General features: G+C 42.2%; 1 long non-coding RNA gene across 4 annotated transcripts; it reads right to left on the minus strand.

Annotated features, from left to right (window-relative positions):
* Window positions 1–26,970: 26,970 nt before the first annotated feature.
* On the minus strand, window positions 26,971–59,252 carry LOC140479195 (uncharacterized). Of its 4 annotated transcripts, none has more exons than XR_011960966.1 (7): window positions 59,187–59,252; window positions 57,271–57,377; window positions 50,670–50,758; window positions 48,127–48,226; window positions 44,897–44,935; window positions 31,732–31,849; window positions 26,971–27,748 (listed from the first exon to the last, which is right to left on the minus strand). It is a non-coding gene; the product is annotated as an uncharacterized lncRNA (long non-coding RNA). The 4 variants fall into 4 exon arrangements; XR_011960964.1 differs by lacking the exon at window positions 44,897–44,935 and adding an exon at window positions 47,682–47,861; XR_011960965.1 differs by lacking the exon at window positions 44,897–44,935.
* Between the last annotated feature and the right edge of the window lie 12,837 nt (window positions 59,253–72,089).

Below are 72,089 nucleotides of genomic sequence, written 5' to 3' on the forward strand. Positions count from 1 at the left end.
AGCGAAGATAACTCTGACAAATGAGAATCTAATCATATTCGATTGACATTCAATGGCTTCAATGTAACTGAATTCCTCCGTGTAATCGTCCTGGAAGCTAGTATTTAGGAGAAATGGAACCTGACCGCCCATATAAAGAAGTTGAAGACAGAAACCTGTCCGTGGGTCGACTTTGTTTGATTATTAACTCAACTCTTGTCTCCGTGAAGCCTACATCGTCTGCAACACACAAATTAGATGTTGAACAGAACTCTCTCCATTTGCCGAGGGGCGTGTAGCTTCAATACAACTGAAGGGACTGGGCACCCTCCACGACAATGCAGTCACTTAAATGTATATTGTTCAACACCTGAATATTTTCTCCATTAACTGCTAAGGCACAATTGTAGCAGAGTGCACCACATAGAAGATTCACTGGAGTAAGTCATCTAGGCTTTATTGACAGAACCTTCAAAGCTCAAATGTACTGACGATAAGGACAAGGTTGAAGATGCACTGAACCTTCACCATTTGCAAATTACCCTCTAAGGTACATACCAGCATGACCTGGAGAGGAATCAGTAGTAAATTCATTGAGTGGTGCAGTAGTTTGATGGGCAAAGATTGATACTTCAGCCCTCTATCTGTCATTTTTCAATGTTTAAAAATGTAGATTATTGCATGGACCAGACTTGTGCTCGTTCCTTTAGTTGTTTCCTAAACTGGAGGTTGCTAAAGATCGAATATCATCCACAGTCTGTGGTCAACAGCAGAAAATATCCAAAAAACATCCCTAACAACTTATCTCCCTGTCTAACATTCTTCAGGGATCTGTGAATGTCCATTCCAAGATCTCGTTGTTCCTGTACACCACTCAGAATCCTCACTGTTATTGTTACAACTCCCCAAATTCACTACCACTCATTGGTCTGGATTCAATTCCATTCACTATTTTTCCTTTCCACCTGATGGATACATCCCTGCGGCCCCTGACATTACCCATCATAGTCAACTACACGACTATTTTTCATCAGTAAACGTCTAAATAATTACTCCCAAAAAACAGTTTGAATGATTGATCTACATCAGGAAACAGTGGTACTTCACTGGGAACAAGCATCCAAACATGGTTCCTTGCTGCATGGGATGAACAACTGCCATGTTCCAATCTCCAAGGGTTGCTAGCCCAGTATCTCACCACTACATTTGCAGATGACACAAAGATTGGTGGAGTAGCCAGAAAACATAGGGGGCTGTTAAAGAATGAAGGGGAATATAGATAAACAGAAGAGTTGAGCGGAGAAGTGGCAAATGGAGTTCCATCCAAGCAAATGTGAGGTGATGATTTTGGGAAGTCAAATTCCAGAGCCAGGTATACGATAAACGGAAGAGCCTTGGGTAAACTTGATGATAAGAAAGATCTGGGAGTTCAGTTCCTTTGTTCCCTGAAGGTGACTGCACAGGTGGATAGAGTGGTCAAGAAGGCATATGGCATGCTTGCCTTCACCGGATAGGGCATTGAGTATAAGAGGAGGCAAGTCCTGCTAAAATTGTACAAGAGTTTGGTTCGGCCGCGTTTAGAATACTCTGTACCGTTCTGGTCACCAAATTACCAAAATTATTTGGACATTTAGGAGAGAATGCGGAGAACGTTTACGCAGATGTCGCCAGGTATGGAAGATGCAAGCTCTGAAGAGAGGTTGAGTAGGTTATTTCTGCTTTCATTAGAAAAAACGAGATTGAGGGGACCTGATTGAGGTCTACAATATCATGAAGGGTGAGAGAGATAAGCACAGACAGGATGGATAGAGATAAGCTTTTTCCCAAGATGAGGGATTCAATAATGAGGGGTCAAGCATTCAATGAGAGAGTTGAAACGTTTAAGGGAGATAGACATGAAAATTATTTTACACAGAGGGTGGTAGGTGCTGGAATGCATTGCCAGCAGAGGTAGTAGAGGCAGACATGGTAGATTCATTTCAGGTGCGCCTGGACAGATGCACAAGTAAGTGAGGAGCAGAGGGATATGGATGCTTAGAAATTGGACGACATGTTTAGGTAGTTTATTTGGACTGGCTCAGGCTTGGCCATCCAAAGGGCCTATTGCTGGGCTGCACATTTTCTGTATTCTTTGTTATTCTTTGTTCACTACACAACCAACTGTGCGTTACAGGTGAAGTATTGTTACTTCTGCAATCATAATTACTTATGCAAGGTAAATGAATTCACAGCAGTGCACAATTGTTTCAATCAAGAGCTGAGTCCACAAGAATGAAACCTATGTGAAGGAAATATATAATTGTTTTCATATTAGCTAAAATGTGCATACAAGAATGAAAGGTGCCTGCAAACAATGGTAGATGGTACAGACAAATAGATAAGGTGCTGTGAGGATATAGGTTAAGCCAGATATGCTTGTACAAGCAGTAGTTACAAGCATTTGTTTTCCATTTCTGCAAAAACAGAAAACAAACCCCAATTAAAAAGTCGTAAGATTCAATATGTTTGGGGAAAGGGAGGAAATGTCACAAGTGGGTGAAGTAGATCGCAGTGAATGAGGATATACCTAACAGTTGACCACAGCCAGGATGTGGTGAAAAGTCCAAGTAAAACCTGTACTTTGTTATGCACAAGGCCGGATAAGGCAAGAGAGAAGCAATAGTAATGGGCACCGGGTTTGGAGTAGTGACTCCTATGTACTTGCTGAACTCTGCGTGTCTATTTCAGGCACCACGATTGCAAGCGTATAATAAACATACTGATTGCTTCAGATCTTGTCTCGCACTGAGATTATTGAAGTTTCTCACAACTGGAGGATTGTCTGGGATATTCTTCCATCCCGGGAGGAGTGGCTGGCCCTGGACACTGGGAAGATGCCCACCATTCACAATTGAGGAGCAGTTTCTTGTCCCGGTTTTGTCCGCTCCCTTGGGCGACTGGTACGAATCCCACAAGAGAGACATCTGAATCAGACAGTGAAAGGAGGTCGATAAAAAACTTGGGAAAAAAGGGGCCAGGCAACTCTGTGCACAGACAACGTCAGAAAACTGACTTTTAAGTATTGCCTTGGTGGCCGGGAAAGGGGGTATTTAATCACTGAGGGACTGGTTAGGGCCCCAAGAAATGGGGTGTAGGCAGAGTAAGTCGAACTGTCACTGAGTAAAGGAAGAAAAAGTCCCTGGTAACATTCCTCCTGAATGTCCGTTGGGGAGGATGTTGAGGGAATGGACAAGTAAGACTTGTGCAAGGGAAAAAGATAAAAAGAAAATGATTAAATATTTTTGTTTAGTATGGACCAAAGAACCAATTCTTCATCCGGCTGTCTTCTGGCCAAAGTATATTCGGATGAGGATTGTGTATGTCAGAATTTAGATTTGCATGCGAATAAAAAACAAACTTTTAGTCAAGAGGAGGCGGACTATGTGTCCTGTTGGAAGGGCAGTTTGGGAATGATGGTAGTAAAGACAAAGGATTCCCCCTCTGCCCCACCCAGTCCCTGGGATCCATTTGCCTGCTTGCACTCACCCCCTCCCCGCCCCCCCCCCCCCCCACGTACCATAAAATCAGATGAGGTGAAAATGGGGGAGGAGGAGAGACAGACCGACAGGGACAGGTAATGGATGACCCTCAAGAGGAGGACGAAGGGGCGGTGGACGGGGATGTTGTTTTTCCCGACCCTCAATCCTCAGCAAAAAAAGGGAAGATAAAGTAGACGTAGAGAAGGCCTCTGGAGTATCTGAACCAAAGCCTAAGGGGGAAAAACAAAAGCAAAAAAAAGGGGAAGAATGGGAGGTACCAATAGGGTACAAAGAGGTTGGGTTTGTAAGTGCCCCCTTCACCAGTGGGGAGGTCAGAACATTTAAATAGGAGATGAAGGTCCTGGTTGAGGATCCGGTCAGGTTGCCTGAAAAAATTGATCAATTCTTGGGGCCCTGTCTGTATACGTGGACTGAGTTATTGTCTATTTTGAATATACTATTTACTGGGGAAGAAAGGGGACTTTGCCAGGAGCAGCCATTAAAATATGGGACAGGGAACTTCCCATTGGGGATGGGGATACTGGACAGGGAGAGACGGAGTTTCCCCTCAGAGACACCCAGTGGGAAAATAAAAACCCAGAGCATAGGGAAGAAACGAGGGAATTGAAAGACCTGATGCTAAAAGGTATAAGAGTGTCAGTTCCGAAGTCACAGAATTTGAATAAAGCCTTTGAAGTTACAGAGGAGAAAGATGAGACTCCCTTAGCTTTCTTACAAAGATTAAGAGACTCAATGCGGAAATACTCTGGAATGAATCCTGAGGACCCAGTGGGTCTTTTCAAAGTACATTTTGTGACAAAGGTATGGCCAGACACAGAGAAAGACACTGAAGATCGAAGGGAGGAGCGAAACACCATTAGATGAATTGTTAAGAGAGGCACAGAAAGTGTTTGTAAAGAGAGAGGATGGGAGACAAAAACAGAAGGCAAAAATCATGGTAGCTACGATTGATGAGGTAGTAAAGAAAAGATTGGAACCAATCGTGAGCAACTGGAGCAGTGGGTGGCAGCAAGTAGGATAGAGAGGGAGAGGGAGAGGAAAAGGGGGTGCATTTGATAGAGAGTTCGGGCGACAGGGGCAGAGATGGAGGTCTCCACAGGCAGGATGCGATTATTGCAGAAAGATCGGGCATTTTAAGCGGGAGTGTCCTGATCTACAAAGGGAAGAAAGGGCAATTCTGCTTATGAATTTTGATGAAGAATAGGGGTGTCAGGGGTTCCTGCCCCTGGAGAGCCACCAGGAACTCTTGATAAACTTGAAGGTGGGACCCTGTGGGGAAGAGGTAGTCTTCCTCGTAGATATGGGGGCAGCACGGTCATCGCTGAATTTTAAACCAAAGAAAGTAGGAATGTCATCACAGTCAATTACTGTTTCCAGGGTAAAAGGGGAAGGATTTACTGTTCCAGTATTTGAACCTATGATGATAGAGGTCCGAAGGATACAGTCACAGGGGAACTGTTGTATACCCCTGATATAGGAAGTAACTTACTAGGGAGAGATTTAATTATCCTCTTAGGACTGGAGATTTGAATTCAGGAAAAAAAAAATTAGTTGTACAAATGGCAATGTTGACAGAAGATGTGGAGAGAGGGGTAGACCCTATTATATGGGCTAGAGAAGGGAATCGTAGAAAAATACAGATCAGTCCCATAGAAATAAGTTTAAAAAAGAAAGGGGACGTTGTTTATGACTGACCATATCCCATTTCCATAGAAGGTAAACGAAGACTGCAGCCAGTAATTGAGGGGCTAGAGATGGACTGTTGGACCCATGTATGTCTCCTTATAATATCCTAATTCTACCAGTGCGGAAATCCGATCGAACTTATCGAATGGTGCAGGATTTGAGAACATTGAATCGTACGTTATTAAGTAAGATCCCTCATGACCACAAATGGTTTAGTGTGACAGATTTAAAGGATGCCTTTTGGGAGGAAAGTAGGAATTTTTTGCCTTTGAATGGGAAGATCCCAAGAAAGGATGGAAACAGCAATACCGGTGGACCGTGCTCCCCCGGGGTTTATGCAATCCCCGAATTGATTTGGACAGATGTTAGAACAAATATTGGAGAAATTTAGCAGCCCCAAGGGAACTACCCTGTTGCAGTATGTAGACGACCTCTTAGTAACAGGAAAGAGAAGAGAAAGAGTAGTAGAGGCCACGAAAAAATATTGAATTTCCTGGGTCAGCAGGGACCGCGAGTATCTAAAAACAAATTACAATATGTGGAGCGAGAATTGAAATACTTGGGACATTTAGTTCGTGAAGGAAAGTGAAAGGCAAGCCCAGAACGGTTAAAGGGAATAGTGGGAATTCCGCAGCCCAGGAAAAACGGGAATATCATAATTTTTGGGGTTTAACGGGATATTGCAGATTGTGGATTGATTCTTATGCTCAAAGACGAATAAATTATATCTCAAACTATCAGAGGAGGAACCAAAGTGTCTGAGTTGGGAAGAAGAGCAAAAAGGAACTATTTAAGAATTCAAAAGAGATCTGATCGATGCCCCCATGTTAGCCTTACCTTGTCTAGATAAACCTTTCCAAATCTTTGCTACCGTAGATAAGGGAGCGGCTTTGGGAGTATTAACCCAGAGGTGGGAAGTAATCAAACAGCCAGTAGCATATCTTTCGAAGCTATTGGATCCAGTATTCAGGGGAAGGCCTGAATGTGTGCAGGTCGTGACTGCCACTGCATTGTTGGTGGGCGAAAGCAGGAAGCTTACATTTGGGGGACCCCTAATAGTAAACACCCCACACCAAGTGAGAACAATCCTAGAGCACATAATTCCCCGATATGGTCTAGTGAACCATATAGATTCCGACCAAGGAACTCATTTTACCTCTAAAGTGTTACAGGAGATAATGAAAGGTTTGGGAAGTTGCTGGGAGTTCCATGCTCCATGGCACCCACCATCATCAGGAAGGTTTGAGAGAATGAACCAAACACTCAAACGAAAGCTCTCTAAATTGATAATAGAAACCAGACTCCCTTGGACTAAATGTTTACCTATAGCTCTCTTGCGAGTACGAACAGCTCCAAGGAAAGATTTGGGACTATCCCCTATTAAATCATGTTTGGATTACCTTACCTGGGAATGAACGGAGAAATGACAAGTCCCGAAACTAAAGACTTGTTCTAAAGAAATATATACTGGGCTTGTCCGCCTCTTTGTCTCTCCTCAGGAAACTGAGTTTATTGGCACAGACTCCACCCCTTGAATTCACCTTTCATCCCATGCAGCCAGGAGATTGGGTCTTAGTAAAATCATGGATAGAGACTAAATTGCAGCCGAACTGGGAAGGGCCGTATCAGGATCCTTTGACTACCGAAACGGCAATAAGGACAGCGGAGAAAGGCGAGTCTTACTACGCTTGGATCAAAGGGCCAGTGAAATCTCCAGTTGAGGAAGAAGTCTAGACAGCCAAATCAACGCAAGACCCGCTGAAACTCAGGCTGAAGAGACTTAGAGTAACGGAATATACAGTGGCGACGCGAGTGCGGGATTATTTCTGTAGGATTGTGTATTAAGTTTTTTTTGTGCTTCAGCACAATTTTTAGAATGCTGGGGATGGTTAGAGTTATGATGCTAGCTCTCTTAGTATTGGGATTTTGTCAAATATAATTTACATATGTGTTATTAACGGTCCCTGAGTCTGATAATCCACAAGTAATACACCTGATGCATGTCGCTGAGTAAATTGTGGGGCTGTAGATAATCAGAGACAGTACCGCAGCTCAGAGAGAAATCTTAAGTCCTTTGGGGATGGTACTTGGTATAATGGTCTTGTCACAATACACTGGCCACTTTCCAATCACCTCTTGATTGTCCCGATAAAGAGCGTAACCCAATATACCTAATGATAAAGAAAACCATATGGCACAAAGCAATTCTAGGGGTGGGGGGCGGGGCACCTATGAGATACAATTAGATGAAACGTTTGGGATAGAAATGTAAACAAACGGGAAGTATTTCTCGGGCTGTTGTTTTCAAATTAGCGTAGGACAGGGAAAACGGGCAGAACTATTGGATAATAAGGTACAACCTTTCACCCCTCCCGATGATCCTAAAGTAGTAAAAATTATAGAGATAAAGGACTTGAAACAGACCATCGAAATAGAAAGTGGATATGGGGATGCAAATGCCTGGGTTCAATGGGTAAAGTATACTGTAAAAAGTCTGAACAAAAGCAATTGCTATGCATGTGCCTCCGGTAGGCCAGTGGCCCAAGTGGTTTCCTTTCCGCTCGGGTGGAAGCGAGACAGGAAGGGCATGAAATTTACGATAGCCTTGTATCAGGATAAGACTGCATGGAATGATAGGAATTGTACCTCCCTATCTCTGATGTTCGCTCCCTTGGAGAAGAAAGATTCAAAAGCACCCCCCCGCCACTTTTTCAGCCGCAGTCGGAAATCACACTACGTGTGTGCATAGACAAAGTACAAATCGGTCTAGAGATTTGGGGGAGCTGAAAGTAAGTACAGAGATTTAGAATGTCACTGAAACGGACAAGGGAGGGAATTATTCAGCACCAACGGCTCCCCGAGCGGATCTGTGGTGGTACTGTGGAGGCAAAATATTGAGACCCACCCTACCACCGGATTGGAGAGGGATATGTGCAATTGTACAATTGGCAATTCCATTTTCCCTGACATTTGACAAGGAAAAGATAGTGGGAAAAAAGGGAAGGAGTAAGGGATCACTGTTAGACACTTCTTTCGATGACAGGATTTGTCTCGATTCTGTAGGAGTCCCTAGGATGGTACCTGATGAGTTCAAGGCTCGTAATCAGATTGCAGCAGGTTTTGAGTCAGCTCTCTTTTGGTGGGTAACAATTAATTAAAATGTAGATTGGATAAATTACATTTTCTATAATCAACAGAAATTTATAAATTATACAAGTGATGCAGTTGAAGGAATATCAGAACAGCTTGATGTGACAGGTAGGATGGCATGGGAAAACAGAATGGCCCTTGATATGATTTTAGCAGAAAAAGTCTGTGTGTGTGTGATGTCAGGAGGAAGCTGTTGCAACTTTATTCCTAATAACACTACACCTGCTGGTTAAATTACTCGGGCATTAAGGGGATTGACTGCCTTAGCAGAGTAACTGGCTGAGAGTTCAGGAGTAGACACATCTCTCACGGGATGGATTGAATCATGGTTTGGAAAATGGAAGGGGGTGGTGGTTTCCATCCTTACTTCCCTGATAGCAATAGTCGGGGTATTGGTAGCCCTTGGCTGTTGTATCATGCCCTGTATACGAGGACTCACCCAAAGACTGATTGAGACAGCTTTAATAAAACAAATGCCCCGAAAAGGCAATCAGGCAGAGGAACTTTGTCGATTAAATAATGAGGGATGAGTGAGACCAAGATGGATGAAATCTCCAGAATGATGCTTGTGAATTTTGGGGGCAATGCTTAAAAGAAAAGTGCAGAAGATAACAAATGGTAATTAAAGAAAAAGGGGGAAATTGTGGGATCTAGGTAAAGCAGTGTTACTTCTGCAATCATAATTATTTATGCAAGGTAAATGCACTCACACCAGTGTATAATTGTTTCAACCAAGAGCTGAATCAACAAGAATGAAAATTATGTGGAGGAAATATATAATTGTTTTTGTATTCGCTAAAATGTGCATACAAGAATGAAACGTGCCTGCAAACAATGGTAGATATTACAGACAACGAGATAAGGTGCTGGTGGGATGTAGGTTAAGCCAAATATGCTTGTACAAGCAGTAGTTATAAGCATCTGTTGCCCACTTTTGCAAAAACACAAAAGCAAACCCCAATTAAATGGTCATAAGGATCAATATGGTTGGGAAAAGGGAGGAAATGTCACAAGTGGGGGATTTAGATAGAGGTGATGGAGGATATACCTAACAGTGGGCCGCAGCAGGATCCGGTGAAATGGCGAAATAAAACTTGTACATTGTTATGCACAAGGCCGGATAAGGCAAGCGAGAAACAATAGTAATGGGCACCCGATTTGGAGTAGTGAATCCTATACAAGATATGTATTTGCTAAACACTGTGTGCCTTATTCCAGGCACCACGCTTGCAAGCGTCCAATAAACATACTGATTGCTTCAGATGTGGTCTTGGACTGAAATTATTGAAGTGAGTGAGCTGTGTTTCTCACACTCTGTAATTTAACTTTACTGTGCTTTCTATTCACTCAAGTTCTCATATTAAATGCTCCTCGTTTTCTTCTTAACTTTGAGACAAATCTGAAAATTCCAGGCACAATAAAAGCGATATGAATTATAAATTATTATCTGGGCAAGAGAACCAATAAACAGCTATATTGACCTCTTGAACATCCGAGATATTTGAATGAAAAAGCAATGCCTTTCAAAAAAATCTTTGGATGTCTGTATCCTTTTTCAATTCAATAATCCTGCAAATAGCTTATAATTGTCAGTTGATCTCTCTTAATGAGTATCTAATCAATGTCATTGCAAACCACTGAAAAAAATGAAACTTTTATTTGTTAAAATGAAAAGATTCATTCTCAATTCGTTATTAAAACAATAAGTGAACCATATTTTACCTGTCCACTAAGGTCAAGTGACCTGTCGCCCATAATTGAACATTCTAAATATTCCTACAGCTGGAGAAATCGGAGCTAAAAAGGCCAAACTAAATCAAACATTAGACAAAATAATCAGGTCTAGAAAACTGTGGAAAGCCCAGTCAAAGAGGTCACAAAGGTTCGAGAGATCCAATCACAACCAGCCCGAGAGTTGTGCTTTGGAGAGTTTGAAGCAGACTTCCTGGCACCTTGACTTGCATCCAATGTCTGAGCGTTATACACCTCGCTTGAAAATTATGACAAGTGAAGGGTGTTTTGTACGAAACCCATTGAATGCTTAGAATCCAGAATTTTGGTAAAATGTTGTGAAACATTTCCCTGATCATGGAAATCAGCTCAACATTATTGAAGTCAAAGTACTCCTAATGGTCTTCAAGACCACCTAATTACTGTTCGGTGAAAAACACTTTGTACGTGTCTAATTGTTCTCAGGTTTAATTATCACAGCAAACATCACAGTCTCACCAGATCCAAAGATATGTAAGAGAAACCTTATTATAATTTAAACACTAGATCTTTTCCAGACCCATGATGACACCTTATTTCTTCTGACTGAGGATACTACGAGTAACATTTATCGAGATGAAGCTAGTCCTGAATATAGGATTTTTTTTCTGATAGATTTCCAATCCAAAACTTATGATAACAATGTAATTGTGGCTCATTCATTGTCAACAGATTCCCATTAAACGTATTTATCTGTTTATTCAGAGACACTATTGAAACAAATACGTTGATAAATGCTGTTGACTGTATGTTTCTGTGAAAATAAACCTTCCTTATTGACTTATTTTCTTTATAATTCTGACTCAAATGTCTAAATATTGATGATATGAAAAATTGCATGAATTAAATACAATGCAGAATTTGTTCTTGTTATATATTATATTTCTCCAGAAGAAAAGTAGAGAAACCAAGTATAGAAATCTTGAAGATCTGAGAATTTTGAATGACAAACCATTTCTGATCAACATCCACTGAATGTCTAATGTCTTTCCATATCATCATGCCAGAATTTGCAGTCTCAGCTGACAGATTAAGAAATATCTAGTCAACATCAAAGCAAATCCATTTAGCAATATTGAATCATTTACTTTGCCAAAGTTCTAAAATTAATTATCAATTCATTGTCATTCCAAAAATCACACAGCAATTCAGTTTAGGTTTTGTAACAAACATCGTCAAATTCACATTTTAATTTATTCCAGTATTTCTTAGTGTCAATATTAAAAAAAAGGATAGTAGTTCCCTTATTCCAGGATAACACAAACACAACCTAATTAATGATTCCCTATCCAACACTCAAAGATAATATCTGGTCCCTTCTCATTTGAATGTTCACAGAAATTATTGGATTAATATTCGTCCTTACATATTAAGAGACGTCTGATTATTTTACACTCCAACAAATGCTGTTCATTTTTACACATGACGGGCAGCTATATGAGATTTCTAATCATTTTTAAGTTTGCTATGAAATGTTTCTAAGATTAATTGTTGTTTATATCTAATATTTAAGAATTGATCAATTCCAGTATATCCAGCTTTAAGTGTGAAATTAAGGCTCAGTAGCGTAAACGTATTGCATTGTACAGAAACTAATGATAGCGAATGGTGATTTTTATTTCAATACTTGAATCTTAGTTGATTTGCTGTCCTGGGCATGGCTTGCCCCAACCTGGAATAGAATGGTCCATATTGGCTCATACAAAATGCCTGACAATCAAAAACAGGCAGCCTACCTTAGAACTAAAATACAAGGTGTCAGGGGATGATAAACTAGACTAACATTCTGTTCCAGCCTTAAATTAAAAGAAAGCACACTACCAATTGACCTACTCCAACGCCAGGACTACAGCATTCCAGACATTTCTTAATAAGAGCATGCCGACATGCAGACAAATGACCAATCCTGATCTTCATAAATGAAAGGATTATTGTCCCAGGAAATGAATAAACAGCAGCTGCAGGGTGCAGCCCAGTTACCTCACTAAGCAGCTATCATGACAACAGAAGAGTTCATTTGTCAGATATAGTTATTATTTTACAGTTACTCAGAATATTAAACAAAGGTTCTAATTTCAGATTCTTGAGTATAATAGGGGAAATTTGCAACATAAGTTTGATACATGTAACCAATGCCTACTAAAAACATTATAGAAAAGCATTTAGACTGAGATTTGAAGTTAGCTAGTTTTAGGAATTAACTTCACGGTATGATGTTGACTGCCCATTAATTATAAAGTCCTGACAGAAAGAGTAGCTGTATAATTTTGCACAATATAACGAACTTTATAGCATAAGTCATATTACTAATCTTATGGCAAGTAAGCTAAAATTAACTGTCTTTTCTATTTGTTTGTACATATATAATTAAGACAGTGAACAATATGAGGAGTAATTGGCTTTCATAAAATAAAATATGATGAATAGCAGAATTCAAAATGTCCCAACTGATAAGGTATCCTGAGAGGCGCGAGGGAGTTCAGGAATAACTTTGGAATCTAAGTTAATAAGATGCATGGAAAGATCCCATAGGAATCTGGGGATGTCCATTAGAATGCCCATCTGCGATTATGTATTTCAATTGGGTGGCTGGATGAGGAGAGAAGGGTTGTAACCACATTGCATGTGGCCTTTGTGATGCAGAAAGTGCATAAAAATGCTGCTTTTTTACTGTGCATGTTACAGTGTGTTATGGATCTCCCTTCCGAGATTGGCCTCGGGGGACGATCCCTTCATTAACTAGTTGCTGCATGAGTAAACATCTTCCACATGCCTGAGCTCAGCCTGCCTCCTGAGTCCTCATTCTCTGTCAGGGAAAGCATTTCTACACTATGATGACATTTCAATTCAATACAAACTTTTATTGTGTGTGAAATGATTACATTCAGAGTGATTTAATTTTCATGATAAAATTGCTTTACATTTACTTTGTTTGGTGTACAAAAAAACGTTTTGATTATATCCATTTGTTCTTTTGTTCAACCAACATTAAGTTTTAAATTATTGTAAAGACTACAATGGGGGAAACGGGAACGAGTCTTCAGCTCAAATGTCATATGAAATGACTGTTTCCTTTTTTTCAAACAATGTGCCCTCCAAAATGATTTTTATTTTCATTATAAGAAAAAATTGCTTGGAAATGTTGACAATTTTCCTTTTCCTCCCATATTAGGTGTCAGTGAACAATAATCACAAAATTATGAGAATTCCTTTCTGTATCAAATGTCAGTGACTCTATATTTTGTTCACAATAATAGTCACTTTTATGGCCTAATTCTTTTCCTCCTAATTCTGAAATAAATATCGAAGCATTTATTGTGGTAAAAATTACATCAACAAAATTGGCATGACTCTTCAAGAAAACCATTGGAAGCATATAAATCTTGCATTGCCTGCATTTTTAAATAAAATCATTTTTTTTCAATTGTTGCTGAATGATTTTTTACATCATACAGCTAAGTGTTATGCTTTAATTTTCAGTTTCTTAATCTTAATGAATATCCAATCAACATCAAATCAAAGTGTTTTCAAAATATTAAGTCAATTTATCTGTCAGGATTCTAAAAGCAATTTATCAATTACAATAATTGCACAGAAATTTAACATAGACTTTGTAAAAATGCAGTTTTTTGTTAAATTTCATTCATTATTTTTTATTAATACCAATATGTTCAGGCCCATGTACATACCAAACTACCAATAATATCCCTTGCAAAATTCTTTGTAAATGTCTGATTTTTGCTCAGGTGAAATATAACAATTATCTCAGCTTTTGAAATTCAGAGAGCTCCAATTGCTTTTCCCTGCAATATTACTCTTCATTTCTACATATTACTCAGTCTAATATCAAGATGGGATATCTCATTATTCTCAAATTCACGAATATGATTTTTAAAATCCGTTTGTTGCTAATATATCTTATATCTAATAATTGTGCAATCCAGTAAGGGCTACAAATGTGGAATTATGCTTCAGTACAATAAATACTGCAAGGTCATTGCAAAGTACAATCTCTCAATCATTGTGAAAATTGTATTTATTTTAAACTTGCAAACATTTTTTAAATGATTTGATTATAATTTAATTCGATGCTGACACTTACTGTATATACAATCACAATATCAGTAGATTATTTGGAGGTATCATCGTCCATTCCAATAATCACAGAAACTGCTATATACTTTCTTCTGGTCACTCATAGCAAAATGTATCTAATTCCACTCAATCAATATGCCTCAGAAAATATTTGAGAATGTTGTGGTCATAAAGCTGAAATATACAAAGTCACGATAGTCATTAATTTTCTCTTGTTCTGTAGATCTTAGTTAAAACAACACAGAATTTTATGTTCCAGTGCTATAAATATGAGAAAAGATCACTTACATATCAGTAAAGTAAACAAATGTCACTTGCTATTATTTATCAATTAATAATTATTGGTCAGTTTATGAATTGTGTGAGATTTAATTTTAGCTTTCCAGTCATCTATTTACATTGAATGTGATATTGAAATGGTGAGAAAATATCAGGGTTTGGTCATTTGAAAGTTCAATTTGCATATCTCTCACTTATCCCGTTGATTGCATGATGGTTTAAGAACGTTTCACTCAGCAATCCTCGAAAAAATCAAAAACTGTCTGATTTTAAATCAGATCATTTGCACCCAATTATCACTTTGTTCTTAATTCATACAAATACCTCAATTTTATCGAACCCAATGTTAACACTATACAATACACACAAAGCAACACAAAGACTTCCATCACCATCTGATTATTGTTCAGTAGAATAACCTGAGTAAGTACCTTATTGCTCCTGAAACCAATGACAACAGTAAACATTTGTTTACTATTCCATGCAACAAGTGCAATTGATATCTTCTATTTCAGTTCAGTAGTTAAAGATGATTTATGTTGCTTAAAACAATGCTTCTACTTTATTACGGATATTGACTGTAATACAATCATGCAAACAACAAACGTTTGTCATTCTAAAAATCTTTAAGTTTACTTATTTTAAATTTGTTTGCAAGAGATATTTCAAATTACAACCATTGTTGTTGCATAATTCAGCAATCCTAAATTTGAATTTGGGAAAGTCTTCATTTTTGCAAAACGGAAGTAGTTTTCAGTTTATATAACACATTAAATAACAGTTTTTTTTTCCAAATCACGCGCTCTGCAACATGATTATTGGTTTCATTTAATTGTAAGAAAATAACTGTTTTGAACATGTCGATTCTTTTTGTCTTTTCTATACCAACACTATTCATCACTGTACAATAATGAACAATTATGATAATTCCTTTATATACCAAATGCCATTGACTGCATCATTTGTTCACTTTCATGCTCACTTTCATTATCTATTAACTTGCTTCCAAATTCTAACACAAATGTCTGAACTCTGATCATAACATTAATCATCTCAATTAAAATAATATGTCTGTATGATGAAACCATTTGATAGAAATTCATATTTCTTGTGTTACCTTTATTTTTTAGCAATGAAAGAAAAAAAGTTTCCATAATCACTGAATGGCTCATTTTTTCTTCAATTCATAAAGGGAGTTACTATATTTAATTCCACAATTTACCAATTTTAATAAATATCCAATCAACATAACAGCAAAGTGTTTTTGATATAATGAATCATTTTAATCGCTCATATAACAACATTATCAAGTCATTGTCATAATAATAATTGCACAATTGTTTGAGAAAATCTTTTGAACAAGTAAAGTGAGATTCACATTTTAATTTGACCAATTGTTTCTAAGTACCAACACTGCAATATGAAACTTTATTTTCAGGTCAAGTTTCCCACAATGGATCCAATGACTTCTCATCCAACATTAATTGTGAATGCCTAATGTTTGCTTATTTGAATGATCTCCGTAACCACAGACTTTAAATTCACAAACCTGCAATTACTTTTCATTGCAATAATTCCTGTTTGTTTGCACATATTCCTCAGTCACATAGCAAAACGAGATTTCTCATTGTTTCTAAATTCATTTGTCGAATTTTATAATTCAGTTGTTGCTCAAACCTAAAAATTATTCAATCTAGTACATGCTATGAATCTGGAATTATGGTTCTTTACATGAATAACTATTGTAAGGTGCAATCTCTCAATCATTGTTAATATTAATTCTTATTTTACCTGCGGAAACATAGCTGAATTCATTTAAATATATTTCACTTTGATGCGAACATTTACTATATTTCTAACCATAATAAGATTTAAGTACTTTTCATGACACAATATCATGTAAAATTCCTGCGTTTTATTAAGTCAAATGAAAAAGAATTAACATTTCTATTTTGTTTCATTAGCAATGACAATGCATTTTGCATTTTTCGAAGTTGAGCATTTTTGCAAAGAAGGGATATTGCCTTCAGCTGAATAATAACATTGAATGACTAATTCACCGAATCTGCTGTTTATTCTCTTCGAGTTCCCAAGCAACCAAATTAATTAATTCTGCTGGTTCTAAATTCCTGGAAAGTATTTGATATTGTTGCAGTCTTAAAGCTGAAGAAGTCAATCTAATTTTATTGATTTTTTTTAATTGGAAAGAGCTAATTCAAACATTTCAGGCACATCAATTGCTATTCTGCAGTGTTACAAAGATGAAAAGCAAGTAAATTTCTTCATCAGTGAAATAAACAAATGTCAATTTCCATTATTCTAAGTTAGCTAATTCCCAAATTTTTAATTAAACAATGCAATTCACGTAAATATTGTTGTGCCCGTTGATCACATTAATTTTCTCATTATTGTACATTAATGCTTTGTCAGGGGTTTTTATTTTTTGTTTTCCATTCACCTATTCATATTGAATGCAAGATTGATATGCTTTGGCAACATCAGAGAGTGTTCATTTGAAATTTGACTTTGCACGTCTCTCACTTAACTCACTTCTTGCATGGGGTTGGGCATTGAGAACAGAGGATCAGTGGTTAGTGCGCCTGTCTTACAGTGTTATGCACTTGGGTTTGATTCCATCCTCGGCCACATGTATGCGTGGAGTTTGCACGTTCTGGTTTTCTCCCACAATCCAAAGATATGCAGGTTAGGTACATTGGCCATGCTAAGCTGCACGTTCTGTTCAGGGATGTGTAGGTTAGGTACATTAGTCAGGGGTAAATGTCCAGTAATCTGAGAGCAGAATTAGATTAGATGATTAGATTAGATTATTTACAGTGTGGAAACAGGCCCTTCGGCCCAACAAGTCCACACCGCCCCGCCGAAGCGCAACCCACCCACCCCTACATTTACCACTTACCTAACACTACGGGCAATTTACCTAACACTACGGCCAATTCACCTGACCTGCACATCTTTGGACTGTGGGAGGAAACCGGAGCACCCGGAGGAAACCCACGCAGACACAGGGAGAACGTGCAAACTCCACACAGTTAGTCACCTGAGGCGGGAATTGAACCCGGATCTCTGGTGCTGTGAGGCAGTAGTGCTAACCACTGTGCCACTGTGCCACCGTGCCGCCCCACCACTGTGCCACCGTGCTGAGTGGTGCTGAGTGGATTATTCTTTGGAACGTCAGTGTAGACTTGTTGGGCCAAATGGCCTGTTTCCACACAGTAGGGATTCCATATAATTAGAATTGTGTTTTGCTAAACAAACCTGACAATTTTTTGAAATGTTGCATTTAAAACTTATCTTTAACTGTCACTTGTCAATCTTGTAAAATATCTCAATGTTACTGAAATCAATGTTCAAACAAAACACTGCACATAAAGCCACACAAAGATCTTCACGACCATCTAATTACTGTTCAGTGGAATAATCACAGTAAAATTTTATTGTTACTGAGATCAATCCCCACTATCACAGTAAGGATCTGGTTATCATTCCCTTCAATAAATGTAATAGTTGTCCTCTGGTATTTCAGTTCAGTCGTTATACACCATACTGGTTGTTCAAAGCATGGTTATTCTTTATTATGAATGGCCAAGGGTTCTAACGGCAAGAGATGTTGTTCGATCTGATTTGTTGCATGTTCTCAACCAAGTTTTCACGATAAATATTGTAAAAAAAAATTGCATTTATTTGGTCTTGTTCAACTGCTGATGCTAACATTTTCAGTTCATGTTCATTAAGCATATTTGGAGAAAGTGAGGAAAGCTGTGGTGTTGGAAAAGTGCAGGCACATTCAAAGAGCAGGAGTATCGAAAAGATTCCTGATGAAGGACTTATGCCCAAAACGTCGATTCTGCTTCTCCTTGAATGCTGCCTGACCTGCTGTGCTTTACCGGCACAATGCTCGTGCCATTAGAAATATTTGACTGAATATTCAGAGACAATACTAAAAGTTACCTCTGTCAATTTAATTTACTGTGCTTTCTATTCACTGAAGTTTTCATGTTAATTGCTCCTCTTTTTCTTCTTAAATCTGATACAAATTTCAAAATACAGAACACATTAAAATTCACATGAATTATAAATTTACATTCTCGACAACAAAACCAATGGAAGGCGTTATAGAATTCTTGAATAGCCTACATATTTGAATGAAAAAGCAATTCCTTCTAAAAAATGTTTCCACGTCTGTATCTTTTTCTCAATTCAATAATCCTGCAAGTAGTTTATAATTGTCAGTTGATCTCTCTGAATGAGTACCTAATCAATGTCAATGTAACAGTTGAAACATTAACAACAGATAGATAACAGGATGTTAAAGGATGTTAAAGACCGTATTTGAAGCCAACAAATGTTTGGTCTTTACTAGAATTCCACCAGAAAACATTCTTGAATCATAATAAAAGAAGTGAGATATGTGAGAGATGTGCAAACCTTATTTTTAAATGAACAAACTCCAATATTTTCAAAGCATTTCAATCTTACAGTCAAAATGAACAGGTGAATGGAAAAATAAAAACAAGTTTCTGACAATTCATAAACTGAACAACAGTTACAAATTCACTTTCATCAAAGGACAGAGTAATATTTAGATGAATCACAACATTTAGTTACAAAGTAGATAATCAGCTGACTGACAAGTGATAGGTGGTAGCATTCGTTAGTTTACTGAAGAAGATATCAACTTTATTTCAAATTTATAGCACAAGAGAATAATGTTTAAAGTGTTTCAATTGTTTGGACTTGCCCCTTTGCAACAAAAAAAGATCAATCTCATTACTTAGACATTGTAATCTTTAATTCTGCAGCATTTTCAAATACTCTCCAGGAACTTATAAGCAACAGAATTAGATACAGGTATCCCCACTATCCGAAAGTCGAGCGTTATTATGAAACCTTACATAAACTGAAAAGGGGTAAATCGAAGAAGCATTAATTTATATGGGAAACACCTCCCTTTTTTCGTAAAAGTGAAAATCCTCTTCAGATTTATTTCAGTTAGAGAAAACAGGGACAGATGTATGTCTTTTGTAAAAGCAAAGTGGCTAAAACGAATTTTCCAACACATATTTCTTGGTAACCTGACTCAAATAAGTATCAGATTTTGTGATTATTGATATAATAGATAAAAGCAGGTCTAATGTTGGATTGAAAAGCAGTTCAATCTGTGCTTAGTTACTCTCTAACCAACATTCAGATAGCTCTTGATATATTTGTGGTGAAGGTTTGATTTGAAACCTTCCCTCGGGTCTAGTAATAGAGACACTACCACAGCTCCACAGGCTCCTTTCATAATGTTCCCACTCAGGACGGTCAGAACTGCAATATTATGTTTAATGTGGTTACACAAATGAAAACTAATCAGCTGTTTATTGTAGTAATTCGAATAGGAATTAATTAGTTGGTTTCTGTATGTAATGGACTGGAAATTAAACAATATTTTACAATAACAATAGAATAAATGAATGATAGTCTTAAATAAAGAGGAATCTCATGACAATTCTTTGAAAGACAAATTGACAAAACTGCATGATCATTGTACTTTAATTTTAAATATACATCAGTCATTCAATGTGAATATTCAGCTGACGACAAGTTCCCTTCCTTTCAACAATGTACAACTTCCACAATTTCAAAATGAACAGTCATTGATAAAGGAAGGAACAAGGAGATGTTAATTCTATTTTCTTCACATAAACGTGTGATTAATTTAAGTAAGTTTCATATATGTAAAAAGGAAACTCTTATTGTTGTCCTAAATGCAATAAATGTTAGCATGAAGTGAAATATAATCAAATGAATTCAACTGTGTTTTCTCAGTTAAAATACCGTTCAATATTCAAAGTAGTCGAGTGATTGTACACTGCAATATCTTTACAGTAATTCAGTGCTGAGACATAATTCCACATTTATACGCATCATAGTGAAGCAAACTTGTGCCAGGAGTCTGAGCAGGTAGGGGAGGTCTTTAATGAGTACTTTGCTTCTGTATTCACGAGTGAGTGGGGCCTTGTTCCTTGTGAGGACAACATGAAACAGGCTGATATGGTCGAACAGGTTGATGTAAAGACAGAGAATGTGCTGAAAACATTTAAAAATAATGGGGATAGATAAGTCCCCTGGGCCATAGTTTGTTATGAGAAGGGAGGCAAGTGATTGCTGTGTTTTGGCAATGATCTTTGCATCCTCACTGTCCACTGGAGTCATAACAGATGATTGGAGGGTGGGAAACGTTATTCCCTTATTCAAGAAAGGCAATTGAGATAATCCTGGGAATGATCGATGAGTCAGTCTTACATCAGTTGTGGGCAAATGTTTGGAGAGAATTCAGAGAGACAGGATTATGATTCTTTGGAAAAGCTTAGATTGATTAGAGATAGTCAGCATGGCTTTGTGAGTGGCAGGTTATGCCTCACAAGGCTCATTTAATTATTTGATGTTGTGGCAAACACATTGGTGAGGACAGAGTAGTGGGTGTGGTGTATAAGGATTTTAGCAAGGTGTTTGATAAGGTTCCCCATGGTAGGCTCATTTAGAAAGTAATGAGGCATGGGATATAGGGAAACCTGCCTGGTTAGATAATAAATTGGCTGACCCATAGAAGACAGGGTGAGATTGCATAGATAGTTTTCAGCTTGGAGCACGGTGACCAATGGTGTTCTGAAGGAATTAGTTCTGGGATCTCTGCTCTTCGTGATTTTTACAAATGACTTGGATGAGGAATTGGAAGGGTGTGTTCGGAAGTTTGCCAATGACACGAGGGTTGGTGGAGTTGTGGATAGTGTGGAAGGCTTTTGTAGGTTGCTGGAGGACATTGACTATGCAGAACTGGGCTGAGAAGTGGCAGATGGAGTTCAACCTGGGAAAATGTGAAGTTATTCATTTTCGAATTTCAAATTTGAATGCAAATTCTCAGATTATTTGCAGGATTTTTGACAATGTGGAGGAACAGAGGGATCGTGGGGTGCACGTCCATACATCCCTCATAGCTGACATCCAAGGTGATAGGGTTATTATGACGGTGCATAGGGTGTTGGCTTTCATTAGTGGCGAGATTGAGTTTAATAGCCACGAGGTTATGCTGCAGCTCTGTGGATCCCTGATGAGACTACACGTGGAATATTGTGTTCTGTTCTGATCACCTCATAAGACATTGGATGCGGAAGCTTTAGAGAAGGTGCAGATGATATTTATCAAGATGTTGCCTGGACTGGAAGGCATGTCTCATGAATAAAGATTGACAGAGCTGGGGCTTTGGTCATTGCAGTGAAAGAGGATGATAGTTTACTTGATAGCTTTGTGTAAGATGATGAGAGGCATAGATAGAGCGGATAATGAAAGACTTTTCCCCACAAAGTGGCATAATTTTAAGATGAATGGGGGAAGTTGTGGGGAGATGTCAGAGATAGTTACTTTATAGATAGTGGTGAGTGTGTGGAATGCACGGCCAGTGGTGGTAGTACGTTCAGATTCATCAGGGACATCTAAGCGACTCTTGGATAGGCACATGTATGATAGTAAATGAAGGGCATGTTGGTTAGTTTGATCTTAGAGTATGATAAAAGGTCTGAACTACATCGTGGCCAAAGGGCTGTGCTGTACTGTTCTATATTCTATGGATTGAAATGAACAATTATTATATATTAGCAACATAGAGATTTTCAAAATTCTACTGGCATACTTAAGAATAATGATAAATTTCATCTTGCTATTTGACTGTGCTATCTGCAAAAAATGAACAGGAATTGTTGCAGGGAAAAGTAAATAGGATTTTCTAAATTTATAAGGCTGGGATTACACAGATCATTCAAATGAGCAAAAGTCATATTTTTAACAGTGCGCATTGCATCAGAAATAATGGATTCTTTTGTAGGTGTGTTGATTGGAAATAAAATGGAGTTTTATATTACTATATAGGTACTATGGAAGATTGGATTAAATTCAAATATAAACATCACTGTAGTTGTTAGCAAAACTAAACTAAAGCATACTATAATTATTGTCGTACAAATGCCTTAACAATTACTGTTAGAATCCTGAAAAAAGGATATATTGTACCAATTTTCAAACAATCAATAAATTAAATTGTAAACCTCAGTATACTTGTTACCCAGACCAATTATTCTGCAATTGTTGTAATGGTAATGACGTTATAACTAATGCTAAAACCTAAACAGATAAATTGTTTCAATACTTTGTCAGCATGTTGCTCTGAAATTGATTGGATATTTATTAAGATCGGTAAACTGAGGGACAAAATATAATAGCTCACTTGATAGAATTGAAGGAAAAAATGAGACAGTGTTTATTGCACACAATGGATTTTGTTTAAAAATGCAGTTGATGGAAGAATAATATATTTTCCTCCATTGGTTTTCTTGTAGAGACATGTTTTTTTTTAAAATTGTCATGATTGTCAGAGTCTGCAAAGGGGAGAGTGAGAGAGAATGAAATTCTAAAAAAGCAAAAAGGAAAGGAATTGGCGAGCAGAGGATCTCCAACTGTACTGTCTCACCCTGCCAACATCTTCTTGGGTGAGCTGGAACGCAGACAAGTCAAGCAACAAGCCGACACAGTCATATGCACAGAATCATAGCTTACAATGTCCTAGACACCATCGTCACCATCCCTGTATGTCCTGTCCCACCGGCAGGACATGGATGTCACTGAAATACTGGAACATGCAGGGTAATGGACTAAGATGTGCAGAATGTGATCAATGTGATTTATTTGACATTTCTCCAGAAATTTAAACTCCAGTCCAAATGGAAAAGTTACTAGCGTCATCAGACTTGAACTACAAATGCCAGAAAACAAAATCAGAAAATGACAGCACACTTGGCCAATCCTGGGTAAGTGTTGGCTGAAATACAACTCCCCAGGCGTTACAGGTTTTTTTACTCACCATTGAGAGCAAAGATTTCAGACTGAACTCTATGCTTTTATAATCTGTTTTTTAACATATTTCTTTGACAGCTGCACACCTTGTTTCCTGGTTTCTTTCCCAGCTCTAACTCCATTCCCCGTGGCCTTGAGGGACGACCATTTCTGCTGTTGAACCTCTCCTGCCTTCCCCCGTGTGACAGACTGTCTTTGTGTCCTTGTCTCACCCCCACCTTGCTCACAACCTCTTACATTTCTGATGGTTCCGAGACCTCTGTAACTTTCACTGCGCCCCCTGGGTCAGTGACGTGAGTTTTGAATTCTCTTCCTCCTGAGAAAATCAGAACTTTTTCCGGTTGCAGTGTCCCCCAGATTTTATTTTGAAAAGTAGAGCATTTGTGTCAGAGTCTAGTATTTGTGAGCCATCTTCCACAATTCTCAGCATTTGTATGTAATTTGTGACCTTCCCACAGATGTGTAACGTCACTGGATTGGCCATGCTAACATGGTCGCAGTGTGCAATTTAGGTGGGTTGGGCTAGCCATGGTTAATGTGGGGTTATGCGGGTAGGGTGGGTGAGCAGGTCATTGCAGACTCGATGGGCAGAATAAACTCTTTCTGCACCCACGGGATTCTGTGATTCTAACTAGTTGTGATTGTTGTTCGTTCAACTCAGATACATATGATTCCTTTATGATTCTGTGGGTGCTCACTCATTCATTTCCTTCAGTTTTACATCAATTTCACACTGTATGTGAGGGTGGGAATGGATTTGTAATATAAATACTCCAATCAAAACCGCTCACAGGTCAGGAACTGTTTCTGCTACATTCATCACTCACAAGGAACAGGAAAATAAAGGTTCAGTCACAAATCTCACAGGAACATAGCGGTTATAATCACCAGGAAAGGCTGAACAGCTCGAAACGCTTTTCACAAGAAAAGAGGAGGCTCAGAGACAGCCTGGTACAAACAGAAAGCATTGTGTCTGTGTTTTCAGAGTTTTGAGGTTGAAATCTTTGAGTTGGAAGCATGTTTCATTGCCCCAGATCATCAAAGGTGATATCTAAATGTGCATCTTTCTTTCTATCTGTCTGAGTTAACAATCAGTTGGACAGGTCAATGTCTGAGTGTCTTACCAAATCCCTGATTGAAACTGTCTCCGCCCACAAACTCAGCTGCCTCACCACTCACTAGGTCATGGAGAAACTCTGCTGTTACAATGAGAACTGTCTTTGCTGTCACCGCTCCTCATGCTTCCACCTAATCCCCACTTCCCTTCATTAAATACCAGCTACCTCTAGTCCACCCATGTGGACATGTTGAAGAGCATGACAGGAGATTGGATTGAAACCAAGAGTTCAATAGCCAGAATGAAATAGGAAGAAGTCAATAAACGGTGATTGTGGATCCTAGGGGATACAGACTCCAGGATTAGTCTTTGTGGGCATTCCTGCAGTAATACACGACAGTATTCCATGATGAGAGTTAAACCCGGGTGGCAGGAGAGGGAGCCACTGAACATTAGCAAGTTTATTTCAAACACAGGAGGTTTGTTCAGTCAGTAACAATGTGTTTGATATGGAGGTGAATTGAGCAGTGATGGGAAATGTTACCACAAGCTGACGATGGAAAACTTTCCTTGGAATAGGAGGAGGCCATTCAGCCCCTCGACTTTGCTCTGCCATTCATGATGATCATAGCTGATGTGTGACCTAACGTACAATTTTCAAAACCCTCTAATTTCATCAATAAACTCCTCTGCAACAGACAAGATGAGAATTGGAAAACTAAACATCTGCAAATGCTGGGAAAAACTGAAAAAAATAAAAGAAATTGCTGGAAAAATTCAGCAGATCTGGCAGCATTTGTGGAGAGTGAACCTTTCAGGACCAGTGACAAGTCAGGTGACTAGCCGCAGCTGACCATTCTGCCTGTTCTGGAACACTCTCTGGAACAAGTTCTGGTGTGAGATTGTCAATGATAACTGAGAGAAACAGGAGGACGGGCTCAATCAGAATAAGGAATTCACTTCACCCTAACAGTGGGACACTCACCGACACAGTCACACTGCAGAGAGGCAGTTCACCTGCCCCACGTATGAGAAGGGATTTACTCGACCTCACAATCTGCTGAGGCAGATCTCATTCAGATGCTCAGTGAAGAGAAGGGATTCAGTTATTCATCCCACCCCCTGAGACCCCAGCACGTTCACACTGGGTAGGAGCTGTTCACCCCACTGCATGACAAGGGATTTGCTGCATCTTCAACATGATTGAGAGCCCAGTGAGTGCTCACAGGGAAGTGGTCATCCCCCTGCTCCGTGTGGACTCCAGGACTCTGATTCTGATGTTACTGTCCATCAGAGTCAGGAGTGGACCTTGTACACGATGACACTGTTGGAGTATTGATGTTGTTGTTGCTAACCACATTAACTGGGCTGGAGGTGACTGAACTTACATTGCCACTTTCTGAACCTCAGGATGTCTTTCTGGGCAGTAAGTCTCCACAAACAGCAATGTGACAATGAGCAGGGTTCATCTGTTTTGATTTAAATTGTGATTGTAGCACGGCTGCTTCACAGCATGAGGTACAAGGTTGGAGTCCAGCCTTGTCCAACGGCCTGTGTGGAGTTCCCACATTCTCTCCATGATAGTGTGGGTCCCCTCCAGGTGTTCTGGTTTCCTCCCATAGTCCAAAGATGTGCAGGTTAGGTGGATCAGTAGTGCTAAATTGTCCACAGGATCCAGAATTGTACAGACTAGGTGGATCAGCCATGGGAAATGCAGTGTTACAGTGATGGAGTGCTCTGGGAGTGATGTTCTTTTGATGGTCAGTGGGGTCTGATGGGCCAATGCTCTCCTTCCACACTGTAGGGGTTTTATTCTATGATTGAGGATAAAGGCTACACAGAAGGGTGTCCTTGGAAAAGGAGCATGTGGTGTGTATCAAAGCTCTCGATGCCTTGAGATAGAGGTGGACACCGTAGGGGATATAGTGCTTTATCTCCATCGCTGCCCCCTCTGCACAACTCTACTTTGATTTAGTCCCTTCTCATTCTGTCACTTGTAATGGTTTGCTTGGCCCAAAATGGGCTTTGTTTGGAAATATTCTATTGGTTACACAAATGGTTGACTGCTGGTGATTATATGTCTAGATTAGAGTGGTGCTGGAAAAGCACAGCTGGTTAGGCAGGATCTGAGGAGCCGGAAAATCAACGTTTCAGCAAAAGTCCTTTTCCAGCATCCCTCTAATCTAGGCTCTTGTTTCCAGCATCTGCAGTCCTCACTTTTGCACTGCTGGTGATTATATGTTAACCAAAAGCAAAATGGCGTACTGATGATTTTGATGGTGGGTAGATTGCTGTGCTCACATTTCTGGGTCAGAGAAATGGGGAAAAAGAATGCTTCACAGCTAACAGAACGAGAACTGAAAAGCAGTTAAATCAAACCAAAGGTTCAGACAGGGAGGGAATATTTCCCTGGAGTTTGAGTAGCTGGAAAGTGATTGTGTCCAGGAATAGACAGGATTTTGTTTTACAAGGGTTGAAAGTTTTAAAACTGTTATATTCAGACAGTTTACGTTATTTTCTTTAATTTTATTTGCTGTGCAAAATAACTTTTACAACATTTTAAAACCAAAATTTACAAACCTTTTGTTAAAGATAAATGTTAAATAAAATCCATCAAACCATCCCTCACTGAAAACTGTTGTGGAAGTGCAATCTCCTGGAGAATCCCTGCGAACTCCTTCCTACCCGGGCTCTATGACGATATACAGACCTGGGGGATAGCAGCAGGAGGAGACCATTCAGCCTTTCAATCCTGCTCCACCATTCAATGGGAAACAGCTGACCATCCAGCTCAGTCTCCTCTTCCTGCTGTGTTCCAATCCCTTTTCATGACTTTACCTTGAAGAACTATATCTAAGTCCTCCTTTGGCTTCACTGCCTTTTGTTCCAGTGATGTTGCTGTGTTACTGTGTGGGTGTAGGCAGGGGTAATGTGATGGTGCTGCCTCCTGGAGGATGCGCTCAGCGTCCCTCATCATCCTGTAGTAACATCAACTGGGGTTCAGCAAGTAGAGACAGAAACCGTTTCCAGGATATGGGCATCACTGGCTCAGCCAGCATTTATTCCCCATCTCTAGTTACCCTTGAGAAGATGGTAGGGAGCTGCTGTCTTGTACAATTCACAGTCCATTTGGTGCAGAGAGATCGAAAATGCTGCGATGAGAGTGTTGCAGGATTTTGGCTGAGTGATTCTCTGTCTTTGCTTCTTCAAATGCTGGTTAACTTAATCATGATCTGCACATGACTTTGAGATTTCAGTCTGCAAATCTTCACCATCTAGCACCCTGTATAAAGGAATATGTACATGTTAGAAATTCAGAGCAGACAATTCTACTTTCTCTGGAATATCTTTTTCCCTTTCTTCCCTCAAAGCTGTAACGCTCCAGCCCACTTACTCTCTCCCACCATTCTAACTCTGCAACCCCCTAAGGTACACCCTCCACATTCTCATGGAGTAACTGATAAACAGATCCATGCCACGACTTTCCGTCCCTGGTTAGACTCTGCACCCTTTCTGAGTTCACTTCCTTTCCCTTCAGTTGCTGCAAGTCAATAATGTAACAGCAGAATGAAACAAAAGGAAACAGAAAGGGAGGTGGCAGATCCTGGACAGAAGAGGACCCTTCAATCTGGGAGAATGGGTCAGATCCTTCTTCGTTCCCCATTAGTTGATTCCGACCATTACAATGAATTGGGGATGGAGAGTGTTCCTACATGGGTGTAGTGATACTTTGACCCCCTCCCCCAACAGATCAATACTATGAGTAAATACGTTCCTCCTCCAGCCAATCACAGTGTGAAAAACTTTCCGCAAAGCATATTTACCCAAAGCACATGCTCCAAAACCCGCACACATTCTGTACATGTACAGTGCCGTGTTTCCCCACACACGTGTGGTCCCTGCCTCAGGGATTGTGGGAGTTGTAGTCCCCATGACGCCATTGGAGCCCTGTCTCTGGAAAGTCAACGAAAAGTGTAGACTGGAGGGTGTTGTGTATCTGATCCCTATTCAGACACACATAACATTTGGATTGTCAATGGGTTTTATTGAAACATCTGCTTCCACAACCTGATTTTCTGATGTAAGGAATATAGATTCAGCCAACTGGGGTGTGGCGAGGATAATAGGAGCAGGAGATTTTAAGCAGAGGTGACTCAATGGTTAGCATTGCTGACTCACAGCGTCAGAGACCTGGATTTGGTTCCAGCCTTAGGCTGTGTGGAGTTTACACGTTCTCCCTGCGTCACTGCGGGTTTCCTCTGGGTGCTCCAGTTTCATCCCACAGTCCAAAGATGTGCAGGTGAAGTGGATTGGCTATGCGAAATTCCCAGTGTCCATGCTTGTGCAGGTTAAGCCATTAACCATGGGAAATACAGGGAATGGGTGAGTCTGAATGGGATGCTCATGATAGGGTTGGTGTGGACTCCATGGACGATTACCCTGTTTCTGCACAGTAGGGATCCTATTCCATTCTCATGAAGAAGAATGTACCTGTCTCAATGTGCTGTGTATCTGTGGAATTCCCTATTCAAAATGCAGTAGATGCTAGGACAATGAGCAAATTTACTGAAGAAATACAGATGTTGAATTTGCAATGAATTGAAGGGTAAGAGAGAGCAGGCAGGAAAATCCAGCTGAGACCGAGGTGAGCTCAATCAGCATGGTATTAAATGGTGGAGCTGCATTCTCTCTCCTGTGCCCAGTGATTATCTTCTTGCGGTACTAACTGAAAAGCTGAATCCAAAACTCACCACCTTCACCAAAGGAGATTTTTGGAAAAAGCAGGATAGTCAGGTGGATTAGCGTTTCAAACTTCGAAAGTAAGGAAGCATGTGGGAGAAAATGATTTTTCAATTTTAAACTGAGGTGAGTTAGACAGGTTATAGTCCAACTGATTTAATTGGATCATGATGAAGGAGCAACGCTCCGAAATCCAGTGTGCTTCCAATTAAACCTGAGGGACTATAACCTGGTGTTGTGTGATTTTTAACTTTGTACATCCCAGTCCAACACTGGCATCTCCAGATCATGTAAACTGAGGGGAGACAGTGATTTATGGTTTTAGACTGTGTAGTACATTCACACCGTCCAGAATACTCTGTTTTGAATATCTATCCTGTACTTTATTCCAAAGCCAAGGTCTCTGACAATGAAAACCAAAACACCCAGGTAACATCACCTCACCTCGTAATCTGATAAAAGACTTGTCATTAATCTGGTTGAATTTAGAATACAGTTGGAAAGCGGGAAGATTAAATCCAATCCCAAGATCCTGTGTTTAAACAAAGGAGACTACAATAGGATGAGGCAGGAGTTGGCTAATGTAGACTGGAAACAAAGAGTTTAGGGTGGGACAGTTGACAGACAGTGGAGGAATATCAAAGAATCTTTCAAACTGCTCAGCAAAAGTATATATCAGTGAAAAGGAAGGACTATAGGAAATGGAATAATCTGCCGTGGGTGGCTCAGGAAATAAGGGAGTCTATCAAACTAAAATAGAAAGCATTCAAATTGGCAAAGACCAAGAAGAAACTAGGAGATTTGAAAAACTTTAAAGATCAACAGAAAGCTGGATGGGATTTGGGGAGAAAAGTGATGAGTAACTATCCCCAGGGCTGGAATAGCAGTTTACACTGCTAGAGGGGAACCTATTATTTGGGGAACATATGGCCTCTGTAATTGTTGAAGCACTTAACTGTTACCATAGAGATAATCCTGATCAAGTTAAAAATCACAGCACACTCCAAAAGCTTGTACTGCCAAATAAACCTGTTGGACTATAACCTGGTGATGTGTGGTTTTTAACTTTGCCCACCCCACTCCAACACCAGTTCTTCCACATCAGAATCCTGATAGACAGCCCCACGGAAACTGAAGTGCCTGTCAGATACCTGACTGAGCCACAGGGCCGTGAGGGAGGGGTATGTGGTTTAACCACAAAATGCTGAGCTGAACTCGACTTTTTTAACTGCCATTGCCATGGAGATAATATTGAGAGACAGCGTCCATTCAAAACACAAACCACAAAGGGAGAAGAATGGGAGCGGCACATCGGACAGGCGGGGAGTTACCTGATGCTGCCTGGAGGTGTTCTGCATGAACACTATCCAGGTAACTGCCATGTCTCATCAATAAAGACTCAAAGAAGACCTCTCAGTTCTGTGCCCAGTTATTCCTATCCAGCAGAGTTCAGGAATATGAGTACACAGCAGTCAGTCTTCACAGTGGAGGATACGAAGAACATGCCAGTAATTGATAAGGAGACTGAGGAAGGTGAAGACCAAGGAACAACCATTATCACGAAAGTGTTAGAGCTGGGTAAGCTAATGGAGCTAAAGGTAGACAAGTCTCTTTGCCCTGATGGAATACATCCCAGGGTACTACCAGAGGTGGCGGGAGAAATAGTAAATATATTTGGAGTCAGAGTCCTACAGCAGAGACAGGCCCTTTGGCCCAAACTGGCCCATGCCAGCCAATATGTCCATCCACGCGAACCCATTTCCCTGCACTTGGCCCATCTGCATCTGACCCTTTGCTATCCATGTATTTGTCCAAATGCCTTTTACATGTTGTTAATGTACCCACCTCAACCACTTCCACTGGCAGCTCAGTCCATATACATACCACCTTCTATGTAAAACAGTTGCCCCTCAGGTTCCCTTTCATAATTTCACCTCTCACCTTAAACTGATGCCCTCTACTCCTTGATTTCCTGGGAAAAAGACTGAGTGCATTCACCTTACCCAAGCCTGTCACGATATTATACACTGACAGAAATAGATCTCCCCTCTGTTTCCTCTGCTCTAAACAAAAAAAAAATCCTCGCTTGTCCAACCTCTCCCTCTAACTCAGACCCCTGAGCCCATTTCTTCTGCACCTTTTCCAGTTTAATAACTGAAACCTACACTGCAATCATCACATTTCCAGTGTCTCCCCACGGCGCTGGAACAGACGTGATATCGCCAACGGATTACAAGCCATGATCGATAATTAACCCCTTTACAACAATCCCGTTTTCATTGTATTTTCCATGGTGCTGGTATCCTTCTGTCTTTCTGGTTGCATGATGAATTAAAAACTTGTCCTCATACAAAACAAATCTGTAACTTAATTATTCATGGGAAATGTGACATGTATCTTCAGACTTTTAAAAACAAATGAAATCTCTCTCCACATTCACCACGCTGACATGGACTTGGCTGTGTCTCAGTAATTTTTCCAGTCACATTGACACTTGAAATATCCGCCCACGGACAGAATACACACCTTTCTTTCCACATGAAAAGGCCAATGATATTCAGATCGGCACGGATTAAGTAACTGTCAAAACTGAACATGAAGTTCAATCTGAATTTCTCATTCACAAATCTGCCCTTTCAGTACCCTACAACAGAGAAAACAAGTCACCACCATTAACACAGGATGGAAATTCATAAGACAATTATAGTATTAAATTGTAGTTTCTTTGTTCCCCCAAAGCTTTAATTCTCAGTCTCACAATTTCTCCCTTCTGTGAACTGAAATCCAAACCAATCTCCTCACTCCTTTCCTCCACACCCAGTTCTAATGCTCTCTCCTCTCGTTGAATTCAGCTTCTTAGCTCCTGCCTGCAGACTAAGGACCAAAACAAAGGTGTGGCACGATGGCACTGCTGCCCCACAGCGTCCGTGTGGAATTTGCATGTTCTCTCCGTGTCTGCGTGGGTTTTCTCCGGGTGCGCCGGTTTTCTCCCACAATCCAAAGATGCATCGGTCAGGTGAATCGGCTAGGCTAAATTGCCCATAGTGTTATGTGCATTAGTTAGAGGGAAATGGGTCTGGGTGGGCTACACTTCCAAGGGTCGGTGTGGACTGGCTGGGCCGAAGGGCATGTTTCCACACTGCAGGAAATCAAATCTAATCAAATCAATGAATCTGACTCGGAGTCTCCTGGGTGTTGGTGAATCCTCCCCCCACCTCCCAAGGTTTCCTAGTCAGACCAACATTGATTTTTTTTTCCAATCTGGAACTTTTTATTTATTTCCTCCACACCAACCCTCTGATAAGAACCATCCTGCACACACTGGACAAATCACATCTGGTTGAACTAAAATGAACCAAATTAGAACTTTAATTGCAGGCCTACCTTTGTTCCTTTCCATAACATTCCTGAATCTTCACCTGAGTTCTGATAACTTTCTGCAAAATGCTCCCCCACTGATATGCCGACCACTTGTCACGATACCAGGGCAGGGACCAGTCCCCTGGGTCCTGTTCTCAGAGGGAGGAAGGGAGGGAGCAGCCAATGACAGATTAATCCCACACATCCACAGCCTCCCTCACTGGCACTGACCCATACTGCACATACGCCAACAATTGGCCAGCACTGCGCCCGTGCACAGGTCTCCCCTCCTACAGAGCATGCTCGAGATCACACAGGTGCCTGGGTGATTGACAGCAGCTGTGCCCAATAGAGTGGAGGGGGCGGGGCTGCAGGACTGGGACAATGGGATTGTAAACAATGAATGAATGTGGAGGACACTTGGGGTTGGACAGGTCAGTGAGGGACAGGAGCAATGCAGCAGCAGGAGGGAATACTGGACAAACTGAGCAATGGGAGAGTCTGACAGGAGAGAAACGACAGGATGGTTCTGTTTGGAGACTCAGGCAGGGACAGCTGGGAGACAGTATGGCCTGGTGGCTTGGGCATGTTTTCCAATCAGCCTCTTCAAAGCCACTGTTACCAAACTCTGAACCCGATTCTCTTGGTCCAGAGGTAAGGACACTACCACCATTTCTTGGTGGGCTAGTGGAAAGAAGGGAAGATTTTCTCAATCTCACTCACATGGAAACTCCATGAGCTCCTCCCACTTACTGTCTACGGTGGGAATGGAGGAGACAGAGCAGGTGGGAGGGGGTTAGGGATATAGGGACTGCCTTTCAAAAGGAACTCATCTGTGTTGGTGTTATTAACAAGACTCAGTACACAGTCACCAACACAAAGCTGGTGTATGTGAAATTTATCCAGAATATTAACACCCATAACTGGGTGACGCAGACCCCAATGTACAGAGTTAAGTCCGGGATATTAATAACGGCTTTGTGTGTGAGAAATCACGTCTCATGAACTTGATTCAATTTTTTTGAAGTAACAACAAAGAGGATTGATGACGGCAAAGCGGTAGAAATGATCTACATGGACTTCAGTAAGGCATTCAACAAGGTTCCCCATGGGAGACTGGTTAGCAAAGTTAGATCTCATGGAATACAGAGACAACTAGCCATTTGGATACAAAACTTGTTCAAAGGGAGAAGACAGAGGGTGGTGGTGGAAGGTTGCTTTTCAGATTGGAGACCTGTGACCAGTGGGATGTCACAATGTATCGGTGCTGGATCCAGAAATGTTCATAATTTATATAAATGATTTGGATGTGAATATAGGAAGTAATGTTCGTAAGATGATACCAAAATTGGAGGTGTAGTGGACAGTGAAGAGGATTACCTCAGATTATAACGGGATCTTGATCAGATGGTTGAATGTGCTGAGGACTGGCAGATGGAGTTTAATTTAGATAAATGTGCGGTGCTGCATTTTGGAAAAGCAAATATTAGCAGGGTGAATACACTTAACGATAAGGTCCTCGGGAGTGCTGCTGAGAAAGAGACTTTGGAGTGCAGGTTCATAGCTCCTTGAAATGCAGAATCACAGGTAGATAGGATAGTTAAGAAGGTGTTTAGTATATTTTCCTTTATTGGTCAGAGCACTGAGTATAGGAGGTGGGAAGTCATATTGCGGCTGTACAGGGCCTTGGTTAGGTCATGCTTGGAATATTGCATGCAATTCTGATTCTCTTTCCTATCAAAACAATATTGTGAAACTTGAAAGGGGTCAGCAAAGTATTACAAACATGTTGCTAGTGTTGGAGGATTTGAACCAAAGGGAGCGGATGAATACACTGTTTTCCCTGGAGCGTCAGATGCTGATGGGTGAACTTATAGAGGTTTATCAAATCAGTAGGGGCATGGATAGGGAAAATACACAAGATCTTTTCCCTGCGGTGGGGAGGAGGCATGATGGGGGATGGGAGACAGAGGGGAGACACCGAGAGGGGGAGGGTGACCGTTATTTTGTAGATTACAACACAACCCTGTTCCTGTTCTCTCCCTATCCCCTTCAATCCCTCTGAAGGGCTCAGAACAAGTGTACAGTCCCTGGAAAGTAGAGCTTCAGGGTGATCAAGTGCTGAAGGTCAGCTACCTGACCTGCTGTGCTTTTCCAGCGCCACACTTTAACACAAGCTGGAAGAACAACACCTCATTTTCTACTTGGACATCCTGCACACCTCTATCAAATTCAATAATTTTAGGCCCTGAACTCTCCAATGTCCTAGCGCCCTAGCCTCTTAACCCACACACCAGTCCTTGTTATCATAGAGCATGCCATTACACACTACCTATGGTTAGCCACTAACAGTCCTCATAAACAGCTTATTTACCCTCCCCCAGCCAGTTCGTTATCCACTCCGTTGTCCAACTGCTCCCATCTCTTTCTTGGGACTCCATCCCCACCTATCATGTACTCCTTCACCCCTACCTTCTGCATAAAAAACGACATTTCTTTTCAGTCACATCGGCTCTGAGGAAGGCTCAGCAAATCCAAAATGTTAATTCTGATTTCTCTTCACAGATGCTGCCAGACCTGCTGAGCTTTTCCAGTACCTTTTGGTTATTGTGAGATTTACAGCATCCGCAGCTCTTTTGGTTCTAATTTACCAGGAATTTCTAATTCAGGTCTAGCCGCCTAAAACCGTGTGTTTATCAACACTCCCAGTCCATACAAACTCAATTTCTCTCCCAAACTCTGCTGTCTCTCTCATTCCCTTCACACTCACGGAGTACACCCGCACCATAGTGACAGTGCACCTGCACAGTTTATGGTCACATGTTGGCCCACTGGACCCACCCCTCATTCACTCCCATTGTCTGGAGGATCACATCAACTCTCCTATTGGTCTGAAGCTGCCATCAATCACACGGGCCCCATTGTGACACGAGTTGTGCGCTCCTCCCAGGAGTATTGGAGGTTGAAGGGTGACCTTATAGAGGTTTATCAAATCATGAGGGGCATGGATAGGATAAATAGACAAGGTCCTTGCCCTGGGGTGGGGGTGTCCAGAACTAGAGGGCATAGGTTCAATGTGCGAGGGGAAATATATAAAAGGGATCAGAGGGTCAACTTTTTTCACAGCAGGTGGTGCGTGTATGGAATCTTCTGTCAGGGGAAGTGGTGGAAGTTGGTAAAACTAGACCATTTGGCATCTGGATGGGTGTATGTATTGGAAGGGTGGAGTGGGATGTGTGCCAAGTGTTGGCAAATGGGACGAGATTAAGTTAGGATATCTGGTCAGCATGGACTAGTTTGACCAAAAGAGCTGTTTTCATGCTGTATATCTCTATGGCTCTGCACTGGCATGAGCTTCAACATTCAGTGAAAGGGGGCAGTATCACAGAGTAGAGGGACTGGGGGCTATTCAGCCCATTGGGGCTGTACACTCTCTCTCTGGAGATGGTGCCAGTCTGTCCCAACTCACCTCCCATTTGCCTGTAAGAAATCTGCTCCTAGTTGAAATCACTGCTTAACTTTGAGTTCCAAGGAGAATTATCCGACCTTCTGCTAACTCTCCACATAGAGAAACGTATCTTATTTTAATGTTTCAGTGTTATCGAGATGTACAGCACAGAAACCAACCGTTTGGTCCAACTTGTCCATGCCGATCAGATATTCTAAATTAATCTCGTCCCATTTGACAACACTTGGCCCATAACCTTCTAAACCTTTCCTAATCACTTACCCAATCAGATGCCTTTTAAATGTTGCAATTGTTCCAGCCACCACACTTTCTCTGGCAGCTCATTCCATACACATAGCACATTCAGCTTGAAAACAATGCCCCTCAGATCCCTTATAAATTGTTTTCCTCACTCCTTAAGCCTGTGCCCCATAGATTTGGACACACCTAACCTGTGAATAAGATCCTGGTTGTTCACCCTATCCATGTCCCTCACAATTGTATCAACCACTGAGGTCATCGGTCAGCATCCGATGCTCCAGGGAAAACAGCCCCAGCCTATTCAGCCCATCCCTATATAGCTGAAACCCTCAACCCTAGTAACATCTTTGCACATCTTTTCTGAACCCTTTCAAGTTTCACAATATCATTCCGATAGCGGGGAAACCAGGACTGAAAGCAAAATTTCAGAAGTGGCTGAATCAATGTGCTGAACAGCCACAAAATGCCGTCACAACTCGTGTACTCAATCCACTAACCAGTAAAGGCAAGGATACTAAACGCCTTCTTCACTACCCTGCCTATCTATGACTCCACTTTCAAGGACCTATGAACCTGCACTCCAAGATCTTTGTTCAGCAACGCTCCTCAGGACCTTTCCATTAAGTGTATTAGTCCTGCCCTGATTTGATTTTCCAAAATGGAGCACCTCACATTTTTCTGAATTAAACTCCATCTGCCACTCCTTAGCCCATTTGTTTGAAGTCCCATTGTAATCTGAGGTAACCTTCTTCCCTGTCCACTGCACCTCCAATTTTGGTATCTATGTAAAGTCACTGACCATACCTCCTATATTCACATAGAAAACATTTACATAAATGAAGAAAAGCAGTGGACCCAGAAACGATCCTTACAGCATATTGCTCATAGAACATAGAACATTAAAACACAGTACAGGCTCTTCGGCCCTCAATGTCGCGCCGACCTGTCATACCAATCTGAAGCCCATTTAACCAACACTATTCCATGTACGTCCATTTGCTTGTCCAATAACGACTTAAATGTACTTAAAGTTGGTGAATCTACTACCGTTGCAGGCAAAGCATTCCATACACGGACTACTCTCTGAGTAAAGAAATTACCTCTGACATCTGTCCTATATCTATCACCCCTCAATTTAAAGCTATGCCTCCTCGTGCTCACCGTCACCATTCTTGGAAAAAGGCTCTCCCTGTCCACCCTATCTAACCATCTGATTATCTTGTATGTCTCTATTAAGTAACGTATCAACCTTCTTCTCTAACAAAAACAGCCTCAAGTCCCTCAGCCTTTCCTTGTAAGACCTTCCCACCATACCAGGCAACATCGTAGTAAATCTCCTCTGCACCCTTTCAAAGCTTCCACATCCTCCTTATAATGTGGGGAACAGAACTGTACACAATACTCCAAGTGCAGCCTCACTAGAGTTTTGTACAGCTGTAGCATAACATCATGGTTCCGGATTTCGATCCCCCTGTTAATAAAAGCTAAAACCCTGTATGCGTTCGAAACAACCCCGTCAACCTGGTGGCAACTTTCAAGGAAATGTGTACCTGGACACTGAGATCTCTCTGCTCATCTACACTACCAAGAAGCATACCATTAGCCCAGTACTTTGCATTCCAGTTACTCTGACCAAAGTGAATTACCTCACACTTGTCCGCATTAAACTCCATTTGCCACCTCTCAGCCCAGTTCTGCAGCTTATCTAAGTCTCTCTGTAACGTACAACATCCTTCGTCACTATCCACAACTCCACCAACCTTCGTGTTGTCTGCAAATTTACTAATCCACCCTTCTACGCCCTCATCCAGGTAGTTTATGAAAATGACGAACAACAGTGGACCCAACGCCGACCCTTGCGGTACACTACTGGTAACTGGACTCCAGGATGAACGTTTCCCATCAATCACCACTGTCTGCTTTCAGCAAGCCAATTACTGATCCAAACTGCTTTATCTCCCACAATCCCATCCTTCCGCATTTTGTACAATAGTCTACTGTGGGGAACCTTATCGAACGCGTTGCTGAAATCCATATACACCACATCAACCGGTTTACTCTCATCTATCTGTTTGGTCACCTTCTCAAAGAACTCAATAAGGTTTGTGAGGCACGACCTACCCTTCACAAAACCGTGCTGACTATCCCTAATCAAATTATTCTTTTCTGGATCATATCTCTTATAACCTTTTCCAACACTTTACCAACAACTGAAGTAAGGCTCACTGGTCTATAATTACCAGGGTTGTCTCTACTCCCCTTCTTGAACAGGGGAACCACATGTGCTATCCTCCAGTCTTCTGGCACTATTCCTGTAGACAATGATGATTTAAAGATCAATGCCAAGGCTCGGCAATCTCTTCCTTGGCTTCCCAGAGGATCCTGGGATAAGTTCACTGGGCCAAATGGGTTTTATCTATTTTCACACTCTGCAAGATTTCTAATACCTCTTCCTCATGAGCCTTAATCCCACCTAGTCAAGTAGCCTGTATCTCAGTAATCTCAACAACATTGTCATTTTCTAAAGGGAATACTGTTGAAAAATATTCATTTAGTGCTTCCCCTATCTCCTCTGACTCTACACACAACTCCCCACTACTATCCTTGATTGGCCCTAATCTTATTCGTCATTCTTTTATTCCTTAAATACCTATAGAAAGCCTTAGGGTTTACCCTGTTTCTATCCGCCAACAATTTCTCATGTGTCCTCCTGGCACTTCTGAGCTCTTTCTTTAGGACTTTGCTGGCTATTTTGTCACCCTCAAGCGCCCTAACAGACGCTTCACATCTCATCCTAACATAAGCCGCCTTCTTCCTTTTGAAGAGAGATTCCATTTCCTTTGTAAACCACAGCTCCCGCACTCTACAGCTTCCGCCCTGCCTGACAGGTATATACTTATCTCGGACAAATAGGAGCTTTTCCTTGATCTTTGAGGGTCCCTATTCTCTGCCTGGTTACTCGTTTATCCTTAGTGTATTTCTGGAATCTCTGGAATCTCTGGGAACCTATTTCCCAAAGCTCTGTCATGTCCCGTTTTTGCTCTCCTGGTTTCCCTCGAGGAGACCCCGACTGCCCCTATACTCCTCCAGGAATTCACACAAACCCAGCTGTCTGCACCTGCCGTATCCCTCCTTCATTTTCTTGATGAGACTCTCAATTTCTCTCGACAGGCAGCATTCCCTACACTACCTATTAAGGCCTTAACAGGAACATACTGTCTGTGTACTCTCGTTGTTGCAGGCCTATGGACGCAATGGCAGATGAGGACAAAGAAGCAATCATTCTCAGTAAAGAGGTGGTGTTGGGAAAGATAACAGCCTAAAGGTAGATGGGTCTCCTGGCCGTGATGGAATGCATCCCAGGGGACGTTAACAGATGGCAGTGGGTAAATAGCAAATGCACTCGTGATAATTCACTAAAATTTGCTGGACTCTGGGACAGATCTGACAGATTGGCAAGCTACAAATGTGATGCGAATATTTTAAAACGGACCTGTTAGCATAACTTCTTTGGTGGGGAAAATGCCCGATCTCTTAAGGAAGAAATAGTGAGCTATGTGGATAGAAATTATCTCATTGAGCAGACACAGCATCGATTCATGAAAGGTAGACTTCACTAAGATGAGTGGTAGAGCAATGTGTGCCGAGGCCACTGTAAGTCTGCACAGGGATACAGATAGGCTATGTGAGTGGGTAAGGATCTGGCAGATGAAGGACAAGATTGGGAAACGTGAAGTCATCCATTTTGGTCAGACTAACAGCAAACTGATGATGAAATGGTGAAAACTTGCAGCATGCTGCTGTGCAGAGGGAGCTGGGTGTCCTTATGCACGAATCACAGCAAGTTGGTTTGCAGGTACAGCAGGTAATTAAGACAGTGAAGGGAATATTGTCCTTCATTGCTAGAGGGATGGTTATGCTGCAGCTGTACAGGGTGCTGGGGAGGCTACACCTGGAGTACTGTGTACAGGTTTGGTCCCCTTACATTAGCAAGGATGTACTGACACAGTAGGGAGTGTAGAGGATGGTCACTAGTTTCAGTCAGGATTTCAGAGGGTTGGCGTATGCAGAGAGATTGAGGAAACTGGTAGTATGCTCATTGGAATTTCGAAATATGGGAGGTTGGATGGGAAAAAAAATAAAATTATGAACGGAGTAGATAAGATAGAAGCAGGGAGGTGATTTCCGCTAGGGGTGGCTTAAACTAGGGAGCAGAGCATCAAAATAAGGGGGTATCAGATTTAGGACTGAGTTCAGGATGGACTTCTTCAGCTAAATCTGTGAATCTGTGGAATTTGCTGCTGAGTGCAGCAGTTTAGGTTATCGACTTGACTATCGTTAGGTCAAAAGGTAGATTTGTGAACAGGAAAGGAATTAAGGGTTATGGTGAGAGAACAGGAAAGTGGAGCAGAGGTCATGAAAAGATCAGCCCTGATCTTATTAAATGGAAGAGCAGGCTTGAGGGGCCATGTAGCCTACTCCTGCTCCTCTTTCTTATGTTCTTATGTTCCCACTTTCCAGCCTGGGAATAGCAAAAGAATACCTTGTACTGTCTTGTACTGTCAAAATTCGCCTTTGTCTAATTTAGAACACCATTTAGATCTGGTCTATTATTTTCTGTAACTATTTTAAAACTAGTAGAATTATCAAAGAACCCTGACAGCGTGGAAGTAGGCCATTCAGCTCATCACAACCACACGGACCCTCAGAGACTCCTACCTTACCACTGCATTTCCCATGGCTAATCCACCTAGCGTGCACATCCCTGAACAATATGGGCAATTCAGCCTGGAATATCCACACAACCTGCATATCTTTAGATAATGGGAGGAAACCAGAGCAAACAGACGAAACCCACGCAGATAATAACAACAAGGTGATGATCCCTTTCTTATTTCCCAGTTCCACCAAAATAACTTCACTGGACGTACTCCCAGGAATATCCTCCCTCAGCACAACTGTAATGCTACCCCTAAACAAAAAGGCCACTCCGCCTCCTCTCATGTCCCCCTTTCTATCCTTCCTCTTGCATCGATACCCTGGAACATTACGCTGCCGGTCCTACCCATCTCTGAGTAACGTTTCTGTAATACTCATGATATCCCAGTGCCACATTCAAAACCATACCCTGAGCCCATCTGCTTTCCCTGTCCGGCCTCTTGCATTGAAGTAAATGCAGTGTAACTTGTCAGTTCTACCTGGTTCTGTGCCTTGCCCTTGCCGGCCTTGACTGTCTGACTTCTGAACTGTACCAGCCTCAGACTTACCTCTTTTCTCACCATCTCTTTGGGTTTACCCTCACTGGATTAATGCCACCTGAGTAACACTAGCAAATCTCCCTGCCTGGATATTAGACACTTTCCAATTCAGGTACAATCCATCCTTCTTATGCAGGTCAACTCTACTCCAGAGGAGCTTACAATGATCAAAAGATGTGAATCCTTCTGCCCTACACCAGCTCCTTAGCCAATCATTCATCTCCTCCATCCTGCTATTCCTACTCTCACTAGCATGTAGCACCTGGAGTAATGCAGATATTATGGTCGAGGACCTACTTTTTTATATTCCAGGCTAATTTGCTATATTCTCTCATCAGGACTTCATCTTTTCCCCTTCCTATGTCATTGGTACCAATGTACAATGACCTCTCACTGGTCATTCTTCCCTTTGAGAATATTCTGCTACCTGTCCGAAACATCCTTGATCCTGGCACCAGGGAGGTACCACCCCATTCTGATGTCTGTCAGCTGCAGAAACAGCAGTCTGTGCCCAACTACAGAGTCCCTTATCATCCTTGAGCGTTTGGAATCTGATATACCTCTCATTATAGTAGAGCCAGTCTCAGTAGCAGTAACTTGGCTGTCAGTGCAAAATTCCCCTGAGAGTCTATGACCACCTACATTATCCATAATAGTATACTTGTTTCAGATGGGGATAGCCACAGGAGACTCCTGCTCTACCTATCTCCCTCTCCTAACTTTCCGAGAGGTAACCCATCTACCTGACTGTATCGGCAGTTTTTCGGCCTGAAACTGCCACCTATCACACACCCTGACTCTTGTAAATTCTTCATTACCATTAAGCACCGCTCCATCTGATCCATGTGATCCAAGAGGATTTGCATCACTTCCTGCAGGCAATCCTCAGGATCATTCAAACTCCCCCTACTCTCCTCCAGGAAGTGCACATCTATGTACGAATGGCCATCTCTGCACCTTAATCTGTAGACCCAGAAAAAGGCAGAGTCTTACAGCTTTACAAAAGACTACTCTCGAATACATTAGTACCTGTATTTTACATTTAAAACATTCAACCAAAAGATCATAACAGAGGCACTTAAACTAGTAAACACTCACCCTACTGAATGTTGCAGATTTTAAAAAGTAAAACAGAGTAAGATTTACCTTTTAACAGACTGAAACCCACTGAGCTGATCCCCAGCTGTGAGTCACAGACATACAGCACGGAAACAGACCCTTCAGTCAAACTCGTCCATACCGACCAGATATCCGAACCTAATCTCGTCCCATTTGCCAGCACTTGGTCAATATCCCTCTAAACCCTTCCTATTCATATACCCATCCAGATGCCTAATAAATGTTGCAATTGTACCAGCCTTCACAACTCCCTCTGGCAGCTCATTCCATAAACACAACACCGTCGCATGAAAACGTTGCCCCTTAGGTCCCTTTTATATCTTTTCCCTCATGCTAAATCTATACCCTCTAGTTCTAGACTCCCTCACTCCAGTGAAAATACCTTGTCTATCTATCTGATCCATGCTCATGGTTTTATAAACCTCTGAGATCACTCCTCAGCCTCTGACGCTCCAGGGAAAACAGCCCCAGCCTGTACAGCCTCTCCCTATATCTCAAATTCTCCAACCCTAGCAACATCCTTATAAATCTTTTGTGAACCTTTCAAGTTACACAACATCTTTGTGATAGGTGGAGAACAGAATTGCGCACAATATTGCAAGAGTGGCCAAACCAATGTCCTGAATAGCCGCAACATGACCTCCCAACTCTCTTACTCAATACTCTGACCAATAAAGGAAATCATACCAAACACCTTCACTATCCTATCTACCTGCGCCTCTACTTTCAAGGAGCTATGAACCTGCACAACAAGGTCTCTTTGTTCAGCAACACTCCCCAGTACCTAACCATGATGTGTATCAGTCCTGCTAAGCTTTGCTTTTCCAAAATGCAGCACCTTGCACTTATCTGAATTGAACTCCATCTGCCACTCCTCAGCCCATTTGCCTATTTGATCAAAATCCCATTGAAATCTGAGGTAACCTTCTTCACTGTCCTCTACACCTCCAATTTTGGTGCCATCTACAAACCTACGAACTATACCTCCCGTGTTCACATCCAATTCATTTATATAAATGATGAGGGGTAGTGGACCCAGCACCGATCCTTGTGGCACTCCACTAGTCACAGGCCTCCAGTCTGAAAAATAATCATCCATCACCACCACCCTCTGTCTTCTGCCTTTGAGCCAGTTCTATATCCAAATAGCTACTTCCGTGAGATCTAACCTTGCTAACCAGGCTCCCATGGGGAACCTTGTCGAACACCTTACTGAAGTCCATATAGATCGCATCTACTACTCTTCTCTCATCAATCCTCTTTGTTACTTCTTAAAAACCAGATCGAGTATGTGACACATGATTTCCCATGCAGAAAGTTATGCTGACTATCCCTAATCAGTCTGTGCTTTTCCAAATACACGCAAATCCTTTCGCTCAGGGCTCCCTCCAACACCTAGTCTAGCACAGCATCTGTAGTTCCCGGGCTTGTCCAAACTGCCTTCGTTAAATAGTAGCGCCGTATTAACCAACCCCCAGTCTTCTGGCACCTCAGCTGTGACTATCAATAATACAAAAATCTCAGCAAGAGGCCCAGAAATCACTTCCCTCGCTTCCCACAGAATTTTAGGGTACACCTGATCAAAGCCTGGGGATTGATCCACCTTTATGCGTTTCCAGACATCCCGTACGCTGTAGTATGGACATTTTTCAAGATGTCACCATTAATTTCCCCACATTCTACATCTCCCATGTCCTTCTCCACAGTAAATACTGATGCAAAATATTGCATCTTGATAAAACAAACGAGGGCAGGACTTACACTAATTAAAAGTAAGGCTTTGAGTAATGATATGGAACAAAGAGACTGAGGGGTACAGGTCTTCTTAGTCTGTGTCACATGTAGACGGTGGTTAAGAAGGTGGTTAGCACACTTATCTTCATTGCTCAGACCTCGGAGTACCGGAGTTGGGAATTTAGGTTGAGGCTGTACAGGATGCTGGGGAGGCCTCTTCTAGAATACTGTGTCCAGTTCTGGTTGTGCTGTTATAGGAAGGATATTATTAAATTGGAGCGGATTCGGAAGAGACTAACCGGGATGTTGCCATGAACGGAGGGATTGTGTCACAAGGAGAAGCTGGATAGGCTGGGATGTTTTTTCACTACAGCGTAGGAGGTTGATGGATGACCTTAGAGGTTTATAAAACCATGAAGCGTGTAGACAAGGGGGAGGGGCGGATTCAAGACCTGGGTGCATACAATTTGAAAATAGAGGTTTAAAAAATAAATTGGGGATTTATTTTTACCTTTACATGTGTGAAGTGAACTCCCAGAAAAAGAGGCAGCTGTGAATACAATTACAATGTTTAAAAGACATTTAGACAAGTCCATAAATAGGAAATGTTTGGATGAATGTGGACCAAGCGGAGGGAGGGGCGATTAGATTAGTTGGGAATTATGGTAGACACGGACTGGTTTAACCACAGGGTCTGTCTCTGTTCTGTATCATTTTATGACTCAAACTCTCGCTATCTCTGAATTCCTCCATGCTCACAACTCCCCAGATCACTGTCACCTCATCCAGGCTAAACTCTTCCTTATCTCTAGAAATCCTCTCTCGCCTCAGAACCATCACTATCTCTGGTATCACAAACATCCCTGTAACATCCTCCAATTGCCTCCCATCTCATCACCCACCCTCACGATCTCTAATCTTGACAACCCCCACAAATCTGTCCTTCTCCACAGTAAAAACTGATGCCACTCATTTAGTATCCCCCCCAACAACCCCATCTCCTGCATCTTCACACATAGGCTGCCTTGCTGATCTTTGAGGTGGCCTATTCTCTCTCTAGTGACCCATTTGCTCTTAATGTATTTCTAAAAACCCTTTCCCTATTCGCCAAAGCGGTGTCCTGTCCCCTTTTTGCATTACTGATTTTACTCTTAAGTATACTCCTCTTGCCTCTATACTCGAAGGATGTTTGTGATTTTTGGATTAGAATAAATGCAAAATATTACATCTTGGTAAAACAAACGAAGGCTGGACTTACACTGATGAAAAGTTGGGCCTCGGATAGTGATATGGAACAAAGAGACCGAGGGGTTCAGATCTTTGAACTATGTGTCACATGCAGACAGGGTGGTTCAGAAGGGGTTTAGCACATTTGCCTTCATTGCTCAGATCTTTGAATATAGGCATTGGGACATTATGTTGAGGTTGTACAGGATGTTGGGGAGGCCTCTTCTGGAATACTGTGCCCAGTTCTGGTTGTACTGTTATAGGAAGGATATTATTAAATTGGAGCAGGTTCAGAAGAGATTTACCAGGATGGTGATAGGAACGGAGGGATTGAATTATAAGCAGAGTCTGGATAGGTTGGGTCCTTTTTCACTGGAGCACAGGAGGCTGAGGGGTGAACTTATTAGAGGTTTATAAAATCCTGAAGAGTTTTGGTAATGTGAACAGCAGGTGCCCTTTCCAGGAGGGGGCGCGATTCAAGATTGGGGACATCTTTTTCTCAAATTAAAAAGTAAGGCTTTAAAAAGAAGTTCCGATGTTATTTTTTGTTTTTGCACAAGAGTGGTTCACATGTGGAATAAACTTGCAGAGGACGTGGTAGATGTGAATGCAATTACAATTTCAGGATGGCACAGTGGCTCAACGGTTAGCACTGCTACCTCTCAGCGCCAGGGACACAGGCTCAATTCCTGTATTGGGTGACTGTCCATGTGGAGTTTGCATATTCTTCCCCATGTCAGCGTGGGTTCATCCAGGAGCTCCCATATCCTCCCACAATCCACAGATGTACAGGGTAGGTGAACTGGCAGTGCTCAATTGCCCATAGTGTTCAGGAATGATTGGGTTGAGTGAATTAGTCGGGGTTAATGTAGAGCAAAAGGGTAGGGGAATGGGATTCTAATAGGAAAAAAACATTTGGACCAGTATATCAATAGGGAATGCTAGGATGGACTTGGACCAAGTGGAGGCAGGTGCGATTAGTTCAGTTCGAATTTATGGTCGACACGGACTGGTTGGACCACATGTTCGGGTGTCGATGCTGTGTAACTTTATGACTCGTTACCTCTGTAAATTCCTCTATGTTTCGAACTCTCCCGATCAGTGCCATCTCATCCAGCCTTACAAATCTTCCTCATCTCTATAATTCCACTCCAGCCTCAAAATTTAAAAACCTCTATCACAAATATCTCTATCTCTGTAACATCCTCCATCCTCACAATCCTTTCCAACTTGCATCTCCTCCAGCTTCATTATCCTCCCCATATCTAATCCCCTCCAGTCTCTCAAAGCTCTGCTATATGTGCCTTTCTTTATTTCCAGCTTTCAGGATGCCCAATGTTTATTTCTCACTTGATGATGGTCCTTTCCAATTCCTGCGCTGAGCTTCTGAATTTCCTCTTAAATCTCTGCGTCTCACTTTCCTCCCAAGAAAATCGACCAATCACGTGTCATCTATTCTAGTATCACCTTTTCTGACCTGATGTCCAATGGAGCCTGTCATATTCCTATAATAAACATCTCAGCGGTCTACAGAACAGAAAAACGCTCTGGTGGTCCATCGAATCTGAGAGAAAGAAAACTACCACTGAAAACTACCACCATACTATTATCCTCCTCTATTTTCCAGTACTTGTGGAAAAGTGTCATCTATCATGGCATAGCAAGTGCACACTAAATACATCTCAAATGATTTCGGGATTTGTGTCTCCCATCCTCACAGACAGTGAGGTTTAGTGCAACTGTTGCCCGATGATGACATCACCCACAGGAACACAGAGCAGCTGGGTCTGTGCAAACCAGAGGTCGCCCATACATTGGGAAGGATGGCAGGGTCCCTGAGAGGGGGCACAGGAGAGTTACCAGGATGGTTCAAGGAATGGGGGATTTTAGTTGCAGGGACATGGGTGTTGTTAATACATATCAAGAATATCCATCTACAATAGATGGACTCTTGTTCTCAACCTCTCCCCTTGCCTGGGCTGTGGTAACCTTCAGGTTAAACCACCACCAGACATCTCTCCCTAATGAGAGAGCAGCCCTATGGTCTGGTAGGACAATGCTGACTTTACCTTTTACACAGTGATGCCACTGTGCATCGGGGGTGGAGAGAGGGAATGCTGAAGGTGGTGGATGGGACACCACTCAGGCACAGTGCTTTGTCCTGGAGGATGTTCGCTTTCTTTAATACTGTTGAGGGCTGCACTGATGAAGGCAAGTGGAGAATGTTCCAACACGATCCTGATGTGTACCTTATAGAGAGCAAACAGACACTGGGGAATCGGGGTTTGGGGAAACTGAGGTGTTCTCGTTGTAGCAAAGAAATTGAGGGGAGCTGAGAGACAAGTGCTTACAAAACATATACAACAGGATGTTAAACCTTGCACTCATCAACTCATCATAAAAGGATTACTGGACACATATTGAAGATTTTGGGGAGATCTATTGACAGGACTGTTTGATTCAAAGGAGAATTTTTATGCAGAAAATGGAATTGAGCTGGAACAAAATACTCACACACAGTGCAAATATCCAGGTCCTGATGAATGGAGTAATTCAATCAGAGTTTGGCATTACAATGACTGAGATTGCCATCTGAATATCCACCTGTAGTATCCTGTAATACAAGTTTATAAAATCTGTCACTGTCAGTTCAGGTTAGAAACTCACACCATCCCCTCCTCCTGGTCCAGGATGACTGTACATATTACCCCTTGTGGAGGTCAGTAGTCAGTTCAGGGGGAAATCTGTGTGGGTTTCTATGAGTTTCCAACTTGGGACTTCATGTGACTGAACAGGGCAGATCTTTGACACATGGGACAGAATGTTCCAAGAGTCAGTGAGATGTGGAGAGCAGGATTTCCTTCCTTTTCTTTCCTTCCGTTCTGCCGCTGTGCCTCATCAATAAGACATGGGGGGGGGGGGGGGGGGGGGGGGGGGGGGGGGTGAAAGGCTCATGCAGCTTGATGGGCAAGTTGTCTCCATTCTGACCAAAGGGCAGCAAGATCCTCCCAGTCATTCCAAAGAGTCTCTCTGAAAAGACAGCAACTCAGCATGCTTCCCACTGTCCGGTGCTCCCTGGAAAGATTTAGAAGAATGAGGGGGGAGTCTCCTAGAAAATGTAGAACAGTAAACTTCCAAAAGGGCTATAAACAGTTTACAGAGATGGATTTGGAGAAGTGGACAAGTTGGTAAATGGAGCATAACTTGGGATAATGTGAAGTTGTTCATTTTGGAGGAGGTAATAAAAGAACAGAGGACTATTTAAATGGTGGAAACTGTAGAAAGCTGCAACACAAAAGGGACCGGGGGTAACTGTGCAGGAAACACAGAAAGCTAGCACACAGTTACAACAGGTCATCAGGAAGGGGAATGGAATATTATTCCTGATTTCAGGGGATTTGCAGTATAAGAGTTTGGAGTATATACCTGAGTGCCACTTTATATATGCGAGTGAGACCACATATGGAGTAATGAGAGAAATTTTGGTCCCTTTATTTAAGGAAATACATCACTTCATCGGAAGCATTCAGAGAAGATTTACTGGGATGATCCCTGGTTTGCAGGGACTATCTTTTAAGAAAAGGCTGAAGAAGTTGGGACTGGACTCATTGGATTTGGGGGAGAATGAGGGGCGATCTTATTGAAACATATAGGCTTATTAAGGGGTATGTCAGGGTAAATACTGAGAGGATGTGTCCCATCATGAGGGAACCTAGAACCAGATTCTGGGTCAGTTGCAGAATCAAGGGTTCTGTTTTAGATTTGTCAACTTTAATGCAACACAGACATGGGTAAGGGGTTTCAGGAGCAATGGAGCTGGGGTGAGGTGGAGAAAAGCAACATTTTAGAGATTGGAATTTCAGGTGTTTGCAATTGTGTAGATGTCTGATCAGAAGGTTACCTTGGGGTCAGAACATGAGAGCAATATTGTTGAGTTCTGCCTCAGGCATTTCCCAGTAAGAGGGAGGGGCTCAGCAGTAAGGGAAAGGAATTTGTAATAGCAACTGGGTTTAACCATTGCAGTGTTTCATTGGAGGAAATTGCAGCCAATTGAGTTGTAGGCGTGTGGTAAACAGTTTGATGAATGAGTAACAGTGGAGCAATGGAGAGGGATGATCGGGAGAGAGAGCTGGGCATCGTCAGTGTACATGGGAAACCAATACGATGTCACCTCCTGGCAGTGTGTAGGTGAGATACAGGAAGGAACAAAGATAGATCCTGGATGGACACCACATATGAGGAATTCAGAAAGGAAAGGGAGAGTGGAGATGGAGCAGGATTTTCGAACAATCTTGAGGTCAAATATTAGTTCTTAGTAGAATTGGAAAGAAGGACATAACCAGAAAAGACAGACAGAACAAGGAACAATATTTGTGAATTGGGGAGGGGGAGTGATGAGGAGGGGCCTGACTCCAAAACTGCTATTTCTACATCAGTGACATCACCCAACTCCACCCTAGTCTCAGCTCATTTACTGAAATACTCATCCATCCCTGTGTTATCTCCAGACTACGTTATCCAAACACAGTTCTGGCCAGCCTCCCACATTCAACTTACATATAAGCTCAAGAGTATCTAAAACCCTACTGCCCAAGTGCTCACTTGTACCAAAACTTGTTGATTCATCAAAAGGCTCCTTCCAAGCAACAATTTAAAATTCTCTCCCTTGATGTAATTCCTGGCTGTGAACATCCCTGTCTCCCTGCACCACACAACCTGAGAGACCTCGACAACTCATTTTCTTTCAGACTCCCAAAGATGCATTTATGTATTGCTTCACCAGTCTGGCTGTTTCGACACGGTCAAGCGAACAAAGTCTGGAATTCGCACCCTGACCCTCTCAGACTTGCTTTCCTCCTTTAATGTATTCCTGAAAACCTGCTTATTTGGCAATACTTTTGATCACCTGACCTAATATCCCCATCTGTGGCCTTATGTCAGAAATTCTCAATTTCTGTGAAATTATAAAAATGATAAAAATACAAACCGTTGTTGATTTGCACACACACTGTCAACTCTTCACTGTCACTGAGTGAATAATCTGTAACATCTCTTACCCAAGTCACCACACCAACTGCAGCTGTACAAGGAAGTCAAACATCACCCTCTCCACAGGCAATGGGGCTTTGGCATTAATCACTGGTGTCTGTGGAGAGAGAAACACATAGTTGATATTTCAGGGAGGGCTAAATGCATTACAGGAAGTGAGAATGTTACAGAATTTGATGGTCAGAAATGGAAGGAAAATGCACTCTTTTGTTGAAAAAAAGATTTATTCACTGGCAAAGATACTGTGGAAAATTTAGTCCGTTGAGAGAGCAGCACATTGTCAGGGGTTGGGCAGCAGAGGAAAATTAACTTACAAAAGGTCTGTGAAAGTAACAGTAAAACACTAAACAAGCCAAACAGCCAGTGCCCAAAGACTTTAACTCCCCTTCCCGCTCCACCAAAGATATGCAGGTCCTGGGCCACCTCCACCGCCAAATCCCAGGCATCTGATGCCTGGATGAACAACGCCTCATCATCTGTGTTCAGATCATCCAACCACATGGGATCAATGTGGATTTCACCAGTTTCCTCATTTCCACTCCCCCCACCTTATCCCAGATCCAGCCTTCCAACTCGGCACTGCCCTTTTGACCTGTCCTACGTTTCCATCTTCCTTCCCACCAATCAGCTGCTGCCTGACCTGCTGTGCTTTTCTAGCATCACACTCTTTGACATTGAAAACATCCTGACTCTGACACTGTGTAAATCCTGCCCTATCACTCCCTGCCAAGGAAGGCTGTGCATGCGTCCCCCTACAGCTTGCCCCTCTCAAAGTTGGCAGCCACACACATGTCCCTTCGATCACTGCCCCCAATAAAAATGGCGGCAATCACTCACACCTTTCACCATTTGAAGCATTTTCCCGTTTGCCACAAACACAGGCCTGGGATTTTCAAATTTGTGTTTTCCGATGTGCACTAAGTTCTGTAAAACGTCTCAGCCCGTTCCATTAAAATTTCCTTCTCTTCCTGATCAATATGTCTTTCCTTAACCATGCCCTGCACCTTCACACATTTCTAATGCCTTGGTCACAACATCACAGTGCTGCCAGTGAAGCTTATCACGTGGTATCACTTTATTCCTGATGAAGGGCTTTTGCCCGAAACGTCGATTTTGCTGCTCCTTGGATGCTGCCTGAACTGCTGTGCTCTTGCAGCACCACTAATCGAGAGGCTTATCACGTGGTAGAGTGTAGCCACGCCCCTCATTCACTCAGACCAACCGGCACTACCTTGTCTTCCAGCCCCATCCCCATCCTTTTATTGGTCCTGCACTGAGATCAATCACCAGAGGCCCTTTGTGGGCTGGAGCATGCTCAGTGCTTCCTGCTTTTGCTGCTGTTCATCAGGTATAAGAGAGAGAGTGTTCATTCCAGTTTCTCCTAATGTCAGACATTAACAACAACGACCTGCATTGTATGGAGCCTTTCACACTGACAAATCTCCTAAAGTCCTTCACGAATGCTGGAAATGTTGATTAAAGAGAACAACTTTAAGATACATCTTTGAGGAGTATAGAGGGGGTTGGGAAGGATATTTAAGAGGTTTTTAGATCAGACAAACCGTCTAAAGAGCAACCCATCCAGACCCATTCCCCTACATCTAACACGACGGGCAATTTAGCATGGCCAATTCACCTAACCTGTACATTTTTGGACTGTGGGAGGAAACCGGAGCACCCGGAGGAAACCCACGCAGACACTGGGAGAATGTGCAAACTCCACACAGACAGTTGCCTGAGGTGGGAATAGAACCCGGGTATCTGGCGCTGTGAGGCAGCAGTGCTAACCACTATGCCACCGTGCCGCCCATCTGCAACTCTGTCCTCTGCAGCTCCAATCATGGAGTGATGTCTGTGGAGAACAGCTTATGACGGAGACAGTTAGTGGCTAACCGTAGTTTAGCAACCCCATGTCCTAGCCCCCCTACCCCACACACCAGTCCTTGTTCTCACAGCCTGTCATTACACACTACCTATGGTTAGCCACTAACAGTTTCCACTAACAGCTAGTAGCCCTCCCCCAGCCAGATCGTTATCCACTCCTTTATCCAACCCTTCTTCTCGCTCTATCCCCACCTATCCTTTAATCCTTACATCCTCCCCTAAACCCTTCCTTCTGCATATAAACCAACATTTTTTTCTCTCAGTATCAGTTCTGAGGAAGGGACACCGGATCTGAAATGTTAACTCTGATTTCTCATCACAGATACTGCCAGACCTGCTGAGCTTTTCCAGAACCTCCTGGTTGTTGTTTCTGATTTACATCTTCCACAGTTTTTTGGTTCTAATTTACCGGGAGTTTGTAATTCAAGTCCAACAGCCTCTGTCCCAGACTCTGCTGTCTCTCCCAACCCCACCCAGTGACACGGCACCTGCACAGCTCATGGACCTGTGTCATCTTGCTGGCCACACCCTTCATTCACTCCCATTGGCTGCAGGACCACACAGACTCTCCTCCCATTGGTCTGGAGCTGCCGTCAATCAGCCGGGCCCCATTGTGATGAGAGTGGAGGGCTAATCCCTCTCTCTGCCCTGGGATGAGCTTCATCATTCACAGTGAATGGGGCAGTACCACAGAGCACAGGGCCTGGGGGCTATTCAGCCCATTGGGGCTGTACTCTCTCCCTCTGGAGATGCTGCAAATCTGTCCCAAATCCCCTCCTATTTGCCCACAGCCCCCCAAATCTTTCCTTAAAAATTAAAATTCCAAGTCTCTTTCAGAATACCTGCTGAATCTGTTTCATTCAGACTGTTCCAGATGCTCAGAACTTACTGAGTACAATAATGTTCACATTTTCACTTTGTATTATTTGCCAATTACTTGAAAGTAGTTACTAAAAGTTATGACAGTGTTAACAATTCCTCTCTCTCCTCAAATTCAAGACCTTGGAACCAAATCTGCACCAGGTCAAAAACACTGCTTCACCTTCTCAGCTCCAAGGACAATTAACTGTGCTTCAGCTTACTCTCCACAAAAGAGGAATGCATCTTAGTTTATTAACGTCTTAGACATATACAGCACAGAAACAGAACTTCGGTCCAATTCATCCATGCCAACTAGGAATCCTAAACGACTGGAGTCCCATTTGCCAGCTATTGACCTGTATCCATCAAAACCCTTCCTGTTCACGTACCCAATCGGATGCCTTTTAAATGTTGTGATTTTATCAGCCTCCACTACTTCATCTGGCAGCTCATTCCATACACACAACACACTCAGCTTGAAAACGTTGCCCTTAGATTCCTTTTAAATCGTTGCCCTCTCAACCATGTGCTCTAGTTTTGGACCCATCTAACCTCAGGAAAAAGAACCCCGGCTGCTCACCTTATCCATGCCCCTCGTGATTTTATAAATCCCCATGAAGTCACCTCTCAGTCTTGGACTCTCCAGGGAAATTAACCCCAACCTATTCAGCCTCTCCCTGTAGCCCAAATCCTCCAAACCTGGCAACGTTTTTATAAATCTTGTCCGAACCTTTTCACGCTTCACAACATCCTTCCCTGAACAGGGAAATTCAAACTGAAAACAGAATACGAGAAGTGGCTTCATCAATGTCTTTTAAATGTTGTAATTGTACTAGCCTCCACCCCTTCCCTTGGCAGCTCACTCCAAACATGCACTGCCCTCAAACTGTCCAACTCTGGCAAAGTCCTTGCAAACATTTTCTGAAATGCTTCAAGTTTCACAATATCATTCCTGGAACAGGGAGATTGGAACTGAAAACAGAATTCCAGAAGAGCCTTAATCAATGTCCTGTACAGCCACAACATGACGGAGAGCATAACAAACGCTGCATACACTCCCTTACCTACCTGTGACTCTACTTTCAAGGAACTATGAACCCTCACTCCAAGGTCTCTTTGCTCAGCAACACTCCCCAGGACCTTACCAGTAAGGTGTATAAGTCCTGCCCTGATTTGCCTTTCCAAAAGCCAACAGCTAACATTTATCTAAATTGAATTCTATCTGCCATTCCTTGCTCCACTGGCCCATCTGATCAAGATCCTGTTCTATTCTGAACTAACCTTCTTCGCTGTCCACTATACCTCCAATTTTGGTGTCTTGTGTAAACCTACTAACCATACCTCATATTCACATCCAAGTCATTTATTTAAGGACCCAATAATCGATCCTTGTAGCACACTGCTGCTCACAGTCCTCCAGTCCACAAAGCAAACCTCCATCATCACCCTCTGTCTCCTACCATCAAGCCAGTTTTGTACCCAAATGGCTTGTTCTCCTTTCATTCCATGTTATGTAACCTTGCTAACCAGTCTGCTTTGTAGAACTTTGTTGAATGTCCATATAAAGAACGTTCATAGCCTGGTTTAATCAATTTTCTTTGTCACTTCAAAACATTCAGTCAAGTTAGTGAGACACGATTGTGCACGTACAAAGCCACATTGACAACAGGAGAAAGTGAGGACTGCAGATGCTGGAGATCAGAGCTGAAGATGTGTTGTTGGAAAAGCGCAGGTCAGGCAGCATCCAAGGAACAGGAGAATCGACGTTTTGAGAACGGCTGATGCCCGAAACGTTGATTCTCCTGTTCTTTGGATGCTGCCTGACCTGCTGCGCTTTTCCAGCAACACATTTTCAGCTCCACATTGACAACAGTCAATGATTATTCCTTACTTTTCCAAATAGATGGATATCCTGTCCCTCAGAATCCCTTCCAACAACTTCCCTGCCACTGACTTCAGGCTCACTGTTCTCTTGTTCCATGGCCTCTCCTTATCACCTTTTTAAAATAATGGCACCTCACCTGTAACTATCAATGATACAAATACCTCAGGAGAGGCCCAACAATCACTTCCCTAGATTTCCAGAAAGTTCCGGGATACATCTGATCAGGTCCCAGGGCTTTATCCACCTTGATGCGATTCAAGACATCCAGTAACACCTCCACTGTAACATGGACACTTTTCAAGTTCTCTCTCTTTATTTCTCTCAACTCTCGAGCTTCCATATCTTTCTCCAATAAAAAGGACATGAAATATTCGCATATCTTTCCCACCCCCGGTGGTTCCATAGACAGCCTCGTTAATCTTTAAGGTGTCCTATTCTCTGGTCCAGTTCATCTTTTGTCTGTGATATATTTGTTTAATCTCTTTGGATTCTACTTAAACCATTTCCTGAAGGTATTTCATGTCAAACAGCATCAGCAGCAAGCAACAGAGCTAAGTGATCCTACATCCAATGGAATAGATCGGAGCTCTGCAGTTCTGCCACACCCAGTTGTGAACAGTGATGGACAATTAAACAACTCACTGGAGGAAACATCACAGATATCCCCACCGTTACTGATGGAGGGGCCTCACACACCCATGCACCAGATAAGATGACAGCATTTGCTGCAATCTTCAGCCAGAAGTGCAAAGTGGGATGATCCATCTTAACCAGTAGTTTCTAACATCACAGATGTGAGTTTTAAGCCAGTGTGATTCAGTTTGAATAACATCAAGAAATGGTTAAGTAGTGCAAAGGCTATGGGCCCTACCAATATTCTGGCAATAATACTGATGGTTTGTGCTCCAGAACTTGCCACCCACCAAACCAAGTACCACTCCAGCACTGGCATCTACCGACAATGTAGAACATTGCCCAGGGATGTTCAACACAAAAACACAGGGCAATCCAACCCAGGCAAGTTCCATCTATCAGTCCACACTCAATCAGCAGTAAAGTGATGGAAGATGTCATCAACAGGGCTACCAAGCCGCAGCTGCTCAGCAACAGCCAGCTGAGTGACACTCATTTTAGGCTCCACCAGGGCCACTCAGCTCCCGATTCACAATCTGGCAACTAACTGAATCGCAGAGGTGAGGTGAGGGTGACAGACTAGTCCCACTCCAAGATCACTATTTCTAGCTGATTCTACCCTTGTCTCAGCTCATATACTCTTATCCACCTTGTGTTATCTCCAGACTTCAGTATCCAAACAAACTCCTGGCCAGCTTCCCACATTCAATCTCCCTGTAATCTTAAGAAAAACTAAATCTCTGCTGCCCAAGTACTCCCTCGTACCAAAACTTGTTGATCCATCAAAAGGCTCCTATTCATAATCAACAACATAGAGCCACAGAGATGTACAGCATGGAAACAGACCCTTCAATCCAACCCATCCATGCCGACCAGATATTCCAACCCAATCTCATCTCACCTGCCAGCATCCGGCCCACATCCTTCAATTTAAAATTCTCACTCTTGATTTAATTCCTGGTTGTGATCATTCCTAGCTCGCTGCATCACACATCCTTGAAGACCTCGACAACCCATTCTGTTCAAGACTCCCAATGATCTGTTAATTCATTACTTCACCTGTATGGCTGCTTTTACAGTTGCCAAAGCAACGTTTTTTGAAATTCGCAGCCAAAACCTCACAGGTCTGCTTTCCCCCTTTAAGACAGTCCTCAAAGCCTGCTTATTTGGCAATGGTTTTGGTCACCTGACCTAATAGCATCAGTCTCTGACCTTATGTCTAAAGTTCCCAATAATATTTTTGTGAAATTATAAGCATGATGATAAAACTATAAACTGTTCTTGATTTGGACATTACCTTCAAATCATCACTGTTGCTGTAAAGAATACTCTGTAATGTCTCTTACCCAACCACATTGTGGGAGCACCTTCACCACAGAAACTGCAGCTGTACAAGAAAGTCAAACATCACCCTCTCCACAGGCAACAGGGCTTTGACATTAATCACTGGTATCTGTGGAAGGAGAAACACAGTTGATGTTTCAGGGAGTGCAAAACAGATTACAGGGAATGAAAATGATGCAGAATTTGATAGTCAGAAATGGAAGGAAAATACACTTGCTTATTGGAAAAAAGAATTCTTGACTGTCAAAGATTTTCCAGAAAAAATAATTAATAAGTAGCACATGGTCAGGGGCTGGGCAGCAGAGAAAAATTAACTTACAAAAATGTCTGTAAAAGTAATCGTAAAATACTAAACAGACCAAAAATACACCCATTGTTCTATACTGAGCAAGCTAGATATTGACAAAGTGCTCATAAGGGAGCCCAGAGATGAAGCACAGCTGTATAAGCTGTTATGATCCCACAGTCATAGAGACGTATAGCACCGACACAGACCCCTCGGTTTAACTCATCCATGCCAACCAGGTATCCGAACCTAATCTATTCCCATTTGCCAGTACTTGGCCCATATCCCTACAAACACTTCCTTATCGTATGATGTGTCTAGTTAGATGCCTTCAACAAGTTTTAATTGTATTAGCCTCCACCACTTCCTCTGGCAGCTCATTCCACCCACTGCATGAAAGAGTTGCCCGTTAGGCCCCTTTGAATTTTTGCTCCGTTCACCCTAAAGCAATGTCCTTTACTTTTGGACACTACTCGAGGGAAAACATCTTGTTCATTTACTCTGTTCATGCTCCTCATGATTGTATAAACCTCCATAACATCACTGCTCAACCTTTGGCACTCCAGGGAAAACAGCCCCAGCCTTTTATGCCTCATCCTGCAGCTCAAATCCTCCAAACCTAACAACATCCTTGTAAGTCTTTTATGAAATCTTTCAAATTTCTCAGCACCCTTCTGATAGGAGGCAGGCCAGAATTGCACACAATATTCCAAATGTGGCCTAACGAATGTCCTGTACAGCAACATGATCTCCCATATCCTATGCTCAATGCTCTAACCAAAAAAGGAAAATACACTGAACACCTTCTTCATCATCCTATCTACCTGCAACTTGACTCACAAGGACTGTGATCTTGCAGTCCAAGGTCTCTTTGTTCCGCAAGCGTCTCCAGGGCCTTGCCATTCAGTGGAAAGTCCTGGGCTGAAAAAGGTGTTGCTGGAAAAGCACAGCAGGTCAGGCAGCATCCAAAGATCAGGAGAATCGACGTTTCGGACATGAGCCCTTGATGCTGCTTGACCTGCTGTGATTTTCCAGCAACACATTTTTCAGCTCTGATCTCCAGCATCTGCAGTCTTCACTTTCCCCTAGTGTATAAGTCCTGCCCTGACTTGCTTTTCCAAAATGCAGCATCTCACATTTATCGAAATTAATCCGTATCTGATCGATATCTCACTGTAACTGGAGGTAATCTTCTTCACTGTGCACAATACTTCCATTTTGAATGACCTGCAAATTCAGTTACGACAGCAAGTCATTTAAATGAATGACGAAACAAATCCAGAAATAAACATCCATTTCTCTGAGTTTGAATGTTCTCTGTGTAAATCCTGCCCAATGACTCTGTACCAGAGAAAGGCTGCACATGCGCCTGGCTGCACCTTGCCCCCTACAAAGCTGGTGGCTCCGCACGTGTCCAGTGAATTCTTGCCCCAAATAAAGATGGCGGCGCACACTCATGCCTGCAGCCACACTGAGGCAATTCCTTGTTTACTGAAAACACGAGACTGGGACATTCAAATTTGTGTTTTCCGATGTGCATATTTTGTTTGTAAAACCTCTCCACTCATACAGAATCTCTCTCACCTCCTGCGGTTCCACAGACAGCCTTGATTTACTTATTTCTTTCCTTACCGTATCCTTTCGCTCCATAACCTCCTGGGGATCCATTCCACCGACTCTCCACCACGCGCCAGGGTGATCACGTGGTTTAGTCTCATTCTGCCCCTCGTTCACTTTGATTGGTTGGAGGACCAACCTTCCGCCGGGTCCTCCAGATCCGCCCACAGTCCTTTCATTGGTCCGGAGCTGACATCAATCACCCGGGGTCCCTTTGTTTGTTAGAGCATGCGCAGTGCGTCCTGCTTTTGCTGATATGTTGGGTAATGTGATGGGAGAGTTTACTGAGGGGAAGGATCCATTTGTGTGAGCTCTGCAGTAGATTTCCTTTATTCAAGGAGGGAATTGCCTTCCTACTCATGACTGTATAGCTGTGATTGATGAATCAATGCCATCTGAGCCAGTACATAAACACCCCATTTTCACAACATCTGAGATCTTCAGCTCATTGTATCACACTCTTCTTTGGAGATAAAAAGAAGCATGAAATGGAGCCTCAAGGAATTGGAGCAGGAGTAGGGCATTCATTCCCTTCAGCTTGTTCCCCTATTCTATCAGATCATGGCTGATCATCAACCCAGACCTCAACACCTCTTTTATGCTTGATCCGCATAGCCCTCAACTGCTCAATATTTCAAAAATCTACCTGCCCTCTTTTAGAATAATTTGAGATAGAATCATAAATTTCCTACTGCGTGGAAACAGGCCCTTCGGCCCAACAAGCCACACTGACCTTCTGAAGAGTAATCCAACCAGATCCATTCCCCTACCACATTTAACTTTCACAATTGTTTGGGCTAGAAAATTCTAGCCATTCACTGAGAGAAAAAAATTCTTTACATTTTTTACAAAATGAATGTTCCCTTTTGTAATGTTTGGTTTGAGACTTCATTGGTGCAAGAAGATCTAGTCAACATCTACCCTGTCAAGCTCCTCAGAATCTTGTTTCCATAAGATCACCCCTTATATTATGTGGGTGGCACAGTGGTTAGCACTGATGTCTCACAGTGCCAGAGTTTAATTCCTGCCTCAGGTGACTCTCTGTGTGGAGTTTGCACGTTGTCTGCGTGGGTTTCCTCCAGGTGTTCTGGTATCCTCCCACAATCCAAAAAAAAGTGCAGGTTAAGTGAATTGGCAATGCTAAATTGCCTGTAGTGTTAGGTGAAGGGGTAAATGTAGGGGAATGGGTCTGGGTGGGTTGTGCATTGGCGGATCGGTGTGGACTTGTTGGGCCACAGGGCCTGTTTACACACTGTAAGTAATCTGTTTGTCGAGATTCTATTGAATAATGACCTAACCTGTATAGATATTCTTGATAGGTCAACCTTTTCATTCTCAAAGCAGCTAGCTGAATCTTTTTTTGAATGGTCTCCAATACTGGTTTATCTCTTATTAAATATGGGAGCTAACATTGTATACAGTTCTCCAAGTGAGGTCTCGGCAACAGCCAGTGTGGTTAACCAATCCTCACTCCATGCAAATACCTTACCCCTGACACAGTGAGCTCCTGTATTATGCAATTAACTTTTATGTAGCACCTTATCAGTTGCATTTCTAAAATCTAAATACAGAACATCATTGGATTGCCCTTTCTCAGCCCTGCTTGTTATCTCCTCAATGAACTGTCGCAAATTTGTCATAGTGTCTCTTTCACAAAACCCAGTCTACCATGTTAAATGATAAGCTTTTCTAAATGTCCTGCTATTTATTACTTTAATATTCGACTCTGCCGTATTACAAAAGCAGATATTAAACTAACTAGTCTATAGTTTCCTGATTTCTGTCTCCCTTCCCTTCTTGAACAGATACATCAATCCACTGGATGTTTCCTGTATCCCCTGATTCTGGAATATTCCAATCGATGCCTTGAATATCTCTGCAGTCAGTTGCCCTAAAAGTGTTTGATCCAGGCCATTAGGTCCTGTCTGCCATTAGTCCTATTAGTTGGTCAATACTTTGTCCCTTGTGACAAAGACTGTAATAACATTTTTGTACTTATGATTAACTTGCTTATTTGCTACCTTTAGGATGATAACGGTATCCTCCTTCATGAAGATCAATGTAAAATATAGTTTTAAATTATCTGCTGTTTCCTTGTACCCATTATAAATTCCACAGTCAGAACCTCCAAGGGTTCGATCCTGACTTTAGATACTCAATTTTTATATACCTATACAACTCTTGCTGTTCATTTTTGTTTCTTGTCAATTTAATTACATGATCAGTTTTCTCCCTTTTTAGTCATCCGTGGCTATGTCATTCTTTTCCTTGTGGATACTGCTCTTGACTGCCTTTGTTACCCACGGGCGGTTCACCTTTCTCTTTGTGTTCTCCTTTTTGCTTCAAATTAACTTTTGCTAAGAATTATGTAAAACAAAACTCATCATATTACAGTGACTGAGCATGTGATTTTTTTAAACATTGGATGCCTTAATGTTCTCATTGGGTTTTGCTGTTTCAAAGAAGATCTGAGATCATCTGCAAAGGAGGTGGCAGCTGATTCACTGTTAATTTCCAAAATTAATTTGAATACTTGAAAAAAGAAATTATTTGCATTTCTGTGAGAGCAGGGATCTAGCCAAAAAGCTATTTTAAAAAGGTGGCACAGTTGTGATGGGTTGAATAGGGGCCTCTGATTTCAAAAGCACAATGTGATCCAAGTTGTCTTCTAATCTGTGCTGTACTAATTCTTTCTGATTGAGATGACTGGGTTGGCATGTGTGCAGGTTGTAGCAGGATCTCTGACTGCCACAAACCGATCTGGGGGAACAGCTCCTGTGTCAGTGACAGTGCTGTTGGACTAATAGAGGCAACAACGTTCAGACTTCATGAAGCAACTGCGAACCAGGGTTGCAAACCCACAATCCGAAGAACTGCAGGTTCAGTGAATTGGTCATGCTAAATTGCCATACTGTCCAGCGATGCACAGTTTCGGTGCATTAATCAGGGGTAAACATTGAGGAATAGGTTTGGTTGGGATACTCTTTGGAGGGTTAGTGTGGATTTGTTGGGCTGAAGGGCCTGTTTCCACAACGTAGGGATTCCATGCTCTGAGTAATTTTGGGGATCTAACAGAATCCTGGTATTCAGAGGGTTCTCTGTTAGTTAAAATAGTATTGTGCACTCAGCTTACATTACCTTCTGAAGCAGTTTGAGGTAGACTGCTCTGTGCAATTTCACAGAACAGATGCTCTGGAACCAATCATGGAACAGCTATTTTAGACCTGATAATATGATTGATTAATGAGCTCAGAGTAAAAGACCTTTTTGGTAAGATACAATGCAGCATGATAGAATTTAGCTTTAGGGTGAGGAATTTGGTTCTTCAACTAGTATCTAAACTTAAAGGCAGTGACAAGGGGATAAGGTCGTAGTTCGGTAAACTGGAATGGGACTCTAGTTAGAATGTAAAAGCAGAAGAATATATTCAGTTATTTTATAATTCTCAACAATATCTATTAACTTTCTAACGCAGTATGTAGATTGTCCAACCAGAGGGGAGGCCATATTAGATTTGGTACTCGGTAATGAACCGGGACAAGTGGTGGGCTTGTTAGTGGGTGAACATTTTGGTGATGGTGACCACAATTCTGTGACTTTCACCTTGGTTATGGAGAGAGATAGGTGCGCACAACAAGGAAGTTTTTACAATTGGGGGAAGGGAAATTACGATGCTGTAAGACAGGATTTGAGGAGCATACGTTGGGAGCATAGGCTGTCAGGGAAGGATGTGGTGGAAATGTGGAACATTTTCAAGGAGCAGATACGACGTGGCCTTGATATGTATGTACCGATCAGGCAGGAAAGAAATGGTCGTGTGCGGGAGCCTTGGTTGACGAGGGAGGTTGAATGACTAGTAAACAGGAAGAAGGAGGCTTACATAAGGTTGAGGAAACAGGGTTCAGACAGAGCAGTGGAGGGATACAGGATAGCCAAAAGGGACCTGAAGAAAGGGATTAGGAGAGCTAAGAGAGGGCATGAAAAATCCTTGGCAGATAGGATCAAGGATAACCCCAAGGCATTCTATGCCTATGTGAGAAACCTGAAAATGACGAGAACGAGGGTAGGTCCGATCAAGGACAGTGGTGGGAGACTGTGTATTGAGTCGGAAGAGATAGGAGAGGTCTTGAACAAGTACTTCTCTTCAGTATTTACGAACGAGAGGGACCGTATTGTTGAAGAGGAGAGTGTGAAACGGACTGATAAGCTAGAAGAGATACCTGTTAGGAAGGAAGATGTGTTGGACATTTTGAACAACTTGAGGATAGACAAGTCCCCCGGGCCTGACGGGATATATCCTAGGATTATGTGGGAAGCAAGAGAGGAAATTGCAGTATCGTTGGCAATGATCTTCTCGTCTTCACTGGCAACGGGGGTGGTACCAGGGGACTGGAGAGTAGCGAATGTTGTGCCCATGTTCAAAAAAGGGAATAGGGATAACCCCGGGAATTACAGGCCAGTCAGTCTTACTTCTGTGGTAGGCAAAGTAATGGAAAGGGTACTGAGGGATAGGATTTACGAGTATCTGGAAAGACACTGCTTGATTAGGGACAGTCAGCACGGATTTGTGAAGGGTAGGTCTTGCCTTACAAGTCTTATTGAATTCTTCGAGGAGGTGACCAAGCATGTGGATGAGGGTAGAGCAGTGGATGTAGTGTGCATGGATTTTAGTAAGGCATTTGATAAGGTTCCCCATGGTAGGCTTATGCGGAAAGTCAGGAGGCATGGGATGGAGGGAAATTTGGCCAATTGGATAGAAAACTGGCTAACCGGTCGAAGTCAGAGAGTGGTGGTAGATGGTAAATATTCAGCATGGAGCCCAGTTACAAGTGGAGTTTCGCAGGGATCAGTTCTGGGTCCTCTGCTGTTTGTAATTTTTATTAATGACTTAGATGAGGGAGTCGAAGGGTGGGTCAGTAAATTTGCAGATGATACAAAGATAGGTGGAGTTGTGGACAGTGAGGAGGGCTGTTGTCGGCTGCAGAGGGACTTAGATATGATGCAGAGCTGGGCTGAGGAGTGGCAGATGGAGTTCAACCCTGCCAAGTGTGAGGTTGTCCATTTTGGAAGAACAAGTAAGAATGCAGAATACAGGGTTAATGGTAGGGTTCTTGGTCAGGTGGAGGAACAGAGGGATCTTGGGGCCTATGTACATAGATCTTTGAAGGTTGCCACTCAGGTGGATAGAGTTTGTAAGAAGGCCCTTGGAGTATTATCGTTCATTAGCAGAGGGATTGAATTCAAGAGTCGTGAAGTGATGTTGCAGCTGTACAGGACTTTGGTTAGGCCACAGTTGGAGTACTGTGTGCAGTTCTGGTCGCCTCACTTTAGGAAAGATGTAGAAGCTTTGGAGAGGGTGCAGAGAAGATTTACCAGGATGTTGCCTGGAATGGAGAGTAGGTCGTACGAGGATAGGTTGAGAGTTCTCGGCCTTTTCTCGTTGGAACGGCGAAGGATGAGGGGTGACTTGATAGAGGTTTATAAGATGATCAGAGGAATAGATAGAGTAGACAGTCAGAAACTTTTTCCCCGGGTACAACAGTGTGTTACAAGGGGACATAAATTTAAGGTGAAGGGTGGAAGGTATAGGGGAGATGTCAGGGGTGGGTTCTTTACCCAGAGAGTGGTGGGGGCATGGAATGCACTGCCCGTGGGAGTGGTAGAGTCAGAATCATTGGCGACCTTTAAGCGGCATTTGGATAGGTACATGGATGGGTGCTTAATCTAGGATAGAGGTTCGGCACAACATCGTGGGCCGAAGGGCCTGTTATGTGCTGTATTGTTCTATGTTCTATGTTCTATGTTCTAAATGCACGATGAACAGCGGTGCATAGCTGAGGGAATTATGAGCGACATCAAATTGAAAGAAAAGATGTACAAAACTGCAAAGATGATGGTAGACCAGAAGGTTTAAAAATTTCAAACTATCGAAGGATGAACAAAACAACAGATAGAATATATTTTGTCCCTTGTCAGAGAGACTGTTGTAACATCTTTGCTCCCATTAATACCTTGCTTATTTCCCAGCATTAGGGTGGTAACAGTATCTTCCGGATTAGTAAGATTATTGGGCAAATTAACCCACCAGTTACTCAGCCTAAAACACAGTGCTCTTGTGATGCTGTGGTTGTGTCTCCAACTTTGAGCCAGAAGGCCTGGAACTGTCCCACCTGCTCCAGAGGTGTCATAATGCATTGAAATAGATTGATTGCGAAAGCAATACTGAGACAAACTTCAGGAGTTGAATGGACAATCTTGATGGTCTCTGGAAATTCCAAACATGACTGTTTTGTATCCTCACCTGAGGCCTGATCTCAATTAATCTGCCTCATTTAAATGGAATTGCCTTTTCTTGTGTTGAATATAATTGAAGTTTGTCCTGTCTGCATGCCCCCTTGTGCAAAACATGTTGCAATCTGTCAAAGAACAAGATTGAAAACTCCGATCAGCTGATAACCTGTTCAAGGGCTTAAACCAGTGGCCTTTTCCACTGGGAAAGTAGGCGCTACAGAATTGATCCCATTTCCCATTAAACTGAGACAGGTGGTGGTGAGATTGCTGAAATGTCTTTCACTGAAACATTTTTGAATTAAAATAAATTACTTTGGTTGCGGTGCAATTGAATTTAGAGATTTAGTGGGGAGTATCGACTGTTATCTCTTTGTTTGTTTCATCGCAGATTTAATGAGACCAGCCCAACGCCAGCCGAAACTGCGGAGAAACTGCCAGATATTAAAATGCGTAACTCTGCTTTATTAGCCAGTCTGTCTGAGTCATCCAGACTCAACCATCATGACTGGAGGTGGGCTTTTTGTGTTCACTGTGGATGCTTTTACAGAGTTCAAAATTAATACATAACATATTTCTTGAGAACTGAAAACAACAATTACTGAAGCTCACAGGAGGGAGCCGATGGCTGAGTGGTATTACTGCTAGACTGTTTATCCAAAGATCCAGGTTGCATTCTGGAGAACCAGGTTCGAATTGTGTCACAGGAAATGGTGGAAATTGAATTCAGTGAATATCTGGAATTAAGAATCTCATAACCATGAATCCTTTGTTGGGTTACGGAAAACCCATCTGCTTCATTAACATGATTGAAGTAAGAAGCTACCATCTTTACCTAGTTTGTCCTACATGTGACTCCAGACACACAGCAATGAGCTTGACTTTTAACTGCCCATTGGGCAATTAGGGATGAACAATGAATGCTGCTGAGTCAATGACACCCTCATCCCATGAACTTCTTTTTTTAAAAAATATCGATGGAGAGACCAAGCTAACATTTTGAGTCCAGATGACTCTTCATCAGATCTCTGATCGAGTCATCGAGACACATCATTAACTTGCTTAGTCTCCATGGATGCTTTCTGACCTGCTGTCAGCTCCAGCCTTTGCCGTTTTCAGTACAGATTCCACCATCTGTAGTAATTTCCTTCTATACTTCTTCATTATGTTGTTTATTAAATGTCCACTAAATTGCAGCTACTACTCAACACCTTACCTACAGAGTACTGTGGCCCTGGTGTCAAAAGCCTCCATTAACTTGTTCAATTACACCATAGTTTAGGACAATTGCAAAATGCCACTGTGGCTGAAAAGAATAGAATCATAGTCATCAACATGGAAATGAACCCTTCGGTCCAACTCATCCATGTCAACCAAATTTCCCAAACTATGCCAGTGCAGTTTGCCTGCATTTGGCTCATATTCCTCAACCTTTCCTATTCTTGTACCTCTCCAAATGTCTTTTAAATGTTGTAACTGTACTTACATCTACCACTTCCTCTGGCCGTTCATCCCATGTCCCAACCAATCTCTTTGTGAAAACGTTGGCAACTGATAGTTTCACTGTTGACTACGGTGTGTGAATCACTGGGGATGATTGTTCGTTCAGGACCACCCCTGTCTGAGCACAGCTTGAATGTAGCTTGGGCCTCCTTGTGGGTAACCACATGCTGCTCAAGGCTTTGTGTTTGCGCAGCGCGGCTGTCTATTGGTGGGGGTGGTGTGGAAGGAAGGAGGAGGCATGAAGGAATTAATGAATTTATGGAATATGGGTGTCACTGGCTGTGCGAACATTTATTGCCTCATTCTAATGCCCTTGAGAAGGTGGTTGTGAGCTCCCTTTTTGAATTACTGCAGTCCGTGTGGGTTGTAGGCCAATTAGTAGTGCGGTTGGGAGGGAATTCCAGAATTTTGGCTCAATGACACTTCAGGACTGCTGAAAGATTTTCAACTCCAGATGGTAGTGGCTTGGAAGGGAACCTGCAGGAGGTGATGTTCCCATGAATCTGCTTCCCTTTTCCTTTTATTTGGTATTGGTCATAGGTTTGGAAGATGCTATTGAAGTGTTATGAATTGATGTAATGTATCTTGTAGATAGTACATAGTGCTGCTCTGGGCATCAGTGGAGGAGGGAGTGAATGTGGTGCCAATCAAGCAGTCTGCTTTTTCCTGACACTGTAAGCTTCTTGAGTGTTCTTGGAGCTGCACCCAAACCTAGCCAAGTAGTGAATATCCTATTGCACTCCTGAGTTGATTCTTGTAGATGGTGGACAAGCTTCAGAGATTTGGAGGGTGGTTTACTTACCGTCGTTATATGGAAAGTCCACTTCAATTACTAGTCAATCGTAAACCCCCAGAATGTTGATGGTGGGGGATTCGGTGATGGTGGGTTTGAAGAAAGAGGCTGCAAGGTTTTTGGTCAAGGAGCTTCAGGCTGAAAGGGGGAGGGGGGGGGGAATAAGGTAGAGGCTAGAAATGGATAGGTGGGGAAAGATGCTGCAAAGGAGACATCACGGTCTTTTCTCTGTGCTGGGCCCAGCTGGTCTGCTGACACTACTGTAGAGATATTGTGCCTCACCTCACCAAATCAAACAGCCTCTCACCATAGTCTTTCCAATACCATGCCCATTAAACACCTTGTATTAGTCCATTCCTCTTACTTCCTCCTTTTGAAATAAGAACATAAGAACATCAGAATTAGGAGCAGGAGTATTAATCCAGCCCCTAGTACCTGCTCTGCCATTTGATACAGACATGGTTAATTTAATCTTGGCCTGAACACCACTTTCCTGCCAGCTCTCCTTAACTCTTCAACCCATTACTAATTAAAAACCCGTGTGCCTCTTATTTAAATTTACTTCATGTCCCAGAATCCACATTGTTCTGAGGTAGTGAATTCCCAAGATTCACCATTCTCTGAGAGAAGTAATTCCTCCAACTTTCCCTTTATTGTAAACTTACAACGACTCATTGTAGATTGAATCAGCTTCTCTGCATCTACTTGGTCAATCCCTTGACCATTTTATAGACCCTCAAAGATACCACCTCTCATTCTTGGGCTGCAATGAATATGAATGGAAATAGTGTTTGTAGTTCAGCTGGTGACATTTTAATAACTTTGGCAGAGGATGTTTATTCAAAACTGAGCTGGACAGTTAGTGCTTTTCAAATACGAAATAGTTGATGAGATTAAGTACATTAATATATTGGAGTTTTGTTTTTAGGAAGATTTACTGTTGGGAAGATTTGGTTAAGGGAATATTGCAGTCAAAGTTGTGGAAGCTTAACCTCCACCCATGTTTGAGGTCGTACACTGTGGTCAAAAGACTAAAGAGACCACTTCCTCTTTGGAAATATGTCCTTAAATAGAGCAGAGGGATCTGGAGATAGGAATGAGTCACTGGCAGCAAATGGCACCGGTTTGTGAGGTTAGATGGAGAAGTAGGTCATGGGTTTATTTCTGGGGGGACAGAATGGAAATGTGTTCGATATGTGTAGGACCATGGACAGGTCACCCTTGGAGCACTGCACACAGTTCGGATCGGGGAAGGTAAAGAATAGTTACTGGAATTATATCCAAACTGAGTTTGAATACATCAAGTAAGACTGGGCAGTGTTGTCTCATTGAAAAAGAGTGACATGGTCCAGTTATGTTTGATCGAGTAGACATGGAAAAGATGTTTCTGCTTGCGAATGACAGAATCCACTGGATCTGGGGATATAATTGTAATCACTATTAAATCTAATGAGGAATTTGCAGAGGGCGACAAAGTCTTTACCAAAAAGGGGTTTGAATGTACAACTTACTTCATCAGGAATAATTGAAGCAAATAATAGATGAATTCACGGAGGAGCTTGGAATATAAGAAATCGAAGAAAACTATGTGGATGGGTTTAGGTTGGGAAGGAAGCCTGTGTAAATCACAAATACTGAGAACCTGTTTTTGTGTCCTGAAACTATGCATCTGTGTTGTTCTGTGACATTTCTTTAGGAGCAGCAGCGGCAGTAGTAAACAAGGCAGCTCACCCTTACCATTCTTGGAGAAAAGTAGAACCTCGCGCCACACAAAAGGGAAATAGCTCTATTGAGGAGATGGTTCAAACAGTGGCCAACGACTCGATCCGCAGAGACAGTGTGCCTTCATTACCTGGTGAGAAAGGTGAATTCTTTAACCAGAAATGATGTTTTGTCCTTCCACTGATCTCATGACTTAAGCAGGGAAATGTGTCTCTTCAGTTAGATGATTTGAATCAATCAAATCTTTTGCTACGTGAGCACTCCTTCCCTACCCAAAGGATATGTGGGTCAAATAGGCACATGTCCTGCACTGATTTATTTCAAGATTCCTTTATTCAGTCATGTGCTTAAGCTATTCAATCCAACTTCCTTGTGTTTCCCCTTGATCTGTGGTTGTGTATAAGGAAACTTAAACAATGTCTGATTCAATATCAAAGTTGTGTTGAATCAATAATTGTAGCCCCACTCTGCTCTTTGAGCAGATAATTAATCCAAGGATTCTAGCTCAGCCCCTAACTTCAAGTTCAAGTTCTAAACCTTTCAGTGAACAATGGAAAATAACAAAGAACAATGTCAATCATTTATTGTCTCTCCAGACTCTGCTTCTGTTGCCACTGAGTACTCCCTTAAGTTCGACGAGTCAATGACGAAAGATGAGATTGAAGAGAAATCCGTCCATTCCCTTCTGCCACCAGAGAGCCATCACCGCTTTAATCAGGGGAAGAAACACAGCCAGCAGCATGATTCAGATGAGGACATAGTGCAGGACCAATTGGCTTCTCCAATGGATTAGGGTGAGTGGTGGTACCAATTACTGGGATCTCAGTGCTTGGAATAGTTGCTCCTCTCCATGTTCGAGGTACTTTGCCATGAGATTCAGATGGAGAGGACGAGGACCATGTGGTGTAACGGGTGTGAGCCAACAGTTGGGCAGGGCCTGTGTTTTTGAAAAATAAAGCAAATATCACTTGGTAACATTGTGCCCAGAGTTTATCAATCATGAAGGAGAATACATATTTAACATTGTTAATCTTTGTGATTGAGTTACCATGTCATGAAGACAAAGATTAATATTTAATGGGATTCATTGCTCCCCCAATCAGATAAACACAAGGCAAATTTGACTGCGAAGAATGTCCCTAAATTTACACCTTTCTACTGTCCATTAAAGGTAATAAGATGCAAAAGATGTCCTTGCAGAGGAACTTAATTTGAACAAGAGACATTTGTGCAGATAATAAGAGATATTCTCATTGGAAGGATATGTTTAGTGATATCCTGCACGGATCGATGTTGGAGCCCTAATTATTCACTATTCATAATGAAAGGAAAGCCACATTCAAAATCTGGGGCCACTCTGCAGATTACTGCGATTCGAAGTGTGGGTAAATGGAAGCATAGCATTAGAAAGTAATATTGATAGATTTAGTAAATGAAAAAAAAACGACAGATGAGTTTGTGTCTGCAAGTGAGAGGTTGGATCAAAATAGGATATTTCTTGATTGTGAAAATAGAGACAGTAGACTCCAAGGAAACTTGGTGGGATTGATCCAGCTGTATAGTTCATGAAAATGTCACAAACAGGTTCAGAAACGTGACCAAGGGGCCGGTAGAATGTTGACATTGATCTCGACAGAAGATGGGATACCAAAGGATTAGAAGTCATGCTCAGCAAATCCGAAACTAGTTAGACCAAGCTGTCAGGGCTGGGCACCATGGCTTAAGGAGATTATCAATCTGAGTGGAAGGGCAGTGTAGATTTACTGATGTGATACTTGGATTCCAAGGCTTAATTTAAGAAGAAAGATTAAACAGATAAACTGTTAGAGTCAGAACATTGAGGTGTGATATCAGGGAACACTTTTATACACAGAAATGGATAAAGTTTGATAAAGTTCCACAAACAACGATTGATTGGAAATCATTTGCAAATTTTAAATCTGAGATTGGTAGATTTTGAATGAAAATGCTGAAGGATTATGGGACAAAGACAGGGATTTGTCATGATGATGAAGATTACCATGATTTGGGTGAATGGTGGAATAGGCTCAAGAAGCTAAATAGCCTCCTCGTGCTCTGATGTTGATGTAACCATGGCACCCTTATTCCCTGCAAGTGCAACTCCTGTTGTGTTTTTGGTTATTATCAGAACCTGGCAGCAAGTTAGTGACTGGAGTCCTGACCAGAAAATCATCAGGATGAGGGCCTTCGCCGGTCTTAATGTGTTTCACAGCTGATGAAATGACACAGCCAGCACTCTCCTTCCCTCTCTCCCCCCTTTCCCACTCACTCCTCCCGTCCCATCCCCCTCCCCCACCCTCTCACGCGCCCCCAGCAAACCCCTCTTAACCCCCACCCCTCTCCCACCCCTCTCGCCCCCATCGCTCCCCCCGCTCCCCCACCCCCCTCTCGCCCCCCCGCACCCTCCCTCACTCCCCCTCTCGCGCCCCCGGGCCACCCTTCCCCCCCTCTCACTCCACCCCCCCGGCCCCCCCGGGCCACCGTTCCCTCCCTCCCTCCCTCTCTCACACCCCTCTCTCTCGCTCTCTTCCCCCCCACACCCCCTTTCTCTCCTCTCTCACCCCATCACTGTCACCTTCTCTCTCTTACAC

This window comes from Chiloscyllium punctatum, chromosome 6 (genome assembly GCF_047496795.1).
Source record: "Chiloscyllium punctatum isolate Juve2018m chromosome 6, sChiPun1.3, whole genome shotgun sequence".
Taxonomy (NCBI): Eukaryota; Metazoa; Chordata; class Chondrichthyes; order Orectolobiformes; family Hemiscylliidae; genus Chiloscyllium; species Chiloscyllium punctatum.